The 69,533-nt window shown below is 38.7% G+C and overlaps 3 protein-coding genes and 1 pseudogene across 5 annotated transcripts in view; 1 reads left to right on the top strand and 3 right to left on the bottom strand.

Moving 5' to 3' along the window:
- Positions 1-21,152: 21,152 nt before the first annotated feature.
- On the bottom strand, positions 21,153-27,389 carry LOC122672319 (annotated as a pseudogene).
- A 7,499-nt stretch (positions 27,390-34,888) lies between these two features.
- LOC122671791 (60S acidic ribosomal protein P2-1-like) lies at positions 34,889-41,427 on the bottom strand. 3 transcript variants are annotated; one of them, XM_043869229.1, is made up of 3 exons: positions 41,221-41,427; positions 35,292-35,527; positions 34,889-34,969 (listed from the first exon to the last, which is right to left on the bottom strand). In XM_043869229.1, exons 1-3 carry the CDS (start codon positions 41,306-41,308, stop codon positions 34,943-34,945), a joined length of 351 nt encoding a protein of 116 aa, XP_043725164.1. In that variant the 5' UTR covers positions 41,309-41,427; the 3' UTR covers positions 34,889-34,942. The 3 variants fall into 3 exon arrangements, with proteins under 3 accessions (XP_043725164.1, XP_043725165.1, XP_043725163.1); XM_043869230.1 differs by lacking the exon at positions 41,221-41,427 and adding an exon at positions 36,573-36,777 and having other exon boundaries at positions 35,292-35,530; XM_043869228.1 differs by lacking the exons at positions 34,889-34,969; positions 35,292-35,527 and adding exons at positions 39,547-39,627; positions 39,938-40,173 and having other exon boundaries at positions 41,221-41,426.
- Positions 41,428-65,295: 23,868 nt separating this feature from the next.
- Positions 65,296-66,722, top strand: LOC122670671 (hydroquinone glucosyltransferase-like). Its single transcript, XM_043867631.1, has one exon. The coding sequence runs from the start codon at positions 65,302-65,304 to the stop codon at positions 66,712-66,714; it is 1,413 nt and encodes a 470-aa protein (XP_043723566.1). The 5' UTR covers positions 65,296-65,301; the 3' UTR covers positions 66,715-66,722.
- Positions 66,723-68,750: 2,028 nt separating this feature from the next.
- The window catches only part of LOC122670333 (cytoskeletal protein Sojo-like), an 8,445-nt gene continuing 7,662 nt past the window's right edge, over positions 68,751-69,533 (bottom strand). Inside the window, exon 4 of the mRNA XM_043867171.1 lies at positions 68,751-69,282. Within this exon, the coding sequence (XP_043723106.1) occupies positions 68,965-69,282 (318 nt within the window). The 3' untranslated portion in view covers positions 68,751-68,964. The remainder of the gene's footprint in view (positions 69,283-69,533) is intronic.

Genomic DNA, 69,533 nt, shown 5'->3' with positions numbered 1-69,533 from the left:
TGATACTATTTACTAGGCTGTCTGGGCAGCCTCTGGCAGCCTAGTGGTGGGTCCAGTGGAGAATCCACATGGACCAAAATGGAGATCACCCCTGGGGGTACCTAACACCCTAAAAAGCATGGGGAGATATTTTGGTCACTGCCCATAAGCAGCAACCTAGGGATCTCAGCCAAATCTCGGTTTGAAGACTCTGGGTGATGCACCCAACGCCCAGAGCCATCGCCCAGTGAGTGAAATACTGCTATTTTGGCATTCTGACTTGGGGGACCTCACCCATTGGTCAGATAACTGCAAGGGAAGATGGAAAATGACCTAAGAGCCCCTCTCCATATCTGTCCATATGAGGGAATGCTTGGGAACCCAAGTGGGTCCCGCAGGACTTGGAAACCCTGCCTGTGCTTAGTCCTATAGCACTACCAAGTTGAGGACAGCACTGTAAGCCTATTATGACCTAGGGTCAAGTACTAACACTAAGAATGACCAGTTTACCCCTAAGCCACCATCTCTAGATGATGCATGGGGACATAGGCCTAAGGCCTAGTGCAAGGCCCAGAGAATTCCAAGTGAAAACCAACTAAACACCGGGTCAACCTAGTGAGCTCAAGTTAACCCTAGGATCACCAGAGATAGATTGGAATATTAAAATAACAATTTCTGATTTATATCTAGGATTTGATCCTGTGCTCGAGGCCTACAACCAGACTGTAATTGGAAATAAAATTGCAATCGAGTTTTTAGAACCAGACCCAGGTGAGTGAAATATTATCAGATATGCCAACAATTAAATTCATGTTATAAATGTTATATTATTTAAATTATGTTCATTCAATTCAAATCATTACACATTGATTGTTTGTTGATCAACACTGTGAACTTTATCTGATGATTGTGAATGTTATACTAGATGCCGTAGTCCCCTTGGAAATGAGGCCTATGTTAGCCCATAGTATGGGATATGGTTGACACTGCTCGACTCATACGATGCCATATAGATATGGGGTTAGAGTTTCATCACCTGTGCTACACACCCTTGCCAACAGGGGTTAAGGTGTTGGATGCCTGTGAGGGTGACCATATGTGTATATGAGAAAAGAAAGAAATGAAATCTATTTGCACCGGAATGGTGATTATGGGCTATAAGCCATAAATGAAAGGAAAAGAGAAATGTGATGGATTGCCCTATAGGTTAATCACAGAGGGCTGGTTGGGCTGACCTTGGTGAACGAATGCGGGAGTTGACTGGTCCTCTTCAACAACTCAATGGGTGTATCGCGGGAAGGGGTAACCAAGCCCGCACCAGGGATACATGTATTGGGGATTGTACTAGCACCTACTTGACTTAGTTGTAATGCTAGGTGGCTAATAAATAATCCGGACTTGTATATCATGTAGGCTCATGTGGATTGTGGTTGCACGTGCATGCATGATGATATGTTTTGCTCACGAGCTCAGTGGGGCTCACACTCTGTTATATATGTTTTTTTTAGATGATTTTACAGATCGATGCCGCTGTGGCATAGAGGCTCATTACGAGGAGGAGAGCCCTGGTTATTATGATGATATTTGTCACACCCCAAAACCACCCCTTGGGAGGATTCGACGGCTGACCCGAATACCCAACATATTTGGAGACCACCAGGATCCAGATGCAGTAAATACATGTCACAAGCACAACACAATTTCAAAATAACACGTGTTACATTAATCAGAGTCCAGGGAAAGTAAAGTGCTATCAGTTTTGTACATATTATTTACATTGGAAGTTTCAACAACTCGATATTCCTAAGTTCACAACCATCGAGCCGATACACCACTATTTTAAAATATAAACAGTGGAATTCATCCATAAAAGGATAGTACTAAACAAAAGAAGATAAAAAGACAATGCCATGTCATTAGTCCTTGTTCTCTAAAGACACCCTAATCGTCTGCTTGATTGGGGTCACAACCCTCAGGGTCAGCACCAGCATGATCATAGTAGTCATCAACCTCCGCCTCGAAGTAATGCTTCCTACTACTATCGTATCCACCTGGAAGATAATCTAAAAAAAAATATTCCACGAGGGTGTGCTCCACCGAGCCCTGTGAATGAAAAATAAACCATGCATGCAAATGCAACACAAACATGATCCTATATACATGAGGTTCAGTGTTATTATTAAATCCATCTAACAACAAAATTAAGTCTAGGTAAGAAGGTACTACTACAAACCCTAATACATGTATCCCTAGTACGGGCTTCTAACCCCATCCGCGATACATCTACTGAATTGTCGGAGGAAACTAGTTGACTCCAGCATCCCTTCCCAAGGTTGGCCCGGCTAGCCCTCTAAGTTACCATTGTGCTACCACTAGCCCTATTGGCTGATGGAACAACCGACCCCACCTATTCTAATGACTCGATGAGTCTACTGAATGACCAATGCCCTTTCAGGACATTGACCTCACACAATTGTGGTATCCAACACCTTAACCCCTGTTGGCAAGGGTTCGTAGTACTGGTGATGTTGATCCCTAGCCACATGTCATTCTACATGAACATAGTATGAAGTGTACGGTACTTCCGCATTCCATACTACGGCACACCATACCTTTCATTTCTAAGCCAACTACGACATCTATTCTAACAATCACATATAAGCATGCCAACAATAATATCATACCTCAACATTTTTCATGTGAATCGAATAATAATAATAAGAAACAAAAATGAAAAATAACGTAATCAATTATCATATTATAGCACAACAGTTGTATTACACCTACATGTATGGCATATTCCCACTCACCTTGATTACTTGTGTTCGCGTAGCTAGATTGGTTCTCAAGTTGGTTGTCGATAGGTTCGAAGATCAAGAAGCTATGTTCTATGATTATTAAACCAATACACATGTGTTAGAAAGTGCCTAAGGTCATGTGGAGTCCTAGGGTTACCCCATGGTAAAGTTGGATAGGGTCTAGGGTGTGTTCATAAGTGAAACATCATCTCAGGTTGATGAGGCAGTCAATCGGGACACCAATCTGAGATGGTAGTGTTCTAAAAGTTGATATAATCATTCTCTGGTTGATGAACCAGTCAACTGGGACATCGACCAGAGATGGCAGTGTTTAAAAATTGAAGTTGCATTCTCTGGTTGATAACCCAGTCGACTAGGACATCGACCAGAGATGCACAACAGCCCCAAAAATGCATAAAATATAATTTCTGATGGGGTTTTGGGCTGAATCCACATTCAATCGATCATGGATGTTGTTGCGTGATCATTACTATGAACGGGACCATGTTAGGGTCAACTTGTATGAAAAAGTCGAGGTTTCGAAGGTGGGTACAGTCATAATGGCAATTTCATGGATGAGTTCTTGGATAAAACCGTTCTATGTGGCTGAATATGCATTAATTATTTTAAGTAAATCCCTAGAACTGTGAATAAGTTAGTGCTTAGGTTAGCAAAGAGCTAGGGTTATACATACATGAGTTTAAGCTTCTAATTCCATAAATCAAAATCAATTTCGTAAACTACAAAAATTGAAAGGACATGGTTTATTCCTAATCATCATGGGTTTAGTAGGATCCATTATGATTAATTAGAGAAGAGTGAGGAAGTGAGAATTTTACCTTGAGTTAGCACTCCTCCCCAATCCGGCCCCCTTTCTTCTTCTTCTTTTTTTTTTTTTCTTCTTTTTCTTCTTTTTCTTCTTTTTCTTCTTTTCTCTACTTCTCTGTTCTCTTTGTTGTTTTTTTTTTCAAACATATGGAATAGTACGGTGGGTGGTTTAGTGTTAGAATAGAGTTTTACTTCTTTATTCAATGTGTACATGTGTCAATTTGGGTGAGTGAATTAGATAGGATTTAGCTTTCCTTTTAGTTTCTTTATTAGTATAGGACGGTTTAGTGGATTGTAGATAGATGTTAGTGTTAGAGAAGAGTTTTACTTCTTTATTCAATGTGTACATGTGTTAATTGGGTGAGTGAATTAGATAGGATTTAGTTTTCCTTTTAGTTTCTTTGTTAGTATAGGACAGTTTAGTTCTTGAACACTAAGTTGGTTAGGTGTCAGGTTAAGATTTAATGCTTTTACTTAATTTGGTTAGGTGTCAATTTACTAAACACTTAAGTTTTAATAATTTTACTTATTTTATAATCCACCCAATACCACTTTCTAGCTTTTGTCTTTTCTTTTCTTTTTTTTTTCTTTTAGAATTTTGTCAGTTTATGTCTTAAGCCGATCCCTACACGGATAATTGGATTTTGTGGGTCCCATGGGTCTTAGAATGTTGGGATAAACATTCCAAGCCAATATTCGGGATACGACGGCGAGATCCCCGACTCAAAACACTGGGTCCCGCACTTCTAAGAGAAAAAAGCCACGATGGTACGATTCTCTGGTTGATACAGCAACCAACTAGTACATCAACCTGAGAATTCAGTTTTTGTTTTCTCCGTATCGGAACATCCAAAAGTCAAAGCGTTCCGCAAGCGGACCCACACGGATATATTTATAATACTAAATCACTTAATACGAGGTTAGGGTCCCTTACCACGAGTTGTACATCCGTGTGTGGATCCCACAACTGCACAGGGGAGGTCTCTGTCATTTTGTCGACAAGCGGTGGGTTACCACCGGGATTCCTTCTTTATCTTCTACCCGTTCAAACATCAAATCAATACTCCGTAATGCACACAATGCCACGACTTCGGGTTCTGGATTTACATTCGGATTTGGGTTAGGAATTTTTTTTCCAGGCCGTAACATTCTCCCCACCTTACAAAAATTTTTTCCTCAAAATTTGACGTCACCGGAGATCTATATAGATGAGGTTACCTTTTCCTCCTTTGATCTTTTTATCACCCAGACTTTCCTTGATTCGATCATAGTATCTTTTTGTCTCATATTGGCATGACTCTTTTTGTTTTGATTACACCAGTAAGGTTCAATTCTCTAGTCATCCAAATCACACCCGAGTTTGGTTAACCTAAAGCTCTGCCTGTTATAAGAGCCTAAAGGGAAACGAATTCCAAATGCATATTCTAATAAATCAACTAATCAACCTATCATCGCGTATTTCACCCACTAATTTATGTTTCTTTTGGCTTGGGATTGAAGGGTAAAAATCTATACTGCTTTGTTTACACGGTTTTTCTTTTGAAGGCCTTTATTATGGTTATTCAATACCTAACTCAACTTTAGAATGAATTAGAATATTGATGGAATCACTATTGTTCACTCCCAACAACAGAGGGGACATTCGGTGACCCATTACTCCACTCATACCTATTGTTGAGCAAGGTCTCGTCAAAAGTCTTTTGATTTTGATCTCTTTCCATTCTTGACTGTTTTTAGCTATACTTGACACCCGTTATTTAATTTCTAGATTTTGCTATTTACCACCCACTACTTGATACACTTTAAACTTACCTGAATTCAGCCTGTAATGTTCTATTTATCTGATTCGCGATTATATAACATTATCGAGACTTAATTATGTGTCTTGGTCTCTCACCGACCCTCTAGAAGCTAGATACGAGTCGAAGATTTCCTAATGGTTAAGACTCATACACTTCGTTTGGATTCACAACATAACTCGTAGGAGTGTTAACCACTAATTTGTGTTCCAAGTTCTTGTAGGGCACATTCATCTTATTGCAGAACAGTGGAAACGAAAGGTGTGATGTACCAGAATTACTTAATACTCGATTAGGTGAGGATGATATGGATAAAGTACTTGTCATTGCAGTTGGATTTGTCTCAACTTCCTCCATGGTTAAGGCACATTCTTTCTCTTGAACTCTATTGCTTTGGGGCTGGAAAGGTCAAGCAATAGATAGAACTTTCTGTCTTCCACGAAATCTACGATGAGGACAGTCTCTAGACATGTGTACAGATAGTTTGCACGTATAGCAGTGGCTAGGTCCAGCAGGCGGATAGACAGGTGTATGATGAATCGGCTGAGAAGAACCCTGACTTGTAGTCGGTTGAGGGGACGGAGTAGTTGTTGTAGCTTGGCTTGAGGCAGGGCAGTTGTACTGAGTAGATTGACTGATTGCGGGATGAGCGGGTCGTGAAGCTTGTCCCGATTCTAATTCACGGTATTGTATCGGGTTAAGGTTGTAATCAGGTCCCCTGAATGTCTTGTTGGGCCAATTATAGATTTGAAAAGTATTAGGCCTCTTTCCTGTTACTTGCGATACCAGAATCTTCTCTTTCAACCGATCTTCCACAATCTTTGCCTTTTGAACCATTTGGGCATATGATTGGATATTCAAAATGGCCAGCATGGCACTAATCTCAGGCTTGAGTCCTTTCTCGAACTTCTTCGACTTGTAAGCATCGCTCCTCATGTGTTCTAGGGAAAAATGGAATAAGTCCCCGAATTGTTGCTGGTAGTCTAGCACTGACTTTGATCCTTGGGTGAGGGCCATAAATTTCGCTTCCTTTTCATCTCTGAAGCTTTCTAAAAAATAATTTCTGAAGAAAACTTCCTTAAACTACTCCCAAGTGGGGTTGGGATGAATAACTTCTAAATTGGGCTTGGTTGACTTCCACCAAGCTGCGGCCTCATCTTGCAGTTGAAATCCAGCACATATCAACTTTTGTGCATCTGTACACTCCAGCACTTTGAAAATCCTTTCCATGGCACTAATCCATCCTTCGGGCTGTAGTGGGTTCGCGTCAATCTTAGAGAACGAGGAAGGTTGAAGTTTCTTGAATCTTTCCATAACTTTCGAGGTAGAGTTGTCTTGTGCAATTGGAGGCATCGGAGGAAAATTTGGGGAACAATTAGGGTAGGGTGCTGCTCTCCCTTGCATGGCCGTCACAAACTAGGCGCTCATATTAGCCAGCAACTCTTGTTGTTGTTGCACAGCCTGTATCAGGTTGGTCACGATGGCAATCAATTCTCCAACAATCATAACCGGGGGAGGTGCAGGCGCATGAGCTGGAGGGACCTCAGGTACATGTACAGGTGGCACTTCAGGTACACTTATGGAAGAGGTAGCAACTTCAGTATTCTGAGCAATAGGTTCATTAGAAGGTTGAAGTGGAGACGAAGAACGAGCCCCTCGAAAAATGTCTTCAAGGGATCTAGTTCGAACCATGATTGTTCTCTTGGAAAGAATTTGGGATTAAGATTACTTGGATGCAACAGGAGGATTTAACATTTCATATATACCAAGATAGCATTTACGTACTTGAAATATGTGAACAGAATAATTTGGAATAAGAAGGTTGACATTTATGGGTACTATGGAGCGTAGGTTGGACTTTTGGGATGCTCACTTCAAGATTAACTCGAATCTGTATCAGCCTCCGAAAGATATAGTTTAAGACTAGATCTAGGTTTTAGGGATTTTTTTTTTTTAAAGGACTTCTCATTTTATTTTATTTTATTTTTTTGTGTTTTATTTTCTTTCGCCTTTTATTTGTAATTTCTTTTTCTTTTATTATATACAAGAAAATCTAAATGTAAAAGTTTATGATCTTAGTTTATAATATATTGTCGACTTTTGTACCTAGCTAGTCTCCTATGGTGTTTTTCTACCCCCATTTATATTTATGTTATTTAATAATAACTTTTTTTTTTATTTCATTGGCTCTAGACCATATTACTTTCACTTCCTGTTTGTGAGTATAAATAGAGCATTTCGCTCTGATACCATCTTTGTCACACCCCGAAACCACCCCCTGGGAGGATTCAACGGCTGATCCAAATACCCAACGTATTCAGAGACCACCAGGATCCAGATATAGTAAATACACGTCACAAGCACAACACAATTTCAAAATAACACGTGTTACATCGATCAAAGTGCAGGGAAAGTAAAGTGCTATCAGGTTTGTACATATTATTTACATTGGAAGTTCCAGCAGCTCGATGTTCCTAAGTTCACAACCATCGAGCCGATACACCACTATTCTAAAATATAAACAGTGAAAACTCATCCACAAAAAGGATAGTACTAAACAAAAGAAAATAAAAAGATAATGCCACGTCATTAGTCCTTGTTCTCTAAGGACACCCTAATCGTCTGCTTGATTGGGGTCATAACCCTCAGGGTCAGCACTAGCACGATCATAGTAGTCATTAGCCTCCGCCTCGAAGTAATGCTTCCTACTACTATCATATCCACCTGCAAGATAATCTAAAAGAAAATATTTCACGAGGGTGAGCTCCACCGAGCCCCGTGAATGAAAAATAAACTATGCATGCAAATGCAACACAAACATGATCTTATATGCATGAGGTTCAGTTTTATTATTAAATCCACCTAACAACAAAACTAAGTCCAGGTAAGAAGGTATTACTACAATCCCTAATACATGTATCCCTGGTACGGGCTTCTAACCCCATCTGCGATACATCTATTGAGTTGTCGGAGAAAACTAGTCGGCTCCAGCATCCCTTCCCAAGGTTAGCCCGACCAGCCCTCTAAGTTACCATTGTGCTACCACCAGCCCTATTGGCTGATGGAACAACCGACCCCACCTATCCTAATGACTCGATGAGTCTACTGAACGACCAATGCCCTTTTGGGACATTGACCTCTCACAATTGTGGTATCCAACACCTTAACCCCTATTGGCAAGGGTTCGTAGTACGGGTGATGTTGATCCCTAGCCACATGCCATTCTACATGAACATAGTATGAAGTGTACGGTGCTCCCGCATCCCATACTACGGCACACCATACCTTTCATTTCCAAGCCGACTACGGCATCTATTCTAACAATCACATGTAAGCATACCAACAATAATATCATACCTCAACATTTTTCATGTGAATCTCATAATAATAATAATAAACAAAAATGAGAAATAACGTAATCAATTATCATATTATAGCACAACAGTTGTATTACACCTACATGTATGGCATATTCCCACTCACCTTGATTACTTACGTTCGTGTAGTTAGATTGGTTCTCGAGTTGGTTGTCGATAGGTTTGAAGATCGAGAAGCTATGTCCTATGATTATTAAACCAATACACATGTGTTAGAAAGTGCCTAAGGTCATGTGGAGTCCTAGGATTACCCCGTGGTAAAGTTGGACAGGGTCTAGGGTTCGTTCATAAGTGAAACATCATCTCAGGTTGATGAGGCAGTCAACCGGGACACCAACCTGAGATGGCAGTGTTAAAAAGCAATAGAGCTAAACTCAAAAAACAAAGAATAACAAATATATCATTGAAAACAATTTACATTCAAAATAAAAAGCAATAGAGCACAAAAGAACATAAAGAAATAGAAACATTAACAATTGAGCTTGTTATATACAATCGGTTTATCAACAATACCAAAGGTCTCTTAGATTGGATCCTTCTGGACAAGCAATGGCGGAGCCATGGCCCCCCCTAAGATTTTGAAAAGTTCAGTTTATATATAACTAGTATATGAGAAGTAGTTGCTTTAAATCATACATAGTGCCCCCTAGGTTTTGTTGATTATTATGTAGTTTCCCTTCCCAATACCTGCACTTTATATGTACAAAAAGAGAGCACCTACCGAGATGAAAAACATTGGAATGGCTGAATTGGGTGACACCATTCTTGCTTCGAAATCACATGTGACACCATTCTCCCGCCTCTCATCTCCATTACTCCCCTGTCCCGCATCCATCTCCCACCTCCCATCTTCCTTCAACGCCATTAGGGAGAAGAACTATCAGTTTAGTCTCATCCAAACTGATATACTGGTTTCCTAATGCCCAAAATACAGCTCTGTTCACATAGTACACAAGGATGATCTTTATATCTTTGCAATCCCTTTAAGACACCAATACACCTGGACCTATCAGGGAACCCATGAGTGGAAACAACTGTACTAGCTTCTGGTTATTTTGTTTTAGTGCTTGTTTGGTACAAGTTCAAATCTGAATGGGTTTGACCTCTCCCTTGTAGAATATTGTTGCCTACACATATAAACAAAACTTCCACAACAATTCTGTATATGAAGTATAGGGAGAGCAGCAACTGAGCAAGGAATCAAGGACAACCCAGATTCCAAGATCAATGGAGAGAGCAACTAGAAAGGTGGGTTTTGCATCTGGAAGTTGAGACTATCTGGGTTTGGTGCTCTTTGCTCTGTAGGTTTCGCTGCTACCACTATTTGCATCTTCATCTTTGGAAGCTACCACAGGCACAGGCATCACCTGAACCAGAACCAGAAGCTTCATTTCCAAATCTATGCTGATAACAAAAGGATCAAAGAAATGGTTAACCATGCCACCAGATTGAATCATGCTCTTTCAGCCGTGAGAAGTGTCCCATTGTCCTATCCCCATCCAATCACCCAATCTCCTTCTTCCCACTTCATCTTCCACCTCTAGCCAACCTGCCTAGGAAACCTGCAACTCTTCCAAACATCACCCTCTAGCCATCCTTTGCCTCCCAAAACACCACCGGACGGACCTTGTATAGGGCCTGCACATCCAGCCCCTACCTCCATCCTCCATATTCTTCCACCATTCCTAGATTTTAGGAAAAATTCCTTAATTTTAGGAAACTTGAAATCTGAACCCAACTTCTATCTTTTCGAATACCATCTTATTACTCCCTACCTGCCCCCATTTAATCACTAAATCCCATAGAGCTTCACCCTCAACAAACTATGATTTCGTGCCAGAACAGTACCCAAACAACAGCATATCAGTGTTTTAAATTAGTCTTAACAATAGCCTCCTTTTCCATCTCTGTTTTGGGTGTTTTCTTGAAGATCTTAGCATTCCCTATCTTGGATTCTCCAATCTAAGTTAGGTCGACATCACAACTTAAACTAAATTTCCTAATTCCACTCTAATTAAAGACTTAACAACTTAAAATAAATTAGGAAACAAAACTACGTAGATTTTAAGCGATTCTAGATAGCAAATGTTGCGACAAAGCTGGTTCTCTTCACCATGGAAATGCCAATTTAAGTACTTCACTTCACACCCAATCATTGTATGATACTGTGATTAAGTTACATGAAAGATGAAAAATATACAAGAATGAATTTCCTTACTGCTGGTCTTACATTGCATTCAAATTACTTATAATTTCTTTTTAAAAGACCATATGTTAGCCACATGTTAGTGGGATATTAACCAAGGGCCTCTTTGGTATCAATTTTACTTTTGACTTTTGCCCTAAAAAACATTTTTGGATGTGTGTGGTATCATTTATGGAGCCTATTTCTGTTTATAAAAGGTTGAAAAAACACAAAAACTGAAAACTAAGATCTAAAGCTGTTTATGGTTTTTTCGCTACTTTTTGCGCTAAGTTAATATGCACGTGGTTGCAACAGATATATTGAGGACAAAATTGTCAATGCCCACAGGTTTTATAAGATTACTCCCCAAAATCCTACTCTCTCTCGTCCATCATCTCACACCTCTTCTCTTCTCGTTTCAACCTTGCACCATTTGGGTCTCTCTCTCTCTCTACAAAGGGAAAAAAAATAAACAGAGAATTAGACCTTAGACTGTAGAATAAGAAGAAGAAGCAAGCAACAACATCATCATTAGTCATTACAAAGAAAAATAAATAAAACAGAGAAGCACAGAAGAAGAAGCAACAGCATGAACATCGTTATTTATTTATTCTTTAAATAAATAAAAAAAGACAAGGGTAAGAAGAAGATGATGAAGCAGCAGGGCTGCAGGAGCATGAGAGGTTGAGAGCATCGTTTCAAATAATAAAAAAAAAGAAGTAGAAGAAGAAGAAGCAACAGCAGACGTTAACTAAGCGACCAACAAAAAAAAATAATAAAGAAATAGTAGAAGAAGAAGACTATAGACTAATTTACTTACCTTACCGAAGCTGGAATGGTCGAAGGAAGCTTTGCCTGAACTTGAGTAGCCGAAAAATGGTTGTCGGAGGCCGGAATAGTAGAGATAATGCCGCCAGAAGATGGTCGCAACTCGCCGTAGCCTTTGTTTTCGCGTACAGAGACAAAAAAGAACTGGTTCAGGGTTTTGAGAAGCTTTAGGGATATAACAAAGGCTATTTATGAATCTGATCCCATGTAATAGCGTGTATAAACTTAATATACACCACCAAATGAAAATAAAAAAAACAGAATAAAATATAATGGATGAAAAAAATAAAAAAATCCAAACTCAAGAGAGGCGACCGCCTTGACCACAAAGCGTACTAAGTTATCGCTTTATCCGCCTAGGTGACCAAGGCAGTCACCTTTCGTGACTCAGCGTATCATCACTTAGCCTCTAGGATTCTTCCTGGACACCAAGGCAGTGCTTAGGCGACGCCTTGACAACTATGTTGGTACCTATATGTTCAATCAAAACCTTGCAATCCCAAACATCTTTCTTTGTGACAAAATCTTTGATCTCGATGTGTCTGCATCGACTAATTGAGTAAGTATTGTAAGAAAATCTAATTGCTATCGTATTATCATAGTAGACACAAATCTACTTCTTAATGGAGGGTACAACTTTAATGTCTGTGATAAATTTTCTTAACCATGATGATGGAGAGATAGCCTCATAGCATAGCACCACTTCAGCTTCCATAGTAGATGAAGTGGTCTTCAGTTGCTTTATGCTTCTCCAAAATACTACTTCTCCAGCTAGCAAAAAAATAAAACCAGATACAGATTGTCTTGTATCTTTACATCATGTATAATCTGAATCTGAGTATCCCTCTAGATTCAATTCTTCAACATATCTGTAGGTGAGAATGAAGTCTCTAACGCCTTTAAGGTATCTTAGCACTTTCTTTGTTGTTGTCCAATGTGATATTTCAGAAAATTTCTGAAATCTACCTAAAACTCCCATTGCAAAAGCAATGTCAAGTCTTGTACACACCTGAGCATACATAACACTGCCCACTACAGATGCATAGGGGATGTTCTCTAGTTCTTTCCGCTCTAAATAATTCATCAGCCATTGCTCCTGAGTAAATTTGTCACCTGTAAGAATTGGTGCAATACTTGGTTTGGAATCCTTTATCTTGAGTCATTCTAAAATTTTATCGATATAATCCTAGGGTCTTTCTGACCTATCCCGGTGAATCTCTATGCCTAAGACATAGAAGGCATCACCCATGTCCTTCATATCAAAATTTTATTTTAGGAATTCCTTAGTTTCATGTAGCAATACGGGATTGCTGCTTGCTAAGAAAATACCATCTACATACAGAACTAAAATAATAAAACTACTTCCCTTAGTCTTGATATAGATACATTGATCTGTATGATTCTCTACAAAATGAATGAAGTGATCGTGTGATTAAACTTTGAGTACCATTGTCAGGAAACTTGTTTCAATCCCTATATAGATCTCTTTAGCTTAGAGACAATATTTCTTTTATCCGACAAGAACTTTCAGGTTGTTTTATGTACACCTCATCAAGATCTCCATTTAGAAATGCAATCTTGATATCTATTTGGTGTAACTCAAGATCATAATGAGCCATCAATACCATGAAAATGTGTATTGAATCCTTTTTAGATACTGGAGAAAAGATTTTTTTTTTAAAGTCTATGTCTTCCTTTAGATTATAACTTTTTGTCACTAATCGGGTTATGTTACTTCTGGAGTCCCTTTTGGTTTTGTAAATTCATTTACAACCTACAATTGTAAATCTTTTTAGTAACTCGAAGTTCACACACTTGATTCTTAGACATTGATTTCATTTCATCCTTCATGCCATTAAGCCATAAGTTGAAATCATGACTGTCCATGGCTTGTTTAAATGACATTGGATCTTCCTCTATTTCAATATCATTTTCACATTCTTAGAGTAAATATAATATTCTGAAGGTATAACTGACCTTTTAACTCTTGAGGATCACCTTAATTCTTATAGTTCATTATCAACATTTCATGTTGAACAACTTCTTCATCAACAATTTGATCCTCCTGTGGTAACTACTCATGAGTTGGTTCTACATAAGTTAAATCCTGATGTACTACGAACATTGGATCAAATGTCATAGGTAAATGTATCATTTTTTATCATTCACCTTGTAACGTATAAGCTTCTTGTGAAAATGTTAATTCATGAAACTTTATATTTCGTTTCTTTATACTCTGACTGTTGTTGTCATTCTCTTAGAATTTGATTATTTTAAACTCAACAATAACAAGAGTGTGTAAAGAGAAATAGAATTTGTGACTTAGATCTTTCTGAATATCAAATGAAATTTAATTTAATTTTATGTGGATTATATATCCTCACCTTAGCTAGACATCCCCAAACACGTAAGTCTTGTAAAATAGGTTTTCAACTTGTCCAAAGCTTGTAAAGAGTCTTTGGTACAACTTTTGAAGGAACTCTATTTAAAATATGTAAACACTTGTTTGAGGAGTTCACTCCACAACGATATAGGGAGATTAGAGTTGTTAGTCATACTTCGAACCATTTTCAGTAGCATATGATTCCTTTTTTTGGTAACACCGTTTTGATCCGAGGATCTAGACATGGTATACTGAGCTATAATACATTGCTCTTGACGATAATGAGCAAATAGATCAAGTTTCTATCCAAACTTTGTGTACCTCCCTTAATATTCACCACCACCTCTATCTAACCTAATAATCTTAATTGTTTGGCTGATTTGTTTCTCTATTTCTGCTTTAAAGATCTTGAAGACGTCTAGGGTCTCATCTTTATGATCTAGAAGATAAAAATACATATACCTAGAATGATCATCTATAAAAGATATGAAATACCTTTGACCATTTAGGCACGGTGTATGAAGGGTCCACAAATATCTGTATGTATGATTTCAAGTATTTGTGTACTCCTTTTAGCACATTTTTTGGACTTGTTGGTTTGCTGTTCTTTATGATCTAGAAGATAAAGATACATATACCTAGAATGACCATCTATAAAAGATATCAATATCTTTGATCATTTAGGCACGATGTAGTGAATGGTCTAAAAATGTTTGTATGTATGATTTAAAGTATTTGTGTACTCCTTTTAGTACCTTTTTTGGATTTATTGATTTACTTTCCTTTAATGCAGTTTACAAAAGTTCCAAAATTAATGAAATCTAGAATTTTAAGTACTCCTTTCACCAATATTTTTATTATCTCAATAGATATGTGACCTAATCTTTGATGCTACAACATAGAGGATTTCTCATTAATTCTTTTAGTGCCTACATTATTGGATGTGGATAATAAACTACTTCCATAAGCAGAATCCAAATGCAATTACTATAAAACAATAATTAAGCTACTGGACCAACCATCAAATTGTTTTTCAAAACCTTTAAAGTTGTATCAAATTGAAAAACAAATTCTAATGGTGTCAAACGTGACACCGATATCAAGTGCTTTTTAAAAAACAGAATATAAAAAGTTGTATCCAAATTCACTACATATCCTGAATACAAAACTAATCTGAAAATTCCTACAACTATGACTTCAGATTGCATTTCGTTGCCTGAATAGATGCATCTTTCATTTTTTGTTAGTAGCCTTGTTTCAAAAAATCCTTGCACTATAGTGCAAAGTGAGGTGTACAACCTTAATCAATCCACCAATTATTGTTATGAAAATCAATCAGAAATGATTCATAGCATACAAAGGTTTCAAACATACCTTTCTTCTCTAACCACTGCTTGTGTTTAGAGTTGTCCTTTTGATGTCCTGTTTTCTTGCAAAAGAAACATTTTAGAGAAGTCTTCATGCCTTTAGTTTTTATAGGCATCTTCCCTTTATCTTTCTTCATTTTGGTCTTGCTGGGTTGTCACTTATACTTAGTGGTTGTGAGATTTGCACTCTCCACCTTTGAATCTCTCTTCAACCCGTCTTCCTCTTCAACACAAATGTGAAATAAGTCATTAAGTGATCACTCACCTTTTTATGTGTTATAGGAGATCTTTATGGCACTGAAATCCTTACGAAGAGAATTCAAAATGTGGTATATCAGATAGTTATCTGGTAAAACTATCTCAAGTGTCTTTAATTATGTTACTATTCTCTCATTTCCCCAATATAAGTCCTCACTCTTTTAGTTTTGTCATGCCCTATGGAGTTATATTTTTCAATACGGATTATAGTTATGGACTTATCTAACTTGATAAATTGTTCATCCACAACCTTAAGATAATCAATTGCCTTATCACTATCTGAAATTGATCCCTTGATGGTTTAGCTTATATTGCCTTTTATAATGGTAAAACAAATCTTGTTGGATCGCTTCTACTCTTTGAAGTGGTTATTTTCATCTTGCATACTCGGTTTCGTGAGAGGAGAAGGTTCCCTTTAGAAATTTCAAGATCATTGTCTATAACTATCAAGGTCATTTGGACTCTCCCTCCATTCTTGATAATTGTCCCCAGTCAGCATGAGAATTCTATAAACATTATCAAGGTTTACTGCAATTAATTAAAGAGAAACAATTAAGTAATCAAATAAATAAAACATGTTAATATTATACTAAAAATTAATATGCCAATGCCAATTATTAACAACATACTAAAGCTCATTACAACCCGTCATTAGATTGCAGTTGCAACTACAACTAGCAATAGTTTGTTAATTTCTTATACTGAACTAGTCATCTTGCAAATTTAAAACAATTTCAGTGTCAAACCAGGTTTCAATATAATTTAGCTATTTTATTCACTATGGGCCTACATGATAACACTTCTGTTTCTGGGACATGATTCTATTCAAGAAATGACTTTTTGTATTTGTGTTACTGGGCCATATTTCTGGGCAAAAAAATAAGTTTGGTAACGCATAATAATTTCTATTTCTTGGCTAGAAAAGAAACAAAAACACATTTGTTATGCACAATCATTTCTATTCTAGAATCTCTATAAATTTTCAAAAATGCCATTAAATACCCAAAAATTTGGTGGAGGTGGAGGCGGTATTGGTGATGGTGGTAGCGGTGGCGGAGGTGGAGGTGGTGGTAGTGGCGGAGGTAGCGGTGGCAGCGATGGAGGTGGTGGTGGCAGTGGTGGTCATGGTGGTAGAGGAGGTGGTGGTGGTGGTGGTGGTGGCGGTGGTGACGGTGGAGGTAGTGGTGGCGGTGGTGGAGATGTGGCAGTGGTGGAGGTGGAGGTGGAGGTGGTGGCAGAGGTGGAGGTGGTGGTGGTAGAGGTGGCAGTAGTGGTGGAGGTGGTGGCAACATCTATAGTGGTGGTGGTGGCGATGGTGGTGGAGGTAGTGGTGGTAGAGGTGGTGGCAATGGTGGAGGTGGTGGTGGAGGTGGCAGTAGTGGTTGAGGTGGAGGCAGTGGTAGTGGTGGCGGTGGAGGTGGTGGAAGCGGCGGAGGTGGAGGTGGAGGTGGAGGTGGTGGTGGCTTCAATGGTGGTGGTGGTGGTTGAAGTTGCATTGGAGGTGGAGTTTTATTTTGACCATGAAATTACTGCTTTGCCCATCAAATTAAGCATGTGCTCATTAAAGAGCTACTCCCCCCAGGGACAGAGAAGCTTCAAATTGGAGCTTCTTTTTTCTATTTCTCAGCAACTTTTTTGTTCCGATTCATTCCCATGAACAAAAACATGAACTGGTGTTAGCAAACGGATTTCTTTTATTTTTTTTTGTTTCCAGAAACAAAAAAACAGAGAAATAGAGAAACAAAGTGCCTGCTTGATAACCTTACGGGTGTTTTTGTTCTAGTTATGTGCTAAGAAACAGCAAAATAGTTTTTTCATTTTCTGTACTGAAAAACCGTTTTTGACCCGCTTAGTAAACCTGTTCTTGGAAACAAGCAAAACCCTTTGTTTTTTTTTTTCTTTTCTAAAAAAAAAAATTAACAAAAGGATATGTTTGGCACACTTTTCCAATTTTACAAAAGAGCATAGTGAACGAATATAGGAGTTTTTGTTGGGCACACTTTTCCAATTTTCAGCCAAGAAACGACAGAACATGTCCAACATGTTCTGTCAAAAGTCTTCTAGGGAGCATAACTTTTGATTTATGTTTCCAAAATCAGTCACAAAAAACACTTCGTTACCAAGCGATTTTTAGGTGTTTTTCCGTTTCTCAGAATGGAAAAACACCAGAAACTATTTCTCGTAAGGTTATCAAGTGGGCTCAAAAGTGTTATCATGCAAGTCCTATATGAACCATTGCAAGGGTCAACATGGGTGGATGGCCATTAAATTGAAAATACCCAGGGCCTATGACCGTCTTGAATGGGTTATCTCTATGGCCTCTTTGAATTCTTCGGATTCTCCAACCATTAGCATGATATGATTTCATATCTTCTCTCCATTGTTAGCTATTTTATCAAGCTCAAAGATGGGGCTTTTGGCTTCTTTGAAACCTCTAGAGCAATTCTACAAGGTTGTCTATCGAGTCCCTACTTGTTTATTTTGGCAATGGAAGGTCTCTTTGGATTGCTTGCTATCTAAAAAGATCTCAACCTCTTTCGAAGAATCAAGGTTGTCAGGATGACACCAGAGGTTACTAACCTACTTTTTGCCGATGATACCTTCATTTTCTATTCATACTATTCAAGCTATTTTGCATATTTTGAGGACATCTTTAAGAATAAGAATTTTTTTTTAGCAAAAATAACCCTACACACCTTTGTAGTGATATTAGTCATATTCTAGGTATGCGAGAAACATCCACCTCTTTTTCCTACTTGGGAGCCCCATTGGTTTGCCTCTAGAGCTCACATATCCACCATTTCATCTCTTATCCATAAGGTTCAAAGAAATCTATCTACTTGGAAAGCTCCATAATCCCAAGCAAGTCGATGTTTTGTCATCAAATTCTTTCTTTCTTCGGTTACAACCTATCTTATGTCATGTTTCCTCATCCTCAAGTTGATCTGTTCTAAACTAGATTTCATCATCGAATCCTTTTGGAGTGGAGACTCTAGGGATCATAGGAAATTCTCTCACATTCTTGAGGGAGAAGTTTGCAAGGCTGAACTCCTTGGTGGGTTGGGTATCCGACTTAGTTTTCTTCATAACAATTCACTCTTTATCAAGTTGGGGTAGAGATTGTTGAACAATGTGGATTCTCTTTGGCCTAAGATCCTTAAGGCCAAAGCTTTCCAGTCCACCTCCTTGATCAATTCAACTTTCAAACCTAAAAGGGAGTCTTGGATCTGACATAGAATTTCTTCTATAATTCCTACTCTTAGAAGGTTGCTATGTTGGAAAGTCGGTGATGGAATATTTCAAATTAATGATGAGGGACCCACATCAGTTATGAAGAAAGAATTCTTATGAGTTATATGTGTTAGTGGTCATTTATCACATGTTATATTTAGAAGAAATTCTAAGGTGCACTTGTGAGGACGGTGACCGTCCGAGCGCGTGCGCGTGCATGAGGAGCAATGTGGCACTTTGATAGCGCACTTTGCACTTCATACGAACGCATCGTCGCAATGAAGCGCCTAAATCTTTTCTGGATCTTCGGTCAGTGAACCAGTGTGATGGTTCGGATCTAATCATTGGATTGGTACCTAAACCAAAGAGTGTAACCCATTGAGGTGCAAGGTTTGGTTCTGACTGTTGGATTGATGCCTGAACCAAAGGATGTAACCCAGTGAAGCCCAATGATTGCAGCCCATCTGCATAGGCTTGTGGAAGCCCATAAATAGCCCATGAAATCAATCATTTGGCAGTAACAAAACATTCTCTCTTAGTTTCAAGGTGATTTCTATCCCTACAAATCGATAAGTAGTCAGATCTGATTTATCTTGGGAGGCAGATTTGCTGTAACATATTGTAGTAATAAAGGTGCAAATACTATCTTAGGGACATAACGTGTTCGTTTGACTTAGGGAGTCTCACCCTCCTCTCCATTTCTGTTATCATTTTTCTTACAGTTGGTACAAGTGATTCAATTAACTTCTAGTAGGACCCTTGGAACCCTAGGTGGAACCATTGTTATGTCAACTCCCTTGTTCATCCCATCTCACCTATTCAGGTGTCTGATATCATTTCTAACAAGGCTTGGAATCTCTCCCTTTTCAATTCTTTCCTTCCTTCACCCTTGGTTGATGAGATTTCTCGCATTACTCTTTCCCACACCACTCTTGATGATTTTCTCCTTTGTCATTTTTCCAAGAATACAGATCTGACTACAAGAACTACTGCAAGATTTCTAACATCCATATGAGTTTTGGTAGTCTGGGGACATCTAAACGCCACAGCACACAATCGGGTGGCTTTCTCCCATATATATATATATATATATTCAGGCACTTGTCATACAATAAGAAATGATGTAATACCACCAATTCACATTGAGATTTGTCCAAAGTATAATTCTCATATTAAAGTCTTTCGAGAACACTCACACCTCACAGACAGAAACTCCCTGCCTCATCCAAGCAAATAGATCTTCTGTAATAAGTTAATTTTTGAAGAACAAGAATTTTCATTCTAATCGAAAAGCACAAGAACAGTTATGTTACCATTTTGGTTTTGATCGACTGCATCAGCCAGACTAAAGTTAGTTACAGCTTAGGGACCTATATGAATGTACTATCAGTATATTTATAGAAATCTTAACAATGAAACCCAGAGTGACTGATCAGCGAATGGGATGCAAGATGGAGCAAGGGAGGAGGGATAGCCATATCTCCTACTTTTATTTCCAGGTAATCAGTAAAAGAAGACTTTAGCTGTTTGTTTGGAGTTTGGACAGGATCAAAGAGCTTTGTTAAATACCAATGTCAAGTAAAAGCTAATAATGTATCATGGGCACATGAAACACACAACAATATCATATAGGAATTCAAGTTAAGGAAATAAACCTACTGAATATGTCTTTGTTGGGCAACATTTTCCCCCTACCATATCTTTCTACCTAATAAGAGGGAAAGAACAAAACCCTCCAAAATTCTGAAAAAAAAAAAACCCCTCCACTGACCAAAACTTCGCTAGGAAAATGGGAACTCAAAGACCAGCATCAGAATCCCTCAGTCGAAAAGACTAAGCCCATGTCCTGTAACAAGTTAAACAGAAAGAGAAGATCAGTGAAAGATAACCATCTAAAAACAATAGCCTGATTTCTAAACTAACATGAGGAAAAAAGTAACCAGAGGTAAGTTTGTTCTTCAGCAGAACGAGGTTCTAAATCTAACAAAATGGTGAGGGAATATGAAAAATCCCAGTGATCATTTAGTATTCAAGGTCAGCTCAGTTAGTTGCACTGAATAGAAACTTGATACTACCAAGTTAGAAAAGCTCTGGGTACTAGGGGTTGTGAATTAAAGGGTTATGAATTATTTAGGTTCAGAATAGATTTAAGGTAAGAAAACATTAAATCATCTGATTCCTCTTTCTCTTCCACCTTCTCTTCTTCTTTGGCTCATCCGCAGCAGGTGCTGCACCACCACCACTGCCGCCACCAGCACTTGCAGCCACTGCAATGGCACCACCACCACCAGAAGGCACTGAAGCAAGCTTCTTCCTTCCAGATGCAATCAGCTTTGTAATAGCTTTATCCTTAACTTTAGAGAGCAGAAGCTCAATTCTATCATCTTCAGCATCAGCCCCAACTGCAATTCCAAATAATGATTGCTATTGTCAAATTAACTTTAGTAACTGTTGTTTAGTAAGAAAAGAATAAGAAACTCAATACCCAAGCATTTGGTTCATTTTAAGGAGTCCAAATTGTGGTTTTCAAATTTACAAGTTGAAGACTTAACCAAGTCAGTTTGATACCAATGAACTTCTCAAATCAGGATTTGTTAATGTTCAAAATTAGGCCAAACAAGTATTACTCATTTGGCCACAGTATCAATGTAACCAAATGGAAATGTAACTGATGCATGCAGAACAGCTTTAATTCATTACTAAAGCAACATCTATAACATATAACATATAACATTCAAGCCCTTCAAGCATTAGCTCCAGGTGAGCTTAGATTAGCAAAATAAAAGAGGCAGATTTGAGTATAGTTCAACATAATGAAAGGACGCCTCCATTGATTGGATATGAAGAAAGCCGAGACCAAAGGCAGAGTTTACTTAATGGAGTTGCATCTTTTGGGAGCCAGTAATGAGTTAACCATAACAAAACAAGACCGATAAATATCTAAACAGAAAAGGAAGGAAAATAGTAAGCAGTGCAAAATGAAATTCACAGAATATTACTCTGAGCAATTCAAAGGAGAAAGATAAATCGACGTCAAATAATTGCACATTCTCTGTCTCTCCCTATTACATATTTAATTAACTATAAACTAAAAAATTTTGTGGAAGAGGTGTCAAATATCAAAGAAATCTGAATGACTGTCAAATAAAGACTACCAAAACCTATGAAATCCCAAACAAGAGGAAAACATAAAAGAGGGAAAAAAAAATCCTCTTGAAATGTGGTAAACAGTGATAGAGAAAACATCAACAAATATGTAAGAGAAGTTTTTTTTTTTTTTTTTTGGTGTGCTACTTCATTACTTTATTCACAATATTAATCAAAAACAAGGAAAAAATTAGACAATAGTAACTTGGAATATAAAAGTCCCAAAACAATTGAATCCCTAGCAAAAAGAAGAAAAGCAAGAACACTGCAATACCTTATCCAAGAATGTTCTTCAAATCGTTGGCAGAAGGGCTGGTGTTTTCGCCCAGAACAGCGAGCAAGTAGACAGCGATAACCTTCATTTCTTCTCAGAAAATTGAGATAAAGTAAAATTATAGTCACAGAGAGAGAAAAAGAATGAGAGATGGTGTAATACCCTGATTTTGGACTAGGAGTAATTTGGTCTTTTTACCTAATGCAGGATTAGGGCAAGCTGAAGTGTAAGAACTTGGACTAGCTGGAGGAGCACACATGCATGCATGGTAAGTAGTGTGCCCTAGTATAACTCCCTCATTTTGAGTTTATTCCTTGCCTAAGTGTAGAATTAGGGTTTTACTTATAATATATATAATTTGATTTGGAAAATAATTCATAGTTTGTAACCTAGCCTAGTGTTTAGACATTTAATTCAATTTGTTAGAGGTATAAGGTTCTATTCTTTAGAGGTGCAGTTAAATATTTTATTTGTTTTTATAATTTTATAGGGCTTAGAAGGGGCTTCCACGATTCTAACTTGGGAGGTCTTAGATTTTTGCTAGGAAAGTATTATGGATTGATAAGGAAAGGTGAGGTGGCAATCTTCAATTGGCTGAAAACTCAAATTTGGAAAAGAAAGTCTTCATAAAATAAAATTCCAACAAAAAAGGAATTTTAACTAAAATTAAATTACCTAATCTAAAATTTTAATTTAAAAATCTTAAGTCAAGATTCCTTTTAAAATATTTTCATTTGAGGGCAAGTAAATAGATGTAGTTAGAGATAAAATTGGATTCTTCCCACCTTCTTTCTTTGTTAGGATTAAATCCCCATAACTAAATCCTAATCCTCATTCCTTTTATCATAAATTTGAGAGAGAGAGAGAGGGAGAGGGAGAGAAGAAAATTCATGGACTATAGAGAGGAAGAGAAGAAGAACAAGAGAGAAGAAGAAGAAGGAAGGAGAAGAAGGAGATTCAGACTGTGCAGAACCAGAAACTTGATGTTCAATTTCAACCCTTTTTGAAGCCGAATTGGAAAATTCCTATTTCATGATAAAACGTAGCCTCATTTCTTATCTTCACAACCCAACTTGAATCAGCCCAAATGGAGTTTTGAGCAAAGAGATATTTTTGATTTACTGAAGGTAGGTCATTCTGTCAAAAATATATGTTTCCCAAATCCGAGTTTAAGCAGTACCTTGAGGTTGATTTCATCATTACCTTAATCATAGGACTCTATTAAAGTGATTCTGAATTAGGAAGAGATATATCAACATCATTGAAGCATTGATTTGAGGTCACTTATAGAAACCCTAGTCCCTTCACACAAGGTGAGTACATCTTCAACCATTATAATTGATATTTTTCTTACACATAAAATTTATTTTGAAACATTGTTTTAAATCTAGAATTTAGTTTTAGATTGAGATATATCATTCCAAAAACATATTTCATTCATGCTTTATACTTAATTAAATTATTCACACATGATTGCTTGCAAGGAATGGTGATTTTCTTATGATTTAATTCACACATGTGTGAGCAGAACTTTAATAATGTCATGTTTATAGACTAATGAATCCAATGCCTATTTGTTGATAGTATGATGAAGGTCTATGAATGATTCTTCATGATTATAACCTAATGCATGATAATTTTGGATGATGCATTTAAATCTGATTTTTTATTTGATTTACCGATTTATATTCTATTAGAATTGAAGATGCTTGATGACAACTTTGTGTGAAGATTTTGCCAAATCTTCTCGATTTATGTATTGCGTTCTATGCCATGATATTTTGATGAAACTCGATTTATTTCTAAGTTTTTTTTTTCTTTTACAACTCTTGATTAAACGTTTTAGTGTTTGGAATATAAGGAGTTGCAAACCCTAAGTTCTAGACTTGTTGTATAGCTTTATGTATAAGCATGGATGTTCTTTTCTGTTACCTTACTGACATGGGTTAAAGTGTTGGGGTAAGGATAAATCTGTGGATTTTTGAACTACGGGCTTACCCTTATTGAAACTATATGGACTACTAGAAAGAGGGAGATGATCAAAAACTCTCTAAGAGGGCTGGGGCAAGTTTGGTCACTAATTTCTCCATTAGTTTCTTGATGTTGAGAGGGGACAGTGATGTTACAGTTGATCATAGCTGGAGTTCATACCTGTGTAGTCGTTGTGGATTTACTTGCTAAGCTTTTTTCGAAGCTTACCCTCCCTATTTTTCAGATAAACAACTTTATGAATGTGAACCTGGATGTGAGGATGTACTAGAGGAGGAGGTCCAAGAGGACGAAGCGTTTGGATTAGAAGAGGACAACTACTATTAGAAACTTTACACTTTCTTTCAATTTTAGAAGAACTCATAGTTTGTTTGAGTTTAATTTAATTTTGGGAATTGTAACCTTTATTTCAGAATTTTAAGTTTAATTTGGAAATTGTAATAGCTTAGTTTAACTACCTTACTTTAGTTGAAGTCTTAATCTATATATTTTAGACATGTGTTTGTGTTTTGGTTCTACTCCGGTTCATATCTCCTTGACATAAATGATCTTATTGACCGTCAATGTCCCTAAACCGTTGGGGTGGTTTTGGGGGCATTACAGATGGGAATGCCTGTAGGCGCAAGTCTGTGACTCCTATTTCTCTCTACTAATCTAGGGTTTTTTTGGTAGGATACTAATCTAGGGTTTTAGTTCGTGCAATCCGCGCCCACTAAAGGGAAGTTATCGAGTGTAACACGTAACACAAAACTTTGGTGATTACTATATAGCCTTCGCTAGGGGTAGGGGTGTAAAAAATAAACCCGTCCAACCCAAACCCGCCTTAAGCCCATACAAGGCTGGGTTGGGAATAGGTTTAATATAGGGCCAGGCTGGGTTTTATATTTTGATGGCCTTGGCAGAGTTGGGCCAGTTCTGGGTTGAGGCCTCGGGCTGAGTCCGATCCAGCCTAGCCCAGCCATATATACATATATACTAGTACAAGGGATCCAGATCTTCTACTTCCAAAGCTCGTACTTCCATCCTACTTCTGTGAGCTCATAGTGCGCCACCTGACCTAACATGCATCCAGCGATTGAGATTAAAAAAATTCAAAATATTTTGAAAACCTCATGACATTCTACTTGAACCACCTTAAACCCCAAACCCAACTTGAATCAGCCCAAACGGAGTTTTGAGCAGAGAGATATTTTTGATTTACTGAAGGTAGGTCATTCTGTCAAAAATCTATGTTTCCCACATCCGAGTTTAAGCAGTACCTTGAGGTTGATTTTATCATTACCTTAATCATAGGACTCCATTAAAGTGATTCTGAATTAGGAAGAGATATATCAACATCATTGAAGCATTGATTTGAGGTCACTTATAGAAACCCTAGTCCCTTCACACAAGGTGAGTACATCTTCAACCATTATAATTGATATTTTTCTTACACATAAAATTTATTTTGAAACATTGTTTTAAATCTAGAATTTAGTTTTAGATTGAGATATATCATTCCAAAAATATATTTCATTCATGCTTTATACTTAATTAAATTATTCACACATGATTGCTTGCAAGGAATGGTGATTTTCTTATGATTTAATTCACACATGTGTGAGCAGAACTTTAATAATGTCATGTTTATAGACTAATGAATTCAATGCCTATTTGTTGATAGTATGATGAAGGTCTATGAATGATTCTTCATGATTATAACCTAATGCATGATAATTTTGGATGATACATTTAAATCTGATTTTTTATTTGATTTACCGATTTATATTCTATTGGAATTGAAGATGCTTGATGACAACTTTGTGCAAAGATTTTGCCAAATCTTCTCGATTTATGTATTGCGTTCTATGCCATGATATTTTGATGAAACTCGATTTATTTCTAAGTTTTTTTTTTCTTTTACAACTCTTGATTAAACGTTTTAGTGTTTGGAATATAGGGAGTTGCAAACCCTAAGTTCTAGAATTGTTGTATAGCTTTATGTATAAGCATGGATGTTCTTTTCTATTACTTTACTGACATGGGTTAAAGTGTTGGGGTAAGGATAAATCTGTGGATTTTTGAACTACGGATTTACCCTTATTAGAACTATATGGACTACTAGAAAGAGGGAGATGATCAAAAACTCTCCAAGAGGACTGGGGCAAGTTTGGTCACTAATTTCTCCATTAGTTTCTTGATGTTGAGAGGGGACAGTGGTGTTACAGTTGATCATAGCTGGAGTTCATACGCCGCTATCATGAGGGCCTTGACCAGTGTATGGTAACCAGCTCACACTAGTCCATTAGGGAGTGATGTGTTTGTTATTTTACGTTCTTTCGATATATCTTTTGTTGATTGTTGTCATATATACTTTTCATTATGGTAGTAGTGATAAGAAAATATGGTTATGATCATTTTGCTTTTTTTTTTTGAATCTATATATACATATTATTATATGTCTTTACATTTTGTATTACATGTGCATGTTTTTCATACCTGTGTAGTCGTTGTGGATTTACTTGCTAAGCTTTTTTCAAAGCTTACCCTCCCTATTTTTCAGATAAACAACTTTATGAATGTGAACCTGGATGTGAGGATGTACTAGAGGAGGAGGTCCAAGAGGACGAAGCATTTGGATTAGAAGAGGACAACTACTATTAGAAACTTTACACTTTCTTTCAATTTTAGAAGAACTCATAGTTTGTTTGAGTTTAATTTAATTTTGGGAATTGTAACCTTTATTTCAGAATTTTAAGTTTAATTTGGAAATTGTAATAGCTTAGTTTAACTACCTTACTTTAGTTGAAGTCTTAATCTATATACTTTAGACATGTGTTTGTGTTTTGGTTCTACTCCGATTCATATCTCCTTGACATAAATGATCTTATTGACCGTCAATGTCCCTAAACCGTTGGGGTGGTTTTGGGGGCATTACAGATTGGAATGCCTGTAGGCGCAAGTCTGTGACTCCTATTTCTCTCTACTAATCTAGGGTTTTTTTGGTAGGATACTAATCTAGGGTTTTAGTTCGTGCAATCCGCGCCCACTAAAGGGAAGTTATCGCGTGTAACACGTAACACAAAACTTTGGTGATTACTATATAGCCTTCGCTAGGGGTAGGGGTGTAAAAAATAAACCCGGCTAACCCAAACCCGCCTTAAGCCCATACAAGGCTGGGTTGGGAATAGGTTTAATATAGGGCCAGGCTGGGTTTTATATTTTGATGGCCTTGGCAGAGTTGGGCCAGTTCTGGGTTGAGGCCTCGGGCTGAGTCCGATCCTGCCTAGCCCAGCCATATATACATATATACTAGTACAAGGGATCCAGATCCTCTACTTCCAAAGCTCGTACTTCCATCCTACTTCTGTGAGCTCATAGTGCGCCACCTGACCTAACATGCATCCAGCGATTGAGATTAAAAAAATTCAAAATATTTTGAAAACCTCATGACATTCTACTTGAACCACCTTAAACCCCAAACTAAACCCACCCGACCAGTTCGGTTCATAAACCCAAACCCATTTCACTCAAAGTAAACCCAAACCACTCATCTACCTAGGGTTTCAGGGTTTCAGATCGTTTCTCTTCTTCCCAAATTTGCTCCATCACTCCCTTCTTCCTTCTTCTCTACATCCACCAGAATTGCCAATGATACACCGACTCAGATTGGGGCACATTTCGTAGGGAGAAGGCTCTTCCATAGTGCAGTGAATATGTTACACCCGTGCCCAAAAATCTGGGTTAATTTGAATTTTTGGTTGTGGGTCCCGAACCTAAAGCCATATCCAAGGAGAGCTCCCTTGGGTAACTACAAAGTTCACCATTAGATGTACGGATCATAATAAGTACCACTGGGTGGTAACCCTTAACCATAGATTTAATATTTTGAACTTGAGAATCATGAAGGGAGTATGTTTGTTCGCGAAGACATCGATACTCGGGGTGTTTCGACACATGGACAGCAAGGAAACTACATATTGATCTATCACTTTGGTCAACTACTCTCATTGACCGGAGCTGCAGTCATAGTAAATCTCTGTCCCGGGAGTACGGGGCCTAGTGTCTTAAGTCGGGGATCTTGCTACCGCATCCCAGTTACCTACTAGGAGTAATTCCTCGACAATTATTGGTACGTAGGACTCGCATATTGTCCCACGTACATAAAATCGGATTAAAAATTTGTTTTGGGACTTTTGGGCCTTAGCCAAACAAGCCCTTAGGCCCACCACTATATAACCCATCTGAAACCTAATTGCTAAACCTATTCCACTATTTCAATCGTTGAAAGCAAGAGGAGGAGAAGAAAAGAAAAGGAAGAGAAGAAGGAAAGAAGAGAAAAGAGAAAGGGAAAGAGGCTAGGCGTTCATACCTGATTCTGGAGTTAAGGTATGAAGGATTTTCCCTCTTCTCTCTCTTTTCCTTGGTGTTAAGTTCTCTCCTTGCAAAACCTTATTGAACCAAGCTCTACAATTCTTGATAGAGCTTGTATGGGGTGAGCAAGTGTGGAAATTCAACCCAATTCTAAGGTAAAATCCTACACATGCATGGTTGTGTACCCTCTGTTGAGGAAAAATTCTCATACATAAACTCCATTCATCTATCATGATGATATATGTGTTTTGATGATAACAAATAAATCGAATTGTACTAAATCTTGTTTGAGGTGTTTAAATAAAAGCATAGCACCAAGTGAGGGGGAGCACTCAATTCAAGAGATTGATGCTCAAAGCAAATTGAACTTGTCAAATCTTTCAAGACATCAAAGAATCAAGAAGAATGGAGAAAAAGTTTTGAAGACAAAGATTAAGACAAGTTAGGGGAACTCACTTTAAAGACATTTATGTAAAGAAATGAAGGTCAAGAATTGAAGAAGATTGAAGACTTAGAATTGTACTAAGTTGTATGATCATAATTAAAGTCACAAATGATGTAATGCACACACACAAGCATGCATTCATTTAGATGGACTTTAGGAGGTTTAATTAACCCAATCCATATGACCAAACCAATTTGTAATCACCCGAGTAAGTCCAACAAAGGTTTTAACATGTTCAGCAGAATTTACTGATCCGACATACCGAATCTGGAAACGGCATGCCGAATCTACCTTTGACTACAAACAGCAATCTTAGGGTTTTGCTCACAGTGGCCAAACGAAATGTACCGAATCATGATCCGGCATACCAAATCACAATCTAGCATACCGAATTAGCATTTTACTGTTGGGAATTAGCCGTTGGTCAACGGATATATTCCATGATCCAGCATACCAAATTGGGAAACAGCATACCGGATCAGGACAGATTAGTATCTGAATTTAGCATTAATTCTTAGATGCCTTGAGCACCTTTGCCTATAAATAGGTAAGTTCAATTAGACTAATTATAATTAATTAAAACTAATCAAAGACATCAAAAAGACTTCGGTACTTGATCATTCAAAGCACTCTTCATCAAAGCATTCATTCAAGTGCATTCCCTCTCTAAGCTACTCCACCTCAATTAAGGTTCAAGCTTCAAAGGTGAAAAGTAGTTTCATACTTCTAAGGTTGAGGTAATCCTAATCTTAGTACCATTTTATTTTATATGGTTGTTTGAGTCCTCTTGTTCGGAATCAAGAGTAGTTTGAGTCATCTTGCTCAGAATGAAGATTGGTTGAGTCCTCTTGCTCGGAATCAAGAGTGGTGGTGAGTCATCTTGCTCTCAATCAAGATTTGTATGAGTTCTCTTGCTCATACTCAAGATTTATTTTAGTGGAATTCTCTCTAAGGTGAGAGGAGTGGACGTAGGCAAGTATTGGCTGAACCACTATAAATTCTTTTGTGTTATCTTTGTTGTTTGTTAATTTCATCGATAACTTGTTTAATTCTGCATTAATTTTTTATTCTCTACTTTCACCTATTCACCCCCTCTAGGTGAATTCACATTTGGTATCAGAGCGGGAGCTCAAGACCGTGATTGTTTTCAATCCAACTAAGAGTTAAGACCATGAGATCCTTTGTCAATTGTAAGGTTGAAGAATACAATATTACCCGACCCCCCTTCTTTAAAGGTGGAGGATTTTTTTATTGGAAGAATTACTTCAAAAACTTCGTGTGTGTCAATAATATTGATGCATGGGAAGTTATTGAGAATGGACCAAACAATATAGGCAAACCTAAAGGACAGTGGACTCCAGCTGACAAAGAAAAAGTCCAATTCAATTATGTAGCTATAAGTTACATCTAATGTGCTCTAGGGGAAAAGGAGTACAATAGAATATGTATTTGTGACTCCGCTAAGAAAATATTTGATAAGCTAGTTGTTACCAATGAAGGTACTTTCGAAGTCAAACAATCTAAAATTGATATGCTTGTTAATGAGTATGAACTGTTTAAAATATAAAATGATGAAGATATTTATACAATGTTTACTCGTTTTACTAATATTGTGAACAAGTTGAAAGGCTTGGGGAAAGTTTATTCTAATGGAGAAAATGTAGAAAGATATTGAGATCTCTTTCAAAAGAGTGGAGACCCAAAACTACGGCAATGAAAGAGTCCAAAGACATAGACAAACTAAGCCTAGATGAGCTTTTGGGATCACTACAAACTCATGAAATGGAGCTCAAACTAGACACCAAGGAAATTGAACCAAAAGAATTGAAGAAGAAGGTTGTAGCATTCAAATCATATGAAATTAGTGATGATGAAGAAGAACTATCTGATGATGAGATCAAATATCTCTCAAAGAAGTTCTCAAAGTTCTTGAGGAATAAAGGCAAAATCTCATTCAATAAGAAGAGACTCTCAAGAGACCAAAAAGGTAAGGGTACTTCTAAAGAAAATACTGACTCTACTTCAAAAGACATTGTTTGCTATGGGTGTAGGAAACCAGGACATTATAGGGGAGACTGTCCGAAGATAAATAAATACAAAAAAATTTACAAAGCTGAACACTCATTCGATTCAAGCGATGAAGAAGAGGAAGACGAAGAATCTCAAGAAGAAGAGCAAACCAACCTTGCGTTTATGGCTATTGAAAATGAAGAAAGTCAAAATGAGGTAACCCCCACTTCTTCATTTCATAAAGATAAAGATTTTTTAGAATTAAAAGAAGCTTTTGAAGACCTCTACCAAAGTAGCATGGAACTAGCCACTACCAAAAAAAATCTCTTGAAAGAGATAAACACCCTTAAAGACCAAAACACAACTCTAGCTTCCCAAGTTAACATCTTGGAAGAAGAAAAAGAGAAGTTGTGTAAAGCCTTAGAATCATTTACCAATGGAAAAAGAATTCTTGACATCTTACTTGAAAATGCATCAAAGCACCTCTATACAAAGAAGGGGTAGGCTATGATGTGAACAAAGGTTCAAATCAATCAAAAGAGCCAAGTTCAAGTAAAATGGCAAGTAAGAAAGTCAAAAAGAGGTTTTGTAACCATTGTAAGAAAAAAGGTCACTCTATTAAGGAGTGCTACCTAAGAAAGAAAAGCCCTTAACTTAGCAAACTCAATCCCAAAGAGAAGACTCCTTATATCCCTTAAATCGTTGTATGCAATAATTGCAACAAGAAGGGACATACTATCTGGGAATGCTATCACATGAAACAAACTTTCCATCATCCTAGAAGACCTTATAATGGTCAAAATAGGAGAAGTCATCCTAAGGTGCAAAGACCACCCAAAAACCAAAGATCTTGGAACCCTCAATCATATCTAAATGGTACGGTAAACAAATGGTTTGGAAACAAAGAGAAAGGTATGATCCTAACATTAATGGACCCAACATACTTTGGAGACCAAATTGTTATTAAGTTCTTTTCTTCTCTATCCCCGCTTTTTGATAATGCCAAAGGGGGAGAGAACTGGAGAGGAAAAGTTGTTATGTAATTTTCTCTCTTTGAACTTATTATGCAATTAATGTTATACATTTTTTTAATATTGCATTATTTTTCGGTTTATATTTGTCATCATCAAAAAGAGAAAGATTGTTGAGGAAAAATTCTCATACATAAACTCCATTCATCTATCATGATGATATATATGTTTTGATGATAACAAATAAATCGAATTGCACTAACTCTTGTTTAAGGTGTTTAAATAAGAGCATAGCACCAAGCGAGGGGAAACACTCAATTCCAGAGATTGATGCTCAAAGCAAATTGAACTTATCCAATCTTTCAAGACATCAAAGAATCAAGAAGAATAGAGAAAAAGTTTTGAAGACAAAGATCAAGACAAGTTAGAGGAACTCACTTTGAAGACATTCATGTAAAGAAGTGAAGTTCAAGAATTGAAGAAGATTGAAGACTTAGAATTGTACTAAGTTGTGTGATCATAATTAAAGTCACAAATGATGTAATGTACACACACAAGCATGCACTCATTTAGATGGACTTTAGGAGGTTTAATTAACCCAATCCATATGACCAAACCAATTTGGAATCACCCAAGTAAGTCCAACAAAAGTTTTAACATGTTCAGCAAAATTTGCTGATCTGACATACCGAATCTGGAAACGGCATGCCGAATTTGCCTTTGACTGCAAACAACAATCTTAGGGTTTTGCTCACAGTGGCCAAATGGAATGTGCCGAATCATGATCCGACATACCAAATCACAATCCAGCATGCCGAATCATGATCCAGCATACCGAATTGGCATTTTACTATTGGGAATTAGCCGTTGGTCAACAGATATATTCCATGATCCGGCATACCGAATTGGGAAACAGCATACCGGATCAGGACAGATTAGTATCCAAATTTAGCATTAATTCTTAGATGCCTTGAGCACCATTGCCTATAAATAGGTAAGCTCAATTAGACTAATTACAATTAATTAAAGTTAATCAAAGACATCAAAAAGACTTCGGTACTTGATCATTCAAAGCACTCTTCATCAAAGCATTCATTCAAGTGCATTCCCTTTCTAAGCTACTCCACCTCAATTAAGCTTTAAGCTTCAAAGGTGAAAAGTAGTTTCATACTTCTAAGGTTGAGGTAATCCTAATCTTAGTATCATTTTATTTTATATGGTTGTTTGAGTCCTCTTGCTCGGAATCAAGAGTAGTTTGAGTCCTCTTGCTCGGAATCAAGATTTGTACAAGTTCTCTTGCTCATACTCAAGATTTGTTGTAGTGAAATTCTCTCTAAGGTGAGAGCAGTGGACGTAGGCAAGTATTGGCCAAACCACTATAAGTTCTCTTGTGTTATCTTTGTTGTTTGTTTAATTTCATCGATAACTTGTTTAATTCCGCATTAAGTTTTTATTCCCTACTTTTACCTATTCACCCCCCTCTAGGTGAATTCACACCCTCTCACATGCACAGCTTACACGGTCGTATATAAATAAATGGCCAAATGTTCTCTGTGCCGAGGGCGCAGGCTGTGCCGAGACACATGGGGGTGGACTAAATGACCATCCTGCCCTTTGAATGGTAGGACCATGTATCTAGGCGCAGGCTGCGCTGCAGCACAGAGAACTTCAGCCCTTAGTTTATATATCGAGTTTTGGTATATATATATATATATATGCATACATGGCTGTGGAAGCTGTGCATGTGAGAGGGTAGGAATTTCAGGGCTTTAAATAAGGGTGTAGGGTTTATGACATTTCCAACCCCATATGAGAGGGGACACGACCGTGTAGTGTACCTGTGCCCAGACATAGCTGGATGCAAAATGACTAGCACACCCCTATAGAAATGTAGGGGTGTGCTGGTCATTTGCATCCAGCTGTGTCTGGAGACATATAAACGCCACAGCACACGACCTAGTGGCTTTCTCCCATATATATATATATATATTCAGGCACTTGTCATACAACAGGAAATACCACCAATTCACATTGAGATTTGTCTAAAGTATAATTCTCATATTAAAGTCTTTCGAGAACACTCACATGACTCAACCTCACAGACATAAATTCCCTGCCTAGCCCAAGTAGATAGTTCTGTAATAGGGAAGTTAGTTTTTGAAGAACAAAAGAATTTTCATTCTAATCGAAAAGCATAAGAGCAGTTATGTTACCATTTTGGTTTTGATCAACTGCATCAGCCAGGCTGAAGTTAGCTACAGGTCAGGGACCTATATGAATGTACTACCAGTATATTTATAGAAATCTTAACAATGAAACCCAGAGTGACTGATCAGAGAATGGGATGCAAGATGGAGCAAGGGCGGAGGGATAGCCATATCTCCTGCTTTTATTTCCAGGTAATTAGTAAAAGAACGCTTTACCTGTTTGTTTGGAGTTTGGACAGGATCAAAGAGCTTTGTTCAATACCAATGCCAAGTAAAAGCTAATAAAGTATCATGGGCACATGAAACACACAACAATATCATATAGGGATTCAAGTTAAGGAAATAAACCTACTGAATATGTCTTTGTTGGGTAACATTTTCTCCCTACCATATCTTTCTGCCTAATAAAAGGGAAAGAACAAAAACCCTCCATAATTCTGAAAAAAAAAAAACCCTCCACTGACCAAAACTTCACTAGAAAAATGGGAACTCAAAGACCAGCATCAGAATCCCTCAGTCGAAAAGACTAAAGCCCATGTCTTGTAACAAGTTAAACAGAAAGAGAAGATCAGTGAAAGATAAACCATCTAAAAGCAATAACCTGATCTATAAACTAACATGAAGAAAAAAGTAACCAGAGGTAAGTTTGTTCTTTAGCAAAATGGGGTTTTAAATCTAACAAAATGGTGAGGGAATATGAAAAATCCCGGTGATCATTTAGTACTCAAGGTCAGCTCAGTTAGTTGCACTGAATAGAAACTTGATACTACCAAGTTAGAAAAGCTCTGTTTACTAGGGGTTGTGAATTAAGGGGTTATGAACTATTCAGGTTCAGAATAGATTTAAGGTAAGAAAACATTACATCATCTGATTCCTCTTTCTCTTCCACCTTCTCGTCTTTCTTTGGCTCATCCACAGCAGGTGCTGCACCACCACCGCTGCCGCTACCAGCACTTGTAGCCACTGCAATGGCACCACCAGCACCAGAAGGCACTGAAGCAAGCTTCTCCCTTCCAGATGCAATCAGCTCTGTAATATCTTTACCCTTAACTTCAGAGAGCAGAGGCTCAATTCTATCATCTTCAGCATCAGCCCCAACTGCAATTCCAAATAAAGATTGCTATTGTCAAATTAATTTTAGTAACTGTTGTTTAGTAAGAAAAGAATAAGAAACTCAATACCCAAGCATTTGGTTCATTTTAAGGAGTCCAAATTGTGGTTTTCAAATTTACAAGTTGAAGACTTAACCAAGTCAGTCTGATATCATCGAACTTCTCAAATCTGGATTTGTTAATGTTCAAAATTAGGCCAAACAAGTATTACTCTTTTGGCCATGTTTCAGAAACTCCTCACAGTATCAATGTAACCAAATGGAAATGTAACTTATGCATGCAAAACAGCTTTAATTTGTTACTAAAGCAACATCTATAACATATAACATATAACATTCAAGCCCTTCAAGCAGTAGCTCCAGGTGAGCTTACATTAGCAAAATAAAAGAGGCAGATTTGAGTATAGTTCAACATAATGAAAGGAGGCCTCCATTGATTGGATATGAAGAAAGCCGAGACCAAAGGCAGAGTTTACTTAATGGAGTTGCATCTTTTGGGAGCCAGTAATGAGTAAACCATAACAAAATAAGAGCGATAAATATCTAAACAGAAAAGGAAGGATAATAGTAACCAGTGCAAAATGAAATTCACATAATATTACTCTGAGCAATTCAAAAGAGAAAGATAAACCCACGTCAAATAATTCCACATTCTCTGTCTCTCCCTATTACATATTTAATTAACCATAAACTAAAAAAATTTGTGGAAGAGGTGTCAAATATCAAAGAAATCTAAATGACTGTCAAATAAAGACTACAAAAACCTATGAAATCCCAAACAAGAGGAAAACATAAAAGAGGAAAAAAATCCTCTTGAAATGAGGTAAACAGTGACAGAGAAAACATCAATAAATATGTAAGAGAAAACGATGAGTTAGGGTTTTTTTTTTTTGGTGTGCTAGTTCATCACTTCATTCACAATATTAATCGGAAACAAGGAAAAAATTAGACAATAGTAACTTGGAATATAAAAGTCCCAAAACAACTGAATCCCTGGCAAAAAGAAGAAAAGCAAGAACACTGCAATACCAAATCCAAGAATGTTCTTCAAATCGTTGGCAGAAGGGCTGGTGTTTCCGCTCAGAACAGCGAGCAAGTAGGCAGTGATAACCTTCATTTCTTCTCAGAAAACTGAGATAAAGTAAAATTATAGTCACAGAGAGAGAAAAAGAATGAGAGATGGGAATGCCTATAGGCGCAAGTCTACGGCTCCCATTTCTCTTTACTAATCTAGGGTTTTTTTTGGTTGGATACTAATCTAGGGTTTTAGTTCGCATAATCCGCGCCCACTAAAGGGAAGTTATCGAGTGTAACACGTAACACAAAACTTTGGTGATTACCATATAGCCTTCGCTAGGGGTAGGGGTGTAAAAAAAAAACCCGGCCAGCCAAAACCCGCCTTAAGCCCATACAAGGCTGGGTTGGGAATAGGTTTAATATAGGGCCCGACTGGGTTTTATATTTTGTTGGCCTTGGCAGTGTTGGGCCAGTTCTGGGTTGAGGCCTTGGGCTGAGTCCGATCCTGCCTAGCCCAGCCATATATATATATATATATATATATATATGTACTAGTATAAGGGATCCAGATCCTCTACTTCCAAAGCTCATACTTCCATCCTACTTCTGTGAGCTCATAGTGCGCCACCTGACCTAACATGCATCCAGCAATTGAGATTAAAAAAATTCATAATATTTTGAAAACCTCATAACATTCTACATGAACCACCTTAAACCCCAAATTAAATCTACCCGACCAGTTCGGTTCATCAACCCAAATCCATTTCACTCAAAGTAAACCCAAACCTCTCATATGCCTAGGGTTTTAGGGTTTCAGGGTTTCAGATCATTCCTCTTCTTCCCAAATCTGCGCCATCACTCCCTTCTTCCTTCTTCTCTACTTCCACCAGAATTGCCGACGATACACCGGCTCAGATTGGGGCACATTTCATAGGGAGAAGGCTCTTCCATAGTGCAATGAATATGTTACACCCGTGCCCAAAAATCTGGGTTAATTTGAATTTTTGGTTGTGGGTCCCGAATCTGAAGCCATATCCACTGATATCTCCCTTGTGTAACTATAAAGTTTACCATTAGATGTACGGATCATGGAAAGTACCACTGGCTGGCAACCCATAACCATAGATTTAATATCTTGAACTTGAGAATCATGAAGGGTGTGTGTTTGCTTGAGAAGACATCGATACTCGGGATGTTTCGACACATGGACAGCAAGGAAACTACATACTGGTCTATCACTCTGGTTGACTACTCTCATTGACCAGAGCTACTGTCATAGTAAATCTCTGTCCCAAGAGTGTGGGGCCTAGTGTCTCGAGTAGGGGATCTTGCCACCGCATCCCAATTACCTAGTAGGAGTAATTCCTCAACAATTATTGGTACGTAGGACCCGCGTATTGTCCCACGTACATAAAATTGAATTAAAATTTTGTTTTGGGACTTTTGGGCCTTAGCCAAACAAGCCCTTAGGCCCACCACTATATAAACCCATCTGAAACCTAATTGCTAAACCTATTCCACTATTTTAATCGTTGGAAGCAAGAGGAGAAGAAAAGGAAGAGAAGAAGGAAAGAAGAGAAAAGAGAAAGGGAAGGAGGCTAGGAGTTCATACCTGATTCTGGAGTTAAGGTATGAAGGATTTTCCCTCTTCTCTCTCTTTTCCTTGGTGTTAAGTTCTCTCCTTGGAAAACCATATTGAACCAAGCTCTACAATTCTTGATACAACTTGTATGGGGTGAGCAAGGGTGGAAATTCAATCCAATTCTAAGGTAAAATCCTACACATGCACGGTTGTGTACCCTCTCACATGCACGGCTTTCACGGTCATATATGAATAAATGGCCAAATGTTCTCAGTGTCGAGGGCGCAGGCTGCGCCGAGACACATGGGGGTGGGCTAAATGACCATCCTGCCCTTTGAATTGTAGGACCATGTATCTAGGCGCAGGCTGCACTGCGGCACAGAGAACTTCAGCCCTGAGTTTATATTTCGAGTTTTGGTATAAATATATATATATATATACATATATATGCATACATGGCTATGGAAGCAATGCATGTGAGAGGGTAGGAATTTCAGGGCTTTAAATAAGGGTGTAGGGTTTTTGACATTTCCAACCGCATGTGTGAGGGGACACGACTGTGCAGTTTAACTGTGCCCAGACACAGCCAGATGCAAAATGACCAGCACACCCCTATAGAAAGGTAGGGGTGTGCTAGTAATTTGCATCCAGCTGTGTCTAGAGACATATAAACGCCACAACACATGACCTGGTGGCTTTCTCCCATATATATATATATATATATATTCAGGCACTTGTCATACAACAGGAAAGACCACCAATTCACATTGAGATTTGTCTAAAGTATAATTTTCTATTAAAGTCTTTCGAGAACACTCACATGACTCAACCTCATAGACAGAAACTCCCTGCCTAGCCCAAGCAGATAGTTCTGTAATAGGGAAGTTAGTTTTTGAAGAACAAAAGAATTTTCATTCTAATCGAAAAGCACAAGAACAGTTATGTTACCATTTTGGTTTTGATCGACTGCATCAGCCAGACTGAAGTTAGCTGCAGCTCAGGGACCTATATGAATGTACTACCAGTATATTTATAGAAATCTTAACAATGAAACCCAGAGTAACTTATCAGAGAATGGGATGCAAGATGGACCAAGGGCGGAGGGATACCCATATCTCCTGCTTTTATTTCCAAGTAATTAGTAAAAGAAGGCTTTACCTGTTTGTTTAGAGTTTGGACAGGATCAAAGAGCTTTGTTAAATACCAATGCCAAGTAAAAGCTAATAATGTATCATGGGCACATGAAACACACTACAATATCATATAGGAATTTAAGTCAAGGAAATAAACCTACTGAATATGTCTTTGCTGGGCAACATTTTCTCCCCACCATATCTTTCGACCTAATAAGAGGGAAAGAACAAAAACCCTCCAAAATTCTGAAAACAAAGAAAAAAAAACCCTCCACTGACCAAAACTTTGCTAAAAAAATGGGAACTCAAAGACCAGCATCAGAATCCCTCAGTCGAAAAGACTAAAGCCCATGTCCTATAACAAGTTAAACAGAAAGAGAAGATCAGTGAAAGATAACCATCCAAAAGCAATAACCTGATTCATAAACTAACATGAAGAAAAAAGTTACCAGACGTAAGTTTGTTCTCTAGCAGAACAGGGTTTTAAATCTAACCAAATGGTGAGGTAGAAAAGGAAACATATCCTGGTAATCATTTAGTATTCAAGGTCAGTTCAGTTAGTTGCACTAAATAAACACTTGAAACTGCCAAGTTAGACAAGCTCTAGGTGGTAGGGGTTGTGAATTATTCTGGTTCAGAATAGATTTAAGGTAAGAAAACATTACATCATCTGATTCCTCTTTCTCTTCCACCTTTTCTTCTTTCTTTGGCTCATCCGCAGCAGGTGCTGTACCACCACCGCTGCCGCCACCAGCACTTGCAGCCACTGCAATGGCACCACCACCACTAGAAGGCACTGAAGCAAGCTTCTCTCGTCCAGATGCAATCAGCTCTGTAATATCTTTACCCTTAACTTCAGAGAACAGAAGCTCAATTCTATCATCTTCAGCATTAGTCCCAACTGCAATTCCAAATAATGATTGTTATTGTCAAATTAATCTTAGTAACTGTTGTTTAGTAAGAAAAGAATAAGAAACTCAATACCCAAGCATTTGGTTCATTAAGGAGTCCGAATTGTGGTTTTCGAATTTACAAGTTGAAGACTTAACCAAGTCAGTCTGATACCATTGAACTTCTCAAATCAGGGTTTGTTAATGTTCAAAATTAGGCCAAACAAGTATTACTCATTTGGCCATGTTTTAGAAACTCCTCACAGTATCAATGTAACCAAATGGAAATGTAACTGATGCATGCAGAACAGCTTTAATTCATTACTAAAGCAACATCTATAACATATAACATATAACATTCAAGCCCTTCAAGCAGTAGCTCCAGGTGAGCTTAGATTAGCAGAATAAAAGAGGTAGATTTGAGTATAGTTCAACATAATGAAGGAGGCCTCCATTGATTGGATATGAAGAAAGCCGAGACCAAAGGCAGAGTTTACTTAATGGAGTTGCATCTTTTGGGAGCCAGTAATGAGTAAACCATAACAAAACAAGAGCGATAAATATCTAAACATAAAAGGAAGGATAATAGTAAACAGTGCAAAATGAAATTCATATAACATTACTCTGAGCAATTCAAAGGAGAAAGATAAACCCACGTCAAATAATTGCACATTCTCTGTCTCTCCTCATTACATATTTAATTAACCATAAACTAAAACAATTTGTGGAAGAGGTGTCAAATATCAAAAAAATCCAAATGACTGTCAAAAAAGACTACCAAAACCTATGAAATCCCAAACAAGAGGAAAACATAAAAGAGGGAAAAAAATCCTCTTGAAATGAGGTAAACAGTGACAGAGAAAACATCAACAAAATTGTAAGAGAAAATGATGAGTTAGGGTAATTTTTTTTTTTTTTTTTTGGTGTGCTAGTTCATTACTTCATTCACAATATTAATCGGAAACAAGGAAAAAATTAGACAATAGTAACTTGGAATATAAAAGTCCAAAACAACTAAATCCCTGGAAAAAAGAAGAAAAGCAAGAACACTGCAATACCTGATCCAAGAATGTTCTCCAAATCGTTGGCAGAAGGGTTGGTGTTTCCGCCTTGAACAGCGAGCAAGTAGGCAGTGATAACCTTCATTTCTGCTCAGAAAATTGAGATAAAGTAAAATTATTGTCACAGAGAGAGAAAAAGAGTGAGAGATGGGAATGCCTATAGGTGCAAGTCTGCAACTCCCGTTTCTCTCTACTAATCTAGGGTTTTTTTTGGTAGGATACTAATCTAGGGTTTTAGTTCGCGCAATCCATGCCCACTAAAGGGAAGTTATCGTGTGTAACACATAACACAAAACTTTGGTGATTACTATACAGCCTTCGCTAAGGGTAGGGATGTAAAAAAAAAAACCCGGCCATCCCGAACCCATCGTAAGCCCATACAAGGCTGGGTTGGACCTAGGTTTAATATAGGACCAGGCTGGGTTTTATATTTTGTTGGCCTTGGCAGAGCTGGGCCAATTCTGGGTTGAGGCCTCGGGCTGAGTCCGATCCTGCCTAGCCCAGCCATATATATATATATACTAGTACAAGGGATCCAGATCCTCTACTTCCAAAGCTCGTACTTCCATCCTACTTGCGTGAGCTCATAGTGCGCCACCTGACCTAACATGCATCCAGCGGTTGAGATTAAAAAAATTCAAAATATTTTGAAAACCTCATGACATTCTGCTTGAACCACCTTAAACCCCAAACCAAACGCACCCGACCAGTTCAATTCATCAACCCAAACCCGTTTCACTGAAAGTAAACCCAAACCTCTCATCTGCCTAGGGTTTCAGGGTTTCAGATCATTCCTCTTCTTCCCAAATCTGCTCCATCACTCCCTTCTTCCTTCTTCTCTACTTCCACTAGAACTGCCGACTATACATTGGCTCAAATTGGGGCACATTTCATAGGGAGAAGGCTCTTCCATAGTGCAGTGAATATGTTACACCCGTGCCAAAAAATCTGCGTTAATTTGAATTTTTGGTTGTGGGTCTCGAACCTGAAGCCATATCCATGAATAACTCCCTTGTGTGACTACAAAGTTCACCATTAGATGTATGGATCATGGTAAGTACCACTGGCTGGCAACCCATAACCATAGATTTAATATCTTGAACTTGAGAATCATGAAGGGTGTGTGTTTGTTCGCAAAGACATCGATACTCGGGATGTTTCGACACAAGGACAGCAAGGAAACTACATACTGGTCTATCACTCTGGTCGACTACTCTCATTGACCAAAGCTGCTATCATAGCAAATCTCTGTCCTGGGAGTGTGGGGCCCAATGTCTCGAGTCGGAGATCTTACCGCCGCACCCCAATTACCTTGTAGGAGTAATTCCTCGACAATTATTGGTACGCAGGACTAGCGTATTGTCCCACGTACATAAAATCGGATTAAAAATTTGTTTGGGGACTTTTGGGCCTTAGCCAAACAAACCCTTAGGCCCACCACTATATAAACCCATCTATAACGTAATTGCTAAACCTATTCCACTATTTCAATCGTTGGAAGCAAGAGGAGGAGAAGAAAAGAAAAGGAAGAGAAGAAGGAGAAGGAAGAAGAAGGGAAGAAGAAGGGAAGAAGGGAAGAAGAGAAAAGAGAAAGGGAATGAAGCTAGGATCTCATACCTGATTCTAGAGTTAAGGTATGAAGGATTTTCCCTCTTCTCTCTCTTTTCCTTGGTGTTAAGTTCTCTCCTTGCAAAACCTTATTGAACCAAGCTCTACAATTCTTGATATAGCTTGTATGAGGTGAGCAAGTGTGGAAATTCAATCCAATTCTAAGGTAAAATCCTAAACCTAAACAAATTCTCCTTATTGTTATTTACCTAGACCTAAGATTGGATGAAATTGCTAACGTAATTGGAATTTAATTCATTCCAGCTTGCATGTGTGTGAGATTAGATTAATTGGTATATCTAGAAGCCAAATTCCATACATGCATGCTCTAGTCCAATTAGTAGACCTAAGTCTAAATTTGATTTAGGCTAATTGCTAACAATTATCACCCTGCATGCTTAGATTATTACATTTAGAGATCAATTCCAGCCATGCATGGCTAATTTCACAAATTGGAACCCAAATCCCATGCATGCACCCAATCCCATCTCAAACCATCAAATTACCCTTTTTCCCAAACCCATATATCTTCAACCCATTCGATAAGCCAATTTCGAGGATGAAATTCTTATAAGGTGTGGGGAATGTTATACCCATGACCCAACTCGTACTAATAATACTTGTGTATGTGTTCTTGCGTAACTTGTACAATCCTTCGAAGTCTCGAAGGAAGACCTTGACTACGCAAGCTTTAGATTTAGACCATGTACCTTGTTGTTTGCTCATTTTACATGATTTGATTCTTGATCATTGCCTTGGCTTCTATGTGTATTATTGATACTCTTTCATGTCCTCCCTTTATGTATAACAACCCTAATTAAAACCCCTTTTAAACCGTTACCTTAACATCCTCAAAGTCGTCGGAGTCGATTCAAATTCTGGTCTGTCAATGCACTACAACCATCTTTGAACCCAATTTCTAGGACCTTCCCTTATGATTTGATTAATGGTTTCTTCATGAAAAATATAGCCCTTTAAGTCTAGTTTACAATGTATTTTGAATCGCATCATTTCGTTATGTATCGATTGAGTTATGGCCAAAACAGTAGGCAAAGGTTTGCTATATTTTGACCCGGCGACTCATGCCTGGGAGACCCGCAGACAATGCACACAGTCCGCCAAGTACGAAAATAATGTTATTTTGGTCTAGTTTCATCTTGCCTTGACCCAGGGCTTAACCCTTGATTATTTTAGACTATTTGTGGTCCATATGACCTAACTAAACCCTAAGACCATAGACCTAAGACCTATTTGGATTCTATTGTGTTTTAAAACTCATTTCAAGCCACAAATCAACCCCCAACCAAACACACCTTTGAATCCTTATCAAAATAGGCGGAAACCACAGCCCCACTAATTTCTCCCATCTCCAACACCTGAGAGAAGAGAGAGAACGTGGGAAGCAAGAAGGAAAGAGAGAAGGAGGAAGAAGAAGGAGAAAGAAGAAAAAAGAAGGAAGAAAATCACTCCCTTGCTGTCCCAAATCCATCTTTGCACCATTTGTGAGCTCCACCTTCTTTCCAGCACCATTGGAACCCATTCCAACCTTGGAGCTCATGGAGGAGAAGAAGATTGAGCCACTCCAAGCTCAAGAACACCTCTCCTGTGCTGCTCCATTGATTTTTCATTGTAAGCAACCCTTTCCCTCTCTATTTCTATTGCTTTCTCCTAGGTTTAGATGAGTTAATGATCAATATTAGTTCAGATCATGGGGCTTCTTACTCTAAGTGCTTTATCATCAAAGATGTTAAAGACATCAACTATTGACCTAGAATCACCCATCCTCAGTCGCATGGCTTAATTGCCATGAAACCCTCTTAAAGAACCTCCAATTTGAGGATTCTTGATGTTAGAATCCATCCATTCTCCTACCAAATTATAGGGCTTCTGTTTCTAATTAGTTTATTCACCTAATTGGATGCCTAGAGCACCATTTGGAACCCTTGAACACCCCATTCCCTTGCCTTTGGCTGAGATGTCATGAAACCCCCTTTTATAGATCTTCATTTTGAGGTTTTGAGCATTGAACACACAATCCATGCCTTGGGACCTAATTAGGATTGTACATGTTTAATGGCTCATTTGGAGGCCTAATACATTACCCCAGAGGTCCCAACCGATCCCATGGTCATTAACCAAGGTTTGGAATCAATCCAGGCCATTTCCTACACTTTCAGGATTTACATCGTCCGCCAGGGTAAAATTGAGCACAGTCCGCCTGTTTTATTTAAAGGCCACACTACCTGCATAGTCCGCTAGACTGGAGGATGATGCCATTATCCACCAGGTGCATGATCCGCCTAGGCCAAATTAATACTGAATTGGAGCTTTGACTCTAAACTTTGGACACTGACACTCTCTCACCTACTGTACACTTGTATGATGACATGCTAGGCTAGCATACGCATACAAGAGGACCATACACTACATGGAAGATAATGTCACACCCCAAATCACCCCCTGGGAGGTTTAGGTAGGTGACCCGAATTGTATAACGGTAATTTGCCAAATCCCACGGATCTAGAAGCAGTTAATACATTCACGGTCCCACATTCGTAATATTACTACAAGTAAGATCAGAGTGGTGCAAAAAATCTACAATGATAACAAGAAATAAAGCGTAGCGATACGGGAATGATGATGATGATATATATATATATATATACATAAGTGAATTTTGATACATTCCCTCCCAGTACGACCCACAACTGAAAGATAAAGCTGACAAAAGCTAAAAGGAAATACATACATATATATATCTAGGGTGAGATAACTCAACCCCAAAAAGAAGAAAACCTAAACTGCACCAAAAGTAAGACAGGGATAAACTCCTAACAAAAACAAAAAAGAGTCCCCAAGATAAAAAGCATCAAGTGCACTCCTTACTAGTCTTCATCAATAACCACCGAGAATGCACGCATCATCGGCACGACCTCCATCGGGGTCCACACCAATATCATCATAACAATTAGGGCTCTCTTCCTCATAATGAGCCGCCATGCCACAACGGCATCCACCTGCAGAATCATCTAGAAGAAAGACATATGTAATAGAGTGTGAGCCCCATTGAATTCGTGAGCAAAACATATCATCATGTATGCACGTGCAACCACAATCCACATGATCCTACATGATATGCAAGTCCAGATTATTTAATTAGCTACCTAACAATACAGCTAAGTCAGGTTAGCGTTACTACAATCCCCAATACATGTATCCCTGGTGTGGGCTTGGTTACCCTTTCCCGCGATACACCCATTGAGTTGTTAGAGAGAACCAGCCGGCTCCAACGTCTTCCTACTCAGGTCAGCCGATCGGCCCTCTGGATTAACTCCTGTGAGGTAACCGACTCAATATAATTCCACCAAACCGGTGCATAATCTTTATATGTGGCATATAGCCAAAAATTCACCTTTCGGTCCTTCCCAAGCTTATAGCCCGAGGCTTCCCGATAAATTTACCCTAGGGCATCCCAGCTGTGCTGAGGCTTCCCGGCGTAAACACCTCTATGGTTTTATGGTAGTCCTCACAGTTATCCAACACCTTAACCCCTATTGGCAAGGGTGATGAAACTCTAGCCCCATGTTTATATGGCATCGTATGAGTCGGGTGGTGTCAACCGTATCCCATACTATGGGCTACCACCGGCCTCATTTCCAAGCTTACTACGGCATCTAGTCTAACATTCACAATCATCATGTAAAAATCACAGTGATGATCAACAGACAATCAGTGTGTAATAATTTTGAGTAATTGAACAGAATTAATTAACACATCATTTATAATTTAAGAATTAATTGCCAGCACAGTAATAATACAGTTACACATGCATACACGATAATATTTCACTCACCCGGGTCTGGTTCTAAGAATTCAGTTGCAAATTCAGTTCCGGCTGCAGTCTGGCTATAGGCCTCGAGTACGGGATCAAACCCTAAATATAAATAAAAAATTGTCATTTAATATTCCAAACTATTTTTTAAGGTCCTAGGGTTGATCTAAGCTCACTGGGTTGACCTGGTGTACAGTTGGTCATCACTTGGAATTCTCTGGGCCTTGCACTGGGTCTTAGGCCTATGTCCCGGTGCATCATCCAGAGTTGGTGGCCTAGGGAAGAATGGTCATTTGCTACATTGGTACATGTTCCTAGGTCACATTAGTTTTACAGTGCTGTCCCCAACTTGACATTGTTGTAGGACCATCACAGGCAGGGTTTCCAAGTCCTGCGGGGCCCACTTGGGTTCCCAAAGCACTCATACACATGGATAAATGTGGGGAGGGGCATTTTGGTCATTTTCCATATCCCTACACTGTATCATGGCCCTAGGGTGAGGATCCCCAAGTCAGAGGCATCAAAACAACAAAATTTCCTTCACTGGGTGATGTCTCTTCAGAGATTGCAAAACCGGAATCAGGCTGAGATTCCTAGGTTTTGAACCATGGGCAGTGCATGGACCTTTTGCCAATGCATGTTAGGTCATTTTGGACCCCCAGGGGCATACTTTGCATTGGTCCTTGTGGATTTTCAGTTGGGCCCATCACTTGGCTACCAAAGGCTGTCCAAACAACCCAGTGAATAGTAACTGTGGGTTTCTTCAGATGCAAATCTGGGTTTTGGCTGCCTCCAAAGCTGGATTCACATATGAAATGAGGCTACTACCACCTAGGGCTAGGTCTCATGCAGCCAGGGCATGCAATCAGGACTCCAAACAGCCAATTTTCAGTGTAATATAGCAGTGCAGCCAAGCATAGCCTGGGTTTCGGTTCCAGATTTGTAAAACAGATATATAAATCCTCATAAAACACTCAGATCCTCCATGCATCATGCTTGCATGGCAGATCTGAGATAGTACATGGCAGTCCCCAACTGTTCTGGGCTGCCAGTGGCCAGAAATCCATCAAAACACAAGAATCAAAGAGAGCAGCAGGTATGAGCATATATGTTTATACCTGCACAGGTCTAAGAAGGCACGAAATTAGGGCCTTGGGGCGTAGGGCTGCTCCCTCCTTCCTTCTTCTTCTTCCTCTCTTTTCTCTCTTTTCTTTCCTCTCCCTTCTCCAACGATTTGAATAGTAGCCAAGGGTTTAAAATGAACCCAAGGCACTGGTATTTATAGCCCAGCCCATGACTAGGGCCTGTTTGACTGCTAAGGCCTGTTTCCAAAATGCATTTTTGACTGCATTCTCAGCCATTCTGGGCACTCAGGTGGGGTCCACAGTGATCCAAGGGTATGAGGTGGTCCCTCAGACTCCCATCGACCTATGGAGGGTGCCCATGTCCAATATGGGTGGTCCCCATAGATTAAATCATTAAAATAATGCAGTTTTGCACTCTGGGTGATGTCTGCATCGCCCAGTACATTGCCCAGAGAATTCACCAAGGCTGAATCTCTGTGGGCTTGCATAAGGGTTTGACCCAGGGTCAAGGCCTTATACTCACATGTCATTTAGGGTCTTTTGCACACATTTCTAGGTGTAGGTCCCATATTATGAAGAGGAGAGAGAATACCTGGAGTTCAAGCAGTACATTATGATGTGGGTCATACAACTACAGGGATCAGATGTCCACCTTCTGACAGGTATGTAGGAAGACATGCATAGGGTTTCTTCATCAAATTCAATCACTAGAGTGATACTCCACAGTGTGCTTGGATTCCATGTCAGGGGTTCCTGTCCTTCAGTCAAGATTCTAGTCAGTCAAGGGCAAGGTTTGACAGATAAGATTAGCTACGCTTCAACGATTGTGAGTGGATCGAACACTTGAACTATTTTATGACGTGTTTCTCATTAGGCATCAAGCTAGGTGTGCATGCTGATTGGTTGTGTATGATATGCATGATTGATTCATCTTTAACATGTTTAATTAATGGAATTAGACTTTATATGTAAGGGAACATGATTAGCTATGCATATTGATAATATTGAGAAGGAGATATGTATGGTGTAGGATGCTTTACATATATAATTATTCATATTGATTGATTTATGGAATTAATTCGGGTGGTGACCGGCCGACCGTTATTTCGGTATCACACCCACCGTATTATTATTTGGTGTAGGTGCAAGCTGGAGAGACGAGAGGATAGTGACCTCCGGATTAGGCACTATGGACTCGATCTCCAGGCTACACTCGCACAGTGTGGGATTGTAAAAATAAATATTGCATTTACTAGTTGTTTGCTGGCTAGGAAGTGAAATACTCAGTACTATGACCCTTCCGACAGGGGTGTAGGTGTCAGGTAAACCCATGGGTTCCGACCATATTTTGGGATAGCCCACCATGAAGTTATCGCCGTATTTTGGTGACACCAGGACGGGGTTTGTATTGGGGGCTCGCAGATAACTCAGTGAGTGAGTCCGGTCTCGCGGGTTTCCTTAGTAACATAGGGTTGACATGATCGGAATACCATCCGTTTATGGCACCGATATTTGTCATTATGGTACCGTTTGCCGATGATGTTGCCTGTGTTATTATAGTACTTCACCTAACTTAGAATCTTATTGCTAGGTGAAAAATTGAACAAAAGCATTCATGCATCATATGTGATATGCATACTTTAGCATGCATTGATGGTGTATCTATTGTTGTATATTGTGAATGATTTGATCGCTCGCTGGGCTTTGTAAGCTCATCCCTCGGAAACCCTTGTTTTTAGATGTGGATACAGGGATAGCGAACACAGTTGAGGATGATTCGGCGCTACCCTTTGGCAAGGACTTTGAGGCTTGGAGTGCTCAGCCAGAGTCGAAGACAACGTCGGGTTATCTTTATGATAAATGCGTTCATGAGGGTTATTAGTTGGAGCCTGGGTTTGAACTTTGGATTTGATATTTCGTACTTGTGAGTTTGAGGATGAGTGTAATAATGACATAACACTTGACTTTCTTCTCTTACTCTTATATGGTGATTAGTACTGGCGTTATACTTGTGAATTGAAATATTTGAGTTAAACTATTTAATTTACTTATAAGATATCACATAGAACTCCTAATCAATTGTGATCATTATGTTCATATTCTTTTGCCATAACTCTGATTTCTTCTTATTCATTGATTGAGAAGCTGGGTAATGTACATGACATAGCAAAGTATGTCAATCCTGTTGTTCGGTGTGGAATACAGGGGTATTCCCATCATATTTCCCTGGGTTGAGGGATGGGGGTGTGACAGCACAGTTATAACATTGAAGGCTGGTCGGGCTGACCTTAGAAAGGGATGCCGGAGCACTAGTTTTCCTGACAACTCAATGGATGTATCGCGGGAAGGGGTTAGAAGCCCACACAAGGGATACATGTATTGGGGATTGGGGATTGTAGTAGTACCTTTTTACCTTAACTTAGTTTTGATGTTAGGTGGTTTAATAATAAAATTGAACCCCATGCATATAGAATCATGTTTTGTGTTGCATCTGCATGCATGATTTATTTTTCGTTAACGGGACTTAGTGGAGTTCACCCTCGTGGAATCTTTCTTTTTAGATGATCTTGCAGGTGGAGATATCCTTATGCGAGAGGATGATATTGTACCAGAAGGTGAAACCAACTGTGCCTATATGGAGCTAGAGCCTGAGGGGCATGATCCCTTTTATAGATGTGATTACTATGCTCCCTTGCAATTGACCTAAGGGATTGAATATTTTCCTTTTTCTATTGGTATTATGGATACTCACCTTTGAATAGATAGGTCATCTGTTGTAAATAATATGTAAAGCTTTAAAGTGGTTATGTAAACAAAGTATAATACGAGACGTGGTATAGAAACAAAGAATGAAATATATAAGTATTAATCATTTTCTATTATGGATGTGTGAGTCGTATTTACTGCTTCTGAGATCCTGAAAGTGGTTGGATACCACAGGTATCCGGGTCACTAGCCGAATCCTCCTACGGGTGGGTTCGGGGTGTGACAGAAAACCTCTCTGAGCTCCCTTCTCTTCTTCTTCTGAAAACTCAGAGCCATAGAAATTTCTCTTCTCTCTATTTTCTCTATACTCAAAGTCTTTTTTTTTTTAAACTGAAGTGATTCAAAGTTCTTGATGGGTTGCTTGAGAAACATTGGAGGAACGTGGGTCTGACATTCATCTGCACATTTCTTTTGTTTGGATCTGTTATTCAACTAATAGCTTGTGCAAGGTATGTAGTAGCTCTAACTGTCACATCCCAATCCCCACCCTAGGGTTTTGGAATGATTAGAATACTTCCCAACATCCCAAACTACCTCTAGGATCACAGATGCAGTGGCTTACCTCAGAGTCACACAGTTGAGAATCATAAACAACATCGGAGTAGCGGAAGACTTTTTAAAATAAGGCCACTAGTTCTCATAAAGGAAAATCTAGAGTGATAATAAATATATATGGTGGATTATCCTTGGATTTAAAGTTAATACAATAGAAGTTGTTTCATAAGTGCAAGGAAAGAAAGGAAAATATACATCAAGAAAATACAATATCAAAAACAACAAGAAGTAAAAAAAGTATCAACGGTCATAGATCAACTTTTGCATCCACATCCTTTACCGAGTCATTTATCATCTACTGGCACCATACAACCTGCACCACATTCTAAAAAGAAGGGTTCCACGAGGGGTGAGATTCCACTAAGCCTAGCGAGCAAAAAGTTGAACCACATACACAACAACAATTGTTTGACTGCAAGTCGAACCTGATAAACGTGCATCATTGACGTCCTGTACCACCAATAATGAATCGTACATCAGATCCAAGTTACAACCATGCATCATATGCAATAGTTCAAATTGCAATATGAATCATGATATATGATGCGCAATGAATTATGATTTAGGCATGCATACCATGATATTATCTACAACATAGTAGGCATTATCCCTGGTTCTGGAATTTACCTGTCAAATACCCAGCGATAATGATCCTAACTGCGTGAGGAATCCTGTCAATCATGGACACACATTGGTGTCTCGACAAACCTCCGATAAACCCAACCATGGTTTCTTAATTCACTCATCAAACACCCAGGCTGGTTTACCAATTAAGGCGATCACGATGTAGGAATTAACACATCTACCACCCGTAACCCTTTTATCACATTTAGGCAATCACGGTGTAGGAATTAATACATCTACCACCTGTATCCCTTTAATCATATTTTTACAATCCAATATACAAAATGCTATATGAAACTATCGTATCGAGAGGTATTGCGGGTGCATCGATATCCCATACCATCTATCACCCGAGTACCAGCACTATATGGCATATGACAGACCAATTATAGAACATGATGAAGGCATCAAATAAATCACAACATCATCTCATCCATTTTCAATCACAATCATAATGCATAACCATCAAGCATACACAAGAACACATTTATAGTTAAATAATGCAAACATACATCATGCAGGAAATATGAAAAACAACAGGAATGCATTAGACATATCATTTAAGCATAGAAACATTTAAGATAAAGACAAAGTCTAATCCCCACTCACCGACTGTTTATTTCCTCGAAGTTTGTGTTTACAGTTTGATTCCCGTGTGGATCACTTTGCACAAGTACTAGGGCCTAGGGAGTTGTACAAGAGTGTTAGAAGTGCTTGGTGAGGTCCCAAGTGGGGCCACATAGGCTGCCCAATGCAACAGCCCAAAAGAGCAGGGTCGGACTTACAAGCGGGTCCAAGCAAGAACCTGAGCCCATCCATGAGTCCGATCATGGTAAAGCTTGAGTTCTTGAGGGCTTTACCTCACAAACTCAACCTACTTAGACTTTTAAGCCATAGGGGTTTAGGGAGGGTGTCCTAGGGTCCACTAGGGCTCAAATATCATGATCAAAACAAGGATCAATGGGGATTCAAGGATTTGGATCCCCAAACCAAAACTAGGTCTTTCTTGGGTATTTGAAACCCTAGTTCAGCAACCTTCAGGGGGGGTTAGGGCTTACAATTTGAGGGCAAGGCCTCAACAATTATGTTCACATATGATCCAAGGTCATACATTGGGTTCCAAGTGGAACCCCAAGACAAACTTCCATTTTCCAAGACTCACAACCCAAAACCAATGAGGGGAAGGGGGTTTTAAGGGCATCAAGGGTAGGCCTTGGCACCACAATAGGTCACCTAATTAGTCTACTTAAGTAGAAATTTAGGTGGTAATTAACCTCCATTAAAATTTAGTAAGTCCTACTCAAATAGCCATGACGTGGGCGAGGTCACCGAATTAAAATTTTGTTCTAAAGTTGCTGTCAAAACATAACCTCAGTGTTGGGTCCACTTTCGAGGGCCTTCCCTATAATAATTGTAGCCCTTTGAGTATAGTTTACAATGCAATTTGAATCGCATTGATACAATATGTGTAGACCAAGTTATGGTCAAAACAGTGAGCCAAGGTCAAAGCTGGGAAATTCAGGCAGGACCGGATGTAAGTATGGATTCACGCAGGATGTTGCATCCGACCTTGCATCCGATGTATCCTGTACATGGTTTTTCTTCTCTAAAACTCAACCAAATTGACTCCCAAAGCCATTAATGGCTCCAAGACCTTGAATGGATGGTTTCTAAGGTTCGTTAGGGTCCTATTTACCCTAGAGGCATAATGAATTAAGGCATCTATGGTCCATACTAAAACACCTAACCCAAACTTGGATTTTTTCCCCATTACTCCATTTCATATCCCCTTTCTTGTTCTATTTTCCTTCATTCCAGAATTGAAATCTCAAAATGTAAACCCAAATTACTAAAGCCCTATCTCAAGAATAGCATGAACTCTAAATGATAACCCATCTCAAAAATAGGAAAACCTCAAAATGATAACAAATCTCAAATTCTAGATTAGAACTTAAGGAACTCCCAAAACCCCTTCATTCATCATTTTACTTTTTTTTTTAAAGCATCGCAGTGGCTGAGGCCACTAAGGCACCCAACCACCACCGTATACAACACACACATGGAGAGGAAGAAGGGAGGCTAACCTCAGCCCTGCTATAGCTGGGCAATAGTTCTCTTTCCCATCTCCAACATCGATTCTTCACCCAATCCTTTATTTTTTTCTTTCTCTCTTCATTTTTGCTGCAAAACCCCTTTGGAAATCCCAACTCTTCCTTCCATCAAACCCCTTTTATTTTGAGGATCCTCATCTCAAATCAAAACTCAAAATAGATGATAAACAACATTAGGACTCTTAGAGAATAGAACATTACCTCTATTACTTTGTTTCTTTCAAACCACCATCGAATCTCCAACCCGTCCTTTGTTCACTAATTTGAATCAGCTTACTATTGCCTTGGTTCTCCTCCTTCTTTACCTTCCACGATCTCTAAGCTCCTCCCCTTCTTCCTTACTCAAACTCTCTCTTCGTCTCTATCTCTCGGTTACCCTAACTCTCTCTCCCTTTTCTCTCTCATTTTCATTTTCAGCAAGAACAGAGAATGGAAAGCTCTATGAATGAGCTCCCCCTATTTACTCTCTCTTAAGGCTAAGTAAATAAACAAATAAGTAAAATCCCTAAACTACCCTTACCTTTAATCCTCCTTCTCCTACAACATACCATGGTCCAACCAACTATTGGACCAATAGTAAACCCCAAGGTCCATGAACCACAAGCTTCCCTTGAAACAACCCAAATTTCTCAAACCTAAAAAGAACTCATTGGTTATAAAATGAAATAGGCCTTAGGGCCAGTTTGGATGGCAGCCCAAAGCTCCAAAACCCATTAATGCTCTAATTGGGCAATGTGGGCCTACCTACATGACCTAACAAGGTGAGGAAAAGATGGGGGTGAGGTTCATCAGGACCGGGAATACATTTGTGATGCTCGGGGCACGAGACCATGTGGGTCCCACACTATAATTTACCCATTAGAGGCTCAACAGTGCCATAGGATGAAAGCCCGGATGCAATAGCAGTACGTCTTGCATCCTGAGAAAAGGCCTTTTCACTTCCTATTTGGCTCTGGGCTTTGGCCCGCACTTCAAGGGCTTTAAAGGGAGTATGCATACCTAATATTTAGGATTAAAAACTTACCCATTATGTGGTCCAATTGCCCATCAAAGTGTGATTCCTATCGTTTGGTTCAAGCTTTTTCCTTGACTACTACGGTCCAAAGTCACAGGTGTCGACCATTAGCAGTGCCGCAACATTATCAATGAAAATTCTATTTGGCCCGAAAACATAGGGTGTATTTTGAGTGTGGGTATAACTGTCACGCCCCCATCCCGATGTAAGATATTTTGCCACATAGGGGATGACTGGGACAATACACATCATCCCAATACCTACCAGGATCACAGATACAATGTCCCAAGCCACAGTCCACCCTGTCATCAATCGTGATAACAACAAGAAACGCACCCAAATGGAATAACTCGTTCCAATCACAGAGTTAGCGGAAGTAAAATTAAATCAAATCATGTGAAATTATAGAGCATCGGTTCTCTAATGATAACACATAGTACAATTTCCATAAATGTAACCATTCAATCTCTCCTTATAATTTAAACATAAAGTTTATACATGATTGTGGACGAATATATAAATTAAATAATAAATAATCACCACTAGGACACCATTATTGGGTGTACATCTACATCCAAGTCATACCCACCGGCTCCACTTGATTTGCATCCAACGGTGCCCGTCAAGAGGTTACTTGCATATCAACTAAAAAGGGGTTGTGCAACGGGGTTAACTACACCAGCTAGTGAGGGAGCAAAGGGGAATGCACATACATCATACAAACAATTTCAAGCAGAATGATGCATGCTAATGTTAGATTCATTTTTCACCTAGCACACAATTCTATTGGTCAAGTGTGTGCTACTGTGATAACTCGGGAGACACTGAGGGTTACTTAACTTATCGCCCCAGTGAAACCTCAATTATCACACGGAAGCCTACGCCGGTAGAAACCATCTGGTCACCTAGTGGCAGACCCCGATAGCCATCACTACCTCTGTCCTGGCCTCTCCCACCTCCATAAACCATAAGTGCTTAAACTATCCAACATGTAAACCCCTGTTGGCAAGGGTCGTAGCATAAGGGAGCAAGCATCCTAGCCACAGATATACTATATGTAAGTCCTATCATCCCGAGAGGTATTTCGAGTGTATTAACGTCCCATTCCATCTAGTACTTGGGTACCAACACGGCACGACACATACAGATCAAGATGGCATATAACAATTTTCATAATTAAATAAATTAGGGTTTTGATACTGGCACACCCGACACCGTCACCCGATACAATGGTGAGAACAATATCACATTCATAACAGTTTACATTTGAATAATAATGCAATGCGCACAATGCTTATAATTATATTACACCATGCTTAAGATTGTCAAATATATATATTCAAACCCAACAAAGTCACCCAGAACCCACTCACCAAACTCAGGTGTCACCCGGCGTGGTTGACATGATTCTCACCGGTGCACCAGCTATCCATCGAGTTGGGTAGCCTAAACATACAAAAGCAATTATTGAAGCATGTATAGAAGGGTCCCATGCTAGGCCCCCAAGGTTAAAATCAAGTTTCAACTAAGACAGCACGAGCGGACTCACGGACGGTTGAAATAGGGCGAATCCATCCCTGCCTCTGTTCAAGCTAAAAAGGTGAAAACACAAGGAGCGGATCCACGAACGGAAAATCTTATTTGGATTCGGTCATGCATCCGTTCGATTTCTGAGACACACCCGAGAGCGAGCAAACCCACGGGTCGTTGTGCCATCTTCATCTGCTCTTGCATCCGTTCGATCCCTGAGACATACCTGAGAGTGAACTGACCCACGGGTGGATGCAATAGACTTGAGTCCGTTCCATCTTCCATTCAGGTCAAATCACAGGGATTACACTGGGCGGACTGACGGACGGTACCACGATTGGTGGATCCGATTATGCGTCCGTCGGCAGTCTTTTTTAAGATTTCAAAGGGCTTCTTCTCTAGCTTGAAGCTTGGAGTACACCCAGCTCTCAGAGACATGGGAGGGGTGTCTAAGTCTCCCTAGGCTCATTAGAACCTAGGCTTACCCCATGATCCAAGATCACACAAGGGTTTGGTTTCAATTTGGTCCAAGGGTGGGGTTTCATAGCTTAGAACCAAAGGTCCAGCAGCATTGGCTGCACTTAGGAACCATTTCTAGAGCTAGGTCAGCACCATTAGAGCTCCAATTAAGGACCAAGCATCACCTTAAGTCCCAAATGGAACCCTAGGTTAGCTCGTGCTCAAGGGATCAACCAAAAATGGAAATGAGAATGGAGAAGTACCAAGTTTGAGGTCTTACCTTGGTGGGAGGAGCTCCAATTCCAGCCCTAGCCAGCCTTGAAGAACCACCTCCTCCTCCTTCCAACCATCCTCTCCATCTCTTCTCCTTCACCTTCTTCTTCTCCCTTTGTCCGGACAGCAAGAGGAGGAGATGCGAGGCAGCCAGCCATCTTGGCATGGCCTCCATCTTCTTCCCTTCCCCTCCTATTCCTCTCCTACTTCTACTTCTTCTTCTTTCTTCCTCCTTCTACTCCTTCTCTTGTCTCTTCTCCTCCACGGTTTGCTTGGGAGGGGGAGAGATAAGGGAATGAGGGGTTTAGGTTAGTCTTTTAAGGGGTAGAAGGGCCTTAGGTCATGTTTGGCTAGATGTCCTTAGAACATAATTAACCTCTTAGGCTTTAAATGGGTTTTAGATTTGAGTCTTAGGGCATGTTTGGTCCATGTCATAACCCTTAGGTCCATTTAGTTAGTTAGGTCATGTTTGGGTTGGGCCCAAGTCTTATTAAACCTATTAGCCCTTAAGCCTTGTTTGGTTTAAATTAAAATAGTAAAACTCATTATTTACTTAAGTTAAGTCTTGTGGGCCCACTTTCATGGCCCATTTAATCAATTAATAGTAAGAGTAGGGGTCCATCTGGTTCGAGGGTCTAATTAGGATGCCCGGGACACGGGGCTTTGGGTCCCACAGGAAAATAATCTAAAAGGGCAGGTAACAGCATGGGCGGATTCTTGAGCGGATTCAGTTCGACTGAGTTCGTTCGTGACTCCGGTGCTACTGTCAGAGCCCAAACTTCAAAGAAAATTGAGGGGCTTTGACCCGTACTTCCAAGACTTCGAAGGGACACTTATAATAAAATATTGGGTTCAAGGTCATGAATGTTGACCATTGCCACCTAGGCATTACCCCTTGGTAAAGGTCTAGATTACCCCAGGGCACTTGGGTATATTTTGGGTGCGGGTGTAACAATAGCACTAACACTTTAATTTTTTTTTTTAAGTTTAAATGTTTGATAAGTTTCTACAACTAGGTTGTTTATTTTTTGTTTTCTTTCACTTTGAATGGAAGCAATATTTATTACATAAATGATAATCTGGACAAGAGGACTTGGACATATATCTTCGGAGCTTGTTGTGCCACTACAATCTTGTTTTCATATGAGGAAAGATAAACCCTTCGTAGGAACCTTAGTGTTGTTCTCATCTAAAAGCTTATTTGATGCCTTGCATCTTCTTTGAAAGGTCAATCCTCTGTCTGTTTATCTGACTGTCTTCTGTTTTCTTCTCTTTTCTATCTATATAGGAAAATGGAACTCCATCCCCCACTCATTTCTTCTTCTTTTGATTATGGTTCACCATTCAAGAATTATATTCATTTGTTCCATCTTTTCAAGGTGTGAAAGTTATATATAGAACACGAGAGCTAGAGGAGAAACAAGCTAGAAGGTTAGTTCATGTTGCCACTTGTGTAGTTGGATCCAGTTTTAACATCAGTTGATATGACATTGTGTGTGTTAGGATGGATTGGCAGGGCTAATATCATTGTGTGTGTTGGGATGGATTGGCAGGGCTTATATGATTTTCTCTGAATCTAGGTAAAAATTTTCTTGTAAACACAAAATATTGCTTGGTCTTGCAAAAAACCTTTCTCATTCCATAGTTTTTGGGATTTTAGTTGTCTAGTTTTAGAACAATTGATTTAAAGAAAGTATCAATGATGATCAACTTACTTTCTGTTCTTGTACATTGATTTGTGTTTTCATGTTGTCCTTATGTAGTACGAAAAACCAAAATAATAGTAGGTCATGGGTTAGAGTCCACAACAAAACGGAGCAAAACAAGCCCATAGAAGATATAAAAGGATAGAGGTCTCACAAGACAGCTTCTATCTTTTGTTAATGGCACCTAGTATACACCTGGAATTCGATGCTTGTCCTGCTGTTACGGATTAGCATCAACTGTATTCTATTGTAGTATTAAAGAAGGGAAAGATACAAAAAAAAGTGTTGGGTATACAAAAAGGATCCCAGCAGAACCCCTAGTATGAGCCTGTTGCCTTCCTCTAAACCCAACCTTGAGTCCTTGACCAAGTTATCTGCCAGAGAATTAGGCAAACTAGATGTCCAACAGAATGAGTTATTTATATTGGACACCAAATAGTCGAACCCAAAACTACTGCCCATCATTATTCTGTTAACTCCTACTATCTATTTCAGTCGATAGGTGGTTATAATCTGATTTCGTTAGGGTTATATTTAGATTTCAGTTTCTGGTTGTCATTGCCTATTAAACTGATCAATTTTTCTCTGCTGAATACTAAACTCCCTAAAGTTGATTTCAGGGAGTATTACCCTGTTTTATTGAGGTTCCTAACATCATCAGGAAACTCTTAATTTCAGTAGCTAACCTTTGGATTAATCTGAGATTTTTTTATGTTGGTCTCCTTTATTAGATTTACGTTCAACATAAGTTTGACCAAAATCAAATTCATTGATCTGTTGTCATTCACTTGGTACCAGGTTGAGAGTTGGTTTTAATATTGAGGTATATCTCAGGTGAGTTTAGTGTAATTTATTCTTACTTTTATATATCATTTTTTTTTTATATTGGATTAGACTAACATGGTTTATGGAGGTAAATGAATCTTTAGCTCAAAAAGGAAGAGCAACTGGGTTTGTTCCCAGGAGATGATGGTTCGAGTCCATCAGGATTCTCATGTTGACTAATTTAATGAATTTTCTTCCAAATTTTGGTCTTGGACTTGATATTTTTCTTTCTGAGTTTTTTTTTTTAAGTATGGTAATGGCCTAGGAATTGCTGCTTTTTTTTTCAAAATATTATCAGTGCTTGTGGAGAAATAGATCAGTATTAATTCCAGCTTTCTCAATCTGGTACCAAGCCACTGTCCTTTATTACTGTGACTGGAAATGCAGCTATGTAAGTCAAATGGATGACTATATTAAGCTTCTATGGATGCTTGCAAAGGAAATTAAGATTTAAATAGATTCTCTACTCTGGCATTTTAAAAGTTGGGTCCTTAGACAGACTGGCTTGCTGATCCTAGATCCCTTGTATCAGGCATTTTGCACCCTTTGGAAGCTCTGGAATGATTAAAAAAACTGATAAAATGACTTACAATCTATAGTGTCATTAATGTATTCCAGATTGCTTAGAGAGTAGCTAGTTATTTGGTGACTAAGGGAGAAAAAAAAAAAGAATGATGATTATAGCTTCTTGTTCATTGAAAGAAGAATTTTTATGTTAGATTTTCATTGTTTAAGAAACCTTGAAGGGAAAAAAAAAAGAATGATGATTATAGCTTCTTGGTTGCCTTTGGTGTCTGAAATCTATAATTGAGAGAACCTGTTCATGGGATCTAAGTTATATATACAAGACTAATGTTATTGATCCAGTTTGCTAGCTTGCTGGTTATATGGATGCTTCAAAGTGAATGGTTGTTGATGTGTTGTTATAAAAATAACAAATGGCAATGTTCAACTTAGTACTTAATTTCATCTTGTTGATCAGAGAATTGCTCCTTACATGTTGTATTTCAAAGCTAAATCCAAGAGTAAACTAACAAGCAACCACACTCCCAAGGGATACATCGTTGTTCATTTGTTGGTCAAATGTAAACTTTTTAAATTTCTCATAATGATTACAAAGAAAATTGAGAAATGAATTTAGTATTCACAAATGGTTGGGGATAAATGACACCCTTAAAAATGAAAATGATTTTAAGAGTAACCACATTTACTTTTACATGATTGCCTTAACTGACTATGCTATAAACAGTTGAATAAAAAGGGTCTTGGTAGATTCGAACTACCATCCCTTTGGAACATGCTTGAGACATGCTCATGTTCCAAGTGCTCTACCAATTTGAGGTAACGACCCATAAAATAGAGTTTGGAATTTACAAGCATTGGTGGTGTCCTTTGGAATGATTCAGTAAACTTCTATCGCTGGTCAGGGAGCTTTATTATAGATGAGTAGATGACTAAAACAATGTTACAAGGAAATAAGGAAAACATAAAGTAAAAAAAGGAAACTACCACCTACACAACAAGTACTAACTAGGACTATTACTAAGTAAACAACCTAGCTACCACCAACAACTCCTATAGGACTACTTAACTTAACGAATAGGATTCTAAGAAATTAGTGACAAGAGCTGATTTTGAAACCTGTAATAACTGAGACCTATAACTGAGGGATAGATTTGGAAAATCAGTTTCAGAACTAAAGTTATTAGAAATCCTCGTTGAAGAAAGATTCTCAGAAAATAGTGAAACAGATTGGATTTTTAAGAGCAAAACAGTAGCAGAACTCTGGGTAGATCTTAATAAGTAACCAACATGATCTCAGATTAAACAATCAGATTCAGGTAGATAAGCATGTGCATGGAAGAAAAGGAGTTTCTGTACTGTCCTGATTCGATGGAAGGAAAAGATAGTAAAACAATTTGGATCTAATACCTTTCAAATCCCTTGGATCCAAAAACTTGATATTTTCAATTGTCCTGCATATGATGAATTTGAGCCCTGAGCTTAATCTGTTTAATTTGGAGTGAGTAATTGCACTTACTGCACGGGAAGGACCACTATCAATAAATTCTTAAAGAGAATCTCAATTGCTAGAAAGATTTTGGGTTGAAGCTCTTTTGATTCAATGGAAATGCAACTTCAGCTAAGGCTTTCTCTATATAAACAAATTAAGTCCTAGCTGCGTGGCTTAGGCCACAACAAAAACCCAAATTCAACTTGAACGATCAAAACGAAGTAATGATAGCCTTTCAATTCAATTTTTTTTTAAATTTTTATATAGACATAATTATAATTTTTAATACTTGCATATTGGATCATAAAAAAAAAGAGTGCGGAGGTTCAGCTGTGTAGGTTTGTAGGTGCGCGGCCAAGCTGATGTGCGTGCAACGGATGCGCAGAGTGGTGGTAACCAGCGACGGGCGTGTGTAGGCATGTGCGTACTGGCCTCTCTGTAGTGGCAACAGCCAGCTATGGTCAACGTGTACTGCCATGGCAGCGTGCATCGTCACTAGTTGCGGATCTCAAGAAACCCCATTAAAAAATCAGATCTCTCTCTTCCCAAAATGAAAAAAAAGCAAATCAAAACCCTAATGGCTCTGATACCAATATAAATTAATCACCACCCATTAGGGTGTTACCTGAACAAAGATGGGAACGCAGCGGAAGCAACTCATATAGATTTGGTTACAAGCTTTACGAACTCGAACAATCTTCTTCAATCTCTAGATATCTTGAAAGGCTTCTCTACGGAGAACTCCACACCACAAATTCTTGGGAAAAGATGGAATCCCACAGAGAACACTAGTAACTTAGTGAAGAAGACTGAGAGTGGGAGAGAGATAGATCTCAATGGTGCAAGAATATGCAATCAAGTTTTGGGGTGACTTGATTATATTTATATATAATCAGTCCCCACCTCCTCACAGTGTCCCACTCTAAATAGGAATCATAGAGAGGGAAGAGACCTAAATGATAAAGGCCACTTCCTTAAGTGGCCAACCTAATTGGTCCAATCCTCTGTCCCATAGGTGGATGCCAAACCCGAATCGAACATACCCAGGTTCGATTAACAGTTATCAACAATTTTATAAGGGTAAATCACTCTATTCCTTGGTGCATCTATCATCTGATGACTGATTGCAACATGCTAGTGTCTCGTATTCTGCAAGTCTCCTTCACCCATATGCTAAAGGAGGGCAACTTTGTTGCAGATGCTATAGCTATGGTTGGTGTTCATTCTAGAGGCTTAACTTTTTGGGAGACCTTACCTTCCTTTTGTTGTTTAATTTACTTTTTTATGCTTGTTGTACTTACCTTCCTAGAGGTTTTATTCAATAAATTTTATTTTTACCAAAAAATATATATATATATATATATATATATATATTTATTTAAAAATAAATAAAAAATTTTCACAACTACAATCACATGATCCACAAAAAGTGCCATCTTGATCAGCCACGTCAATAGTAAATTGTTACGTCTTAGTTTCTCTGTGTATCGATCTTTCATAATAACTGAGTTATCTCGAGAGAAGGTGTGAGAAGTTTATGAATTAACAATTAACTATTGCAATCATTAATAAAGGTACCATAGATTTCAGTTTTTTCCATATGTGAACTGCAATAAAGACACTACCAGCAAATATTTCAGATTTGTTATACTGATGTCGTCTTTAATCTCGATGGCAAAGAACAAACCCAACTTGCTTAATAATAAACAGATCTTTTCAACAGGAACCTCCGGGTTCTAGGGCATAGGATTACCATATGATCATGATATATCCATGGTTGAGCGAAACAACATGCATTTATCTAGGGTTCGCGAATTTAATAATAAACAGATCTTGGGCTTCTTTGACCAAGTGGGTTTCCTCTATTTTTACTGATCTAGGTTGCCAGGCTTTAGAAAACATTGCTCGCAGCTCCAACAGATTAATAGTGGCGTTATCACTAACCCATCCCAATGAGTGAATATTTCAGATTGTTTCAAGCAACCTGCACCCTACCCTCAACAATAAGGACCGAGCCAATATGACATTGAGGAAGATCTTGTCTTGAAGAGAACTTGTTTGCAAGGCGATCTCCCAGGGCCTGGGATGATCGCCAGGGCCTGGGAGGCATGGCTATCCTCTAGTAGAGAGGAGTCAGGAGAAGAAATAGGAGAGGGACTCCTAGGGCCTAATAGAACTGCCACTGGAATCTAGTATTAAGCAACAAAAGACACCAGGATGAGTGAATAGGTTACTTAAACACCGATTGAGGGCTACAGAGTGACCCTGTGAATCTGAGATGATTAAATAGACGGGGGAAGCCAATATCCCAGTTAGGACATCACCATGCATAAGAGAAGAATCAATCAACTCATAATGATAACATCGTCGATTACCACCAATACCATAAGGGGCAAGAGCAGTGAGGCACGCCACATCCATTACTTGCAGAAGATCATCAGTGAAACAAATAGAGAGAACTCGAGCCAAACAAAAGATCATACCAAAACCTAGAGCATTTAATGCATAGAGGGAGGGGGAGGAAGAAGGAGCGCCAGAAACAAAACAGGACAATCGTAATCCAACCAAGGAAACTAGGATGAACGCACAATCCGAATAACACTCAAGATTATTCCTCAGACAATCAAAGATAGACGGTTGTATCAAGAAACAGATCAATCAAGGGTACGGACATAAAATGCATTCAATAGTAAATAGGATTAACTATCATGATAAAATGTAATGCATGCAAATAACATTTCTCGAGTAGAGAAACGTTGAGTGTTGTGCCATGGAATGTAGTCTCATGTCGATTATGCATTGGTCATGAAATATTCATATAAGTGATGGTCAACCTTCACATGAATTGACTCATTTTAAAGTCGTACGACGAACTTTAACCAAAATAGATAATATCATTTCATGTGAGACCCACCATAGACTGTGGCACTTCACTGAGAGGAGAAGATCTTAAAACAAAGGGAGAGAGAACTTTGCTTGGTGTATGGCTTCTACGAGTCAATGGAAGCGCATATCAAGCATTGAATATGGGCTGAGGTGACATTTTGCCAACCCCTATGTTTGGACGTAGAGACAATTGACCAAGCAACTTTTCTTTTTTCAATTCTTCCCTAAAACAATGGGAAAACACGGGCCAAGAGGACAATGAAATAGAGTATAGGAAAACGACATTGGAGACTTCTTAGATAATGAATCTGTATGGCAAGAGGACAATAAAATAGAGTATAATTAAACATCATTGGAGAGGATCTGAATTGATAAAATATACATCTTCTTACATAATGACACGCGTAGGCCAAGAGGACAATAAAATAGAGTATAGTTAATATACGTCTCTCTCGCATCTCATGGATGGTGTGAGATTGTGTATGGTGGGTAAACATCATTGTATAGGATTTGAGTTCAATAAAATATACATCCTCTTACATAATTTCTCTCCTCAATCTCTTATTATTAATACCATGTCCCTCTTATTTTATTAATACCATGATGCCCTTATTATTTTAGTGGCCGACCATGACCCCCTTATTGTGCTAGACTTTTCTTTTTATTATTTTTTTGGGTAAGAAATCGTGCTAGATATTTCATTGTTTTAGGGTACATGACTTCAACATATAAGGTTAGCAAAGCAAATAGATCTCCCCTCCAAAACCAAGCTATCTTAAGAAAGTTTCAATGGAAACAACCCACATCGCCATTCTACCTTCCCTAGGGATGGGTCACATCATCCCACTAGCAGAGCTTGCAAACCGACTCATCCACCACCACCACCACCACCACCACCTCTCTATTACCTTCATCATCCCAACAAATGGTCCCCTTTCTAAATACGCAGAAGAAATCCTACATAACCTTCCCAAAACCATCAATTCAGTGCTTCTCCCTCCGGCAAACCTTGATGACCTCAACGACGTAAGGCCCTTGACACGCATCTGTCACACAATTTCCCGGTCCCTCCCTTCTCTCCGCGAGGTGCTCAAGGTCTTAAGCACCACCACTCGTCTTACTGCCTTGATTGTTGATCAGTTCGGCACCGATACATTTGATATCGCCAAGGAATTCAATGTTTCACCTTACATCTTCTGTCCAATGGCTGCGATGGTTTTGTCATGGAAGTTTCATTTGCCCAAGCTTGATGAGATGTACTCTTGTGAGTATAGAGACCTGGAAAAGCCAGTAAAATTGCCTGGTTGCATTCCAATTCATGGGAGAGATTTATTTAGGCCAATTCAAGATAGGAAGAACGAGGACTATACATGGTTTCTACACCATTGCAAACGCTTTGGATTGGCTCAAGGTATCATTTTAAATAGCTTTATGGATTTGGAACCAAGTGTTATAGATGCAATCAAGGAAGGTAAAGAAGATCTCAACATGCCGCCAGTCTACCCGGTTGGACCACTCGTGCAAAGTGGTTCAAAAGATGGGGTTGATCATATCCCTGATTGCTTGAAGTGGTTGGATGATCAACCTCATGGGTCTGTTCTGTTTGTATCATTTGGAAGTGGTGGGACTCTTTCACCAGAGCAATTTACTGAATTGGCTTTTGGATTGGAGCTAAGTGAGCAAAGATTTTTGTGGGTTGTTAGAAGCCCAACTCGGAAGGCACCAATGACCAACTTCTTTGATGCTCAAAGCATTGAAGACCCTTTTGCCTTTTTGCCTGAGGGGTTCTTGGAAAGAACAAAAGGGAGGGGCCTAGTATTGTCTTCATGGGCTCCTCAAATCCAAGTGCTAAGCCATGCCTCAACAGGTGGGTTCTTGACCCATTGTGGATGGAACTCAACCTTGGAGAGCATTGTACATGGTGTGCCTTTGATTGCTTGGCCTCTCTATGCAGAGCAAAGAATGAATGCAGTGATGCTTGTGCAGGACATGAAGGTGGCGTTTTCGCTTAAAGAAGGGGAAGATGGAATGGTAAAGCGAGAGGAGATTGCAGCAGTGGTGAAGTGTCTAATGGAAGGAGAAGAAGGGATGAGAAAGAGGAATAGGGTGAGGGAACTCAAGGATGCAGCAGCCAAGGCATTGAGTGAAAATGGTTCTTCAACACAGTCACTCTTGGAGGTGACACATAAATTGAAGACTTAAGCAGCCGTGTAAAAAAAGCTTGTCTTTAATTGTAAGGCTGTGTTCGATATGCATTCTTGGAATGCATTCCAAATCGATTTCGCATTCTCGGATGATAAAAATAGTTGTTTTCATCGTCTGAGAATGCAAAATTGACCTAGAATGCACACCCAACACAGTATAGATTGGAGATCCTATGACTGTACCATGACAACTTAACATTAGATGATGTTTGGGGAAACATAATTCGGACTCCAATTCTGCTGCCATGTTGCAAATATTTAGGGCTACATAGATATGTTTGTCTTGGTGGATTGTGAAGGAAGTTCAAGCCTTGATCCACACTCTACACAAGAAACAAATCCTAGGGGTTTGTAGGAATGTTTTAAAACCTGACCCAAGTAAAGGACTGGAAATGTCCAAAGGTTAGGTTACCTGGTAGGACATTTCCAAGGCTTCCAATCTTTTGTGGAAAGACATTCTAATATGCTAGGTTTACTCTTATCATTTATATTAAGGATGGATTTGAGTTTGAGTGTTTGGGTTTCTTACCTCACTGGTGTCTCCTGAGATTTGCACTTTAAGATTTTCTACTTTCTCAAGCTAGGGTTTCATCTCCCTAGGTTTGGGGTTTCGCTTGATCGCTTTTGAGATCCTCCTTCCAATGAGCAGCCCCCATAGTGATTGGTGGTGGGTCTTTCCTTCCAGTGGAAAGATCTCATTTCCTGTAGATTTAATCTAGTTTCTTCTTTGTTTAGGATTTGTTTCTCCGGCAGATCTTGACAGTGATTTAGATTTCTCGCGCTCTTTTCCCGATCTCCTTCCCCTTTTTTTTGGTCTATTGTTTTTACTTTAATTTCTAGTTCTTTTCCTCTGCCCCCCCCCCCCCCAACCCCCCCTCCCCAAAAAAAGAATTATGGAAAAAGTACAGGTAAAGGAATCTGTGGACAACCACCTAGTTTTACCATGTGGAAGAGTGGTGTATAATCCTACTATACATATCAAGGGAATGTCCTGGATTTTCGCCTGTCAAATTTCAGAAATGATTTACCTCTCTAAACAACTACATCAGATGATAAAACACATAATGGCCATGTTAATGAAGCATCCTAAGCCTTAGAATAGGGCCAAAGGCTTTCTCTCAGCCCTTGGATTAATGATCCTGAGCAAGAAATCCAACTGCGAATGAAGGCCTAAAAAAAATACTCAATTTGGGAAAAATGACAGTTAAAAAAACCTTCTTACCACAGGTAGAAGCCTACAAGCACACCTTCAAATTGACTCCATAGTAAGGAGACATCTAAAGAAAAGTTTTTGCATGAGATAGACAAACACAAAATTATTATCAATTAGACAAGAAAAATGTTGAAAAACATTCAAGGAGTACCCCTTAAGAACTACAAGGCTGTACAAGGTGTCTAATCCAGATCTGAACTCAAGAACCAATGCAAACTCATTAGTCTCGGTTGTGGCCAATTTATCTAGAATTAGCATAGATGACAAGAATTAGCAAAATTGCCTGCCACAATAAAAGGATTTATCCCACTGAGTTCTTAAATTTGCATTTTGTTACCACAAGGCACATGTCTTCATAAAGTGTTTTTCAGCTAGAGTCATTTTATCAAACATGATTCACGGATAGGACAGGTCCAGCTCCTGGAGAGAAAAAATTGATTATAAACATCGGAACAGGTTCAAATCTGAACCCAGGTTGATTACCAAAAAACATTTGAAGCAAACATCGTTCTTAAAGCCTCCACAGTCCATTTTCAGTCCTTTTTAAAGGTTCCCCAACAATCTCATTCATTAAAAATTGCAAAAGAATTACTTAATAAGAGTGTTATCATTCGCAAAAGCATAGCTTACTGATCCCAGAACACAACAAAGTGCTTGAGCTAAAAAAAATTTAAGATGGTATCCAAACCACCCAGCTCCCAAAGAAATTATTTTAAAAAAAAAACAACAGATAATAGAAAACTATAGACAAAAGCCCCCATAAGAAATTTCAATATTCCACTGCAAAATAAAGCAAAATTTCCTAAATTCTCACTTCAGTGTGCTAGAAAATATATTCGAATTGAACACAGGAAATGACAATTCTGATCTATTACAAAAGAATTATGGTAGAATGTACACTTCCCACTCATCAAAGCTTAATAAAAAGAAAAACGCAAAGGGAAAATCAAGAGAAAAATCAGAAATGCCAAGTAAAAGAGTATGAACAGTAGCAACTATTCACAAAAGGCATGGATATTAGAACAACTCCACAATTCATTCAATTGCGAATTCTTGCAGAGAATTAGGACTGTAGAGGAGGTCAAATGATTTGCTGCTGAGACTGTCTTTTAAGATTGTGATCTGGCCCTCTTTCAGGAGTATGTCTTCGTCAAGAGCTTCTATCTTCTTTTTCAACCAGTTAACTTCAGAGTTTAATAACATGTTCTTCTCGCTGTACTGCTTCACTTGCTCCCACATCAAATCTCGTTCCTCAGAAACTTTAGGCAATATTCCCTTTGTAATTGTTAACTCCTTTGTGCATTCTTGCAAGTCACATTTAAGCTGGTTTATGATCTCATCCTTCCTTAGCATCTGTTTATTACCCAATTATGGTGTAAACATAAATAACACTATGTGTAGAAGAAAGAAAAGAAACTACTTCCAGGCAAAAGCATAAAAAAAAAGTAATTATTCATAGTCATGCTTTAATAACCATTGAGCAAAGAATTTATAATTTATAAAATATGTAAAATATGATACAGACAAAAAAATGTCTTTTTAGCTAAATTAAATTATTAAGAGAGTGAAAGAGGAACGTAATGGAAATCCATTCAAGAGCAGAT

The sequence above is a fragment of the Telopea speciosissima genome, chromosome 8, assembly GCF_018873765.1.
Source record: "Telopea speciosissima isolate NSW1024214 ecotype Mountain lineage chromosome 8, Tspe_v1, whole genome shotgun sequence".
NCBI classification, from domain to species: Eukaryota; Viridiplantae; Streptophyta; class Magnoliopsida; order Proteales; family Proteaceae; genus Telopea; species Telopea speciosissima.
Note: the sequence above shows the minus strand (reverse complement) of the source record. Positions and strands in the feature narration are given on the sequence as shown.

What these genes read in the sequence shown, in the direction of transcription:
- LOC122671791 (XM_043869229.1), bottom strand. Translation starts at nt 41,308, where the DNA reads ATGAAGGTTATCACTGCCTACTTGCTCGCTGTTCAAGGCGGAAACACC. An exon ending in GGAGAACATTCTTGGATCAG is followed by an intron (nt 35,528 to 41,220) that starts GTATTGCAGTGT and finishes TTGGAATTGCAG; the next exon opens with TTGGGGCTGATGCTGAAGAT. An exon ending in AGAAAGAGGAATCAGATGAT is followed by an intron (nt 34,970 to 35,291) that starts GTAATGTTTTCT and finishes AACTTGTTACAA; the next exon opens with GACATGGGCTTTAGTCTTTT.
- LOC122670671 (XM_043867631.1), top strand. Translation starts at nt 65,302, where the DNA reads ATGGAAACAACCCACATCGCCATTCTACCTTCCCTAGGGATGGGTCAC.